Source organism: Physcomitrium patens, chromosome 10, assembly GCF_059467195.1.
Source record: "Physcomitrium patens ecotype Gransden chromosome 10, ASM5946719v1, whole genome shotgun sequence".
NCBI lineage: Eukaryota > Viridiplantae > Streptophyta > Bryopsida > Funariales > Funariaceae > Physcomitrium > Physcomitrium patens.
Window position 1 is genome coordinate 9,795,863 of NC_143419.1, and position 70,687 is coordinate 9,866,549.

At 35.0% G+C, this 70,687-nt stretch overlaps 6 protein-coding genes across 24 annotated transcripts; 3 read left to right on the forward strand and 3 right to left on the reverse strand.

Moving 5' to 3' along the window:
- Window positions 1-27,950: 27,950 nt before the first annotated feature.
- LOC112287283 (uncharacterized) lies at window positions 27,951-36,187 on the forward strand. 7 transcript variants are annotated; one of them, XM_024530148.3, is made up of 24 exons: window positions 27,951-28,111; window positions 29,066-29,267; window positions 29,457-29,515; window positions 29,680-29,732; window positions 30,034-30,168; window positions 30,352-30,426; window positions 30,589-30,627; window positions 30,789-30,956; window positions 31,134-31,189; window positions 31,347-31,425; window positions 31,568-31,632; window positions 31,790-31,838; window positions 31,948-32,081; window positions 32,294-32,386; window positions 32,650-32,761; window positions 32,986-33,075; window positions 33,341-33,396; window positions 33,722-33,803; window positions 34,161-34,293; window positions 34,480-34,574; window positions 34,734-35,090; window positions 35,215-35,361; window positions 35,472-35,560; window positions 35,688-36,187. In XM_024530148.3, exons 1-24 carry the CDS (start codon window positions 28,054-28,056, stop codon window positions 35,875-35,877), a joined length of 2,616 nt encoding a protein of 871 aa, XP_024385916.1. In that variant the 5' UTR covers window positions 27,951-28,053; the 3' UTR covers window positions 35,878-36,187. The 7 variants fall into 7 exon arrangements, with proteins under 7 accessions (XP_024385916.1, XP_090109828.1, XP_090109826.1 ...); XM_090253702.1 differs by having other exon boundaries at window positions 27,953-28,111; window positions 30,789-30,960; window positions 31,085-31,189; window positions 31,813-31,838; XM_090253700.1 differs by having other exon boundaries at window positions 28,071-28,165; window positions 30,789-30,960; window positions 31,085-31,189; window positions 31,813-31,838.
- A 152-nt stretch (window positions 36,188-36,339) lies between these two features.
- Window positions 36,340-38,372, reverse strand: LOC112287286 (uncharacterized). 5 transcript variants are annotated; one of them, XM_090253706.1, is made up of 2 exons: window positions 38,269-38,372; window positions 36,340-37,924 (listed from the first exon to the last, which is right to left on the reverse strand). In XM_090253706.1, the coding sequence occupies exon 2, from the start codon at window positions 37,544-37,546 to the stop codon at window positions 36,581-36,583; it is 966 nt and encodes a 321-aa protein (XP_090109832.1). In that variant the 5' UTR covers window positions 37,547-37,924; window positions 38,269-38,372; the 3' UTR covers window positions 36,340-36,580. The 5 variants fall into 5 exon arrangements, with proteins under 5 accessions (XP_090109832.1, XP_090109830.1, XP_090109831.1 ...); XM_090253704.1 differs by lacking the exon at window positions 38,269-38,372 and adding an exon at window positions 38,109-38,262; XM_090253705.1 differs by lacking the exon at window positions 38,269-38,372 and adding an exon at window positions 38,099-38,262.
- Window positions 38,373-38,787: 415 nt separating this feature from the next.
- LOC112287285 (uncharacterized) lies at window positions 38,788-41,745 on the forward strand. 2 transcript variants are annotated; one of them, XM_024530156.3, is made up of 8 exons: window positions 38,788-39,201; window positions 39,478-39,609; window positions 39,986-40,147; window positions 40,326-40,431; window positions 40,569-40,614; window positions 40,751-40,847; window positions 41,159-41,208; window positions 41,379-41,745. In XM_024530156.3, exons 1-8 carry the CDS (start codon window positions 38,884-38,886, stop codon window positions 41,464-41,466), a joined length of 999 nt encoding a protein of 332 aa, XP_024385924.1. In that variant the 5' UTR covers window positions 38,788-38,883; the 3' UTR covers window positions 41,467-41,745. The 2 variants fall into 2 exon arrangements, with proteins under 2 accessions (XP_024385924.1, XP_024385925.1); XM_024530157.3 differs by having other exon boundaries at window positions 39,478-39,597.
- Window positions 41,746-46,136: 4,391 nt separating this feature from the next.
- Window positions 46,137-49,035, reverse strand: LOC112287533 (uncharacterized). Of its 5 annotated transcripts, XM_090253710.1 has the most exons (4): window positions 48,889-49,035; window positions 47,020-48,674; window positions 46,678-46,788; window positions 46,137-46,357 (listed from the first exon to the last, which is right to left on the reverse strand). In XM_090253710.1, exon 2 carries the CDS (start codon window positions 48,415-48,417, stop codon window positions 47,134-47,136), a length of 1,284 nt encoding a protein of 427 aa, XP_090109836.1. In that variant the 5' UTR covers window positions 48,418-48,674; window positions 48,889-49,035; the 3' UTR covers window positions 46,137-46,357; window positions 46,678-46,788; window positions 47,020-47,133. The 5 variants fall into 5 exon arrangements, with proteins under 5 accessions (XP_090109836.1, XP_090109835.1, XP_024386352.1 ...); XM_090253709.1 differs by lacking the exon at window positions 46,678-46,788 and having other exon boundaries at window positions 46,137-46,552; window positions 48,889-49,026; XM_024530584.2 differs by having other exon boundaries at window positions 46,137-46,788; window positions 48,814-48,947.
- Window positions 49,036-49,081: 46 nt separating this feature from the next.
- LOC112287534 (putative plastid-lipid-associated protein 13, chloroplastic) lies at window positions 49,082-52,474 on the forward strand. 3 transcript variants are annotated; one of them, XM_024530591.2, is made up of 8 exons: window positions 49,082-49,346; window positions 49,695-50,001; window positions 50,374-50,495; window positions 50,723-50,806; window positions 50,942-51,038; window positions 51,180-51,390; window positions 51,564-51,616; window positions 52,007-52,474. In XM_024530591.2, the coding sequence occupies exons 2-8, from the start codon at window positions 49,696-49,698 to the stop codon at window positions 52,106-52,108; spliced, it is 975 nt and encodes a 324-aa protein (XP_024386359.1). In that variant the 5' UTR covers window positions 49,082-49,346; window position 49,695; the 3' UTR covers window positions 52,109-52,474. The 3 variants fall into 3 exon arrangements, with proteins under 3 accessions (XP_024386359.1, XP_090109837.1, XP_024386360.1); XM_090253711.1 differs by having other exon boundaries at window positions 49,296-49,575; XM_024530592.3 differs by having other exon boundaries at window positions 49,296-50,001.
- Window positions 52,475-55,733: 3,259 nt separating this feature from the next.
- LOC112287525 (glyoxylase I 4) lies at window positions 55,734-58,519 on the reverse strand. Of its 2 annotated transcripts, none has more exons than XM_024530570.3 (5): window positions 58,381-58,519; window positions 57,151-57,346; window positions 56,786-56,897; window positions 56,204-56,520; window positions 55,734-55,948 (listed from the first exon to the last, which is right to left on the reverse strand). In XM_024530570.3, the coding sequence occupies exons 2-5, from the start codon at window positions 57,309-57,311 to the stop codon at window positions 55,885-55,887; spliced, it is 654 nt and encodes a 217-aa protein (XP_024386338.1). In that variant the 5' UTR covers window positions 57,312-57,346; window positions 58,381-58,519; the 3' UTR covers window positions 55,734-55,884. The 2 variants fall into 2 exon arrangements, with proteins under 2 accessions (XP_024386338.1, XP_090109833.1); XM_090253707.1 differs by lacking the exon at window positions 58,381-58,519 and adding an exon at window positions 58,258-58,324.
- Window positions 58,520-70,687: the final 12,168 nt, after the last annotated feature.

Sequence of the window (70,687 nt, forward strand, 5' to 3'; positions counted from 1 at the left end):
ACAGTCAAGAGTACTCAAACCCACTTCATTAAAAATCCCGATTCACCATTACAATACTGACTTCAGCAGCGATTGCCTCAGCCTTCCCAAAACTCTACGAAGAAGAAAAATCCAAATTCTTTGTCTTTCCTTCCCCGACCCAAAGCATGAAGCTCCTCTCTGTAATCCCTTTGATCTTCAAAACCCTCCAATGAATCCGAACTGGTAACCTTGCAAAAGCTTGAAAACTAACTCCCCCCCGATTCTCCAAAAAAAAAACCTCCTCTCCCTAAAACTATATTCTCCCCTAACCTTATCCTCTGAATTTCTTCAATCTTCCATCTTAGATCCGGAATTGGCTCCCACCTCAAGCTTGGATCCGAAATTGGCTCTCGCCGTCAAGCTTGGATGTAAAATTGGCTCTCGCCGTCAGAGCTTTCTCCTCTGTTTTTACCTTTAAGAAATCTATTTACCGAAAACAACGTTCCCTGAAACGGCACAGAGAACAGGACAGCCTGAAACAGAATCGAACCTCGTAATCGGGACCACATTGAGTCGCTCGACCAATTCAGGTCCTATATTGGAAAAGATGCCCGTAGTAATCTGGATGTTCCCGTAATTGGGTCAAATTGGTCCTCGTGTCAGATTGGCTAAGACCCGTAGTAAGACCTGGATTTCCCGTAATTAGACTGCATTGGGTTGACCGGCCAATTCAGGTCTCATATTGGATAAGAGGACCCGGATTGGATTATCGAAATTGGATCCAATTGGCTCCTCGAACCCGTCGTGTGAATTGGTCCTTCTCTTCTTGCTGACTCCCATTATTGGAATCGAATGGAGCATTTCAGTATGCCTCGGCTGACTGTAACGGAGTGACTGAACCTGACCACTCAGTATTTGTACTAGAGTTGGTCGATGCTCCCAATATTCGAGATAACTGAATATTAATAAAATTCCCCTTTCTTTTTATTTTCACTGTATACTCGTGTTACAACACAACACCGTAGTAACCTGGATGTTCCCGTAATTAGACTGCATTGGGTTGCCCGACCAATGCAGGTCTCATATTGGGTAAGTTGCCCGTAGTAACCTCGATGTTCCCGTAATTACTCTGCATTGGGTTGCCCGACCAATATAGGTCTCATATTGGATAAGAGGACCCGGAATAAGACCTGGATTTTCTCGTAATCAGACTGCATTGGGTTGCTTGGCCAATATAGGTCTCATATTGGGTAAGAGGACCCGGATTGGATTCTCGAAATTGGATCCAATTGGCTCTTCAAACCAGGCTCACCCGTCGCGTGAATTGGTCCTTTCCCTTCCTACTGACTCCCGTTATTGGAATCGAACGGAGCATTTCAGTATGCCCCAGCTCACTGTAACGGGGTGACTGAACCTGACCACTCAGTATTTGCACTGGAGTTGGTCGTTGCTCCCAATATTCGAGGTAACTGAATATTAATAAAAGTCCCTTTTCTTTATATTTTCACGGTATACTCGTGTTACAACACAACAACGGAAGGCTTGAAGATGGACCCCAAGAAGGTGGAAGCAATTGTGTCTTGGGAGGTTCCGAAGACGGTTAAAGATGTACAATGCTTTCTTGGTTTTGTCAACTTCTATCGGATCTTTATCAAGAAGTACTCTCAAGTTGCTGCTCTTCTCACTCAGTTGAAATGCAAGGATAAGCTGGAATGAGGACCTCTAGCAGAGAAGGCGTTTCAAAACCTGAAGACCGCATTTACTACGACTCCAATCTTGGTACATCCAGACTTTACAAAGGCTTTCTATTTAGAAACTAATGCTTCGGATTTTGCTTTGGGAGCTGTACTTTCACAAATGGGAGAAGACAAGAAGCTCCATCCGGTTGCATTCTATTCTCAAAAGTTCTCTGCTGCTGAAATCAATTATGAGATCCACGATAAGGAACTTCTTGCTATAGTGGATTCCTTCCAAGAATGGCGTCACTTTCTTGAAGGAGCTACACATCCAGTGATCATATACACATATCACAAGAATTTGGAATATTTCATATTGGCTCGAGTTCCAAATCGACGTCAAGCTTGATGGAGTATGTTGCTATCTAGATTCGATTTTATTATCACTTATCAACCTGGAAAGTAGCAAGGACTATCTGATGCCTTATTGAGGAGATCGTATCTTGTACCAAAGGCTGGAGAAGTAGCGTTTGATCAACAATGTACGACATTATTGAAGTCAGAGCAATTTTAGCTTTGCGCTACTATTATGCCAATTGATGCTGACTTCCTGAGTCAGGTACGTGCCATAACCATTGAAGATTCAGTAGCCATTGATATTAAGCAGCGTGCCAATGACGACAAGTTCAAGGTGGAGGAAGATCTTTTATACTTTGAAGAGTGGTTATATATCCCGAAAGGACCAACACGACTCCGAGTTCTTCAATCTCGCCACGATTTTCTAGCTGCGGGACATTTTGGATTCAACAAGACCTTGGAGCTTATTTCTCGAGATTTTTGGTGACCCCAAATGTGGAAGGATGTGAAAGATTTTGTCCTCTCCTGCGACATCTGTTCAAAATCCAAGAATCCACGGCATCGCCCTTATGGACTCCTACAGCCATTGCCGATTCTACGTTGACCATGGTCTTCAATTTCCATGGACTTCATCATGGACCTGCCATCATCGAACTCATTTGACAGCATCTTTGTCGTGGTAGATCGGCTTACAAAAATGGCACACTTTGTCCCTTGCAAGAAGACATTGTCCAGTGAAGTCACAAGAAGGCTCTTTCTTGATAATGTGTATCGATATCATGGACTACCAGATGATATCGTATCAGATCGAAGAACCCAGTTCGTATCAAAGTTTTGGAGATCTCTCTTTGAGATACTGAAGGTGGATATCAAGCTTTCTTCGGCTTTTCATCCTCTAACTGACGGTCAAACGGAACGGGTGAACCAAGTCTTGGAACAATACTTACGATGCAGCATCAACTATCAGTAAGACGATTGGACCACATATCTACCGCTAACCGAGTTTGCATATAACAACACCCTCCATACGTCGACTCAATACACACCATTCTTTTCCAAATATGGGTATCATCCAAAGCTTGATTTATTGAGTCCATCAACAAATAACAATCCAGGAGCTGAAGGATTTGCAAAATAACTATCAGAGCTTCAAAATATGTTGAAGCTTCAATTACAATCCGCTCAAGAATCCTACAAGGCATCTGTAGATAGATTTCGGAATCAAGCACCTACTTTCAAAATTGGAGATAAAGCATGGCTTCTTCAACGGAATATCAAGACCAAGCAACCATCTGATAAGTTAGACTATCAAAGATTAGGACCATTTATCATCCAAAAGCAAATCAATCCAATGGCGTATTGTTTGGAATTACCGGCTTCTATGAAGGTACATCCAATCTTTTATGTTTATTTGTTGGAGCCTTATCGAGAGTCATCTTTTCCTGGAAGAGTGCAATGTCTGCCACCTAGTATTGAGATCGAGAACCACGAGGAATAGGAGGTTGAAAAGGTGTTGGATTCTCGATGAAGGTGGGGCAAGTTAGAGTATCTTGTTCATTGGTGTAGCTACGACATTAATGAGCGAACATGGGAGCCAACTGAAAATCTCACTAATGCGCCGCAAAAGATACAGCAGTTTCATCAATAACATCCTCATAAACCTAAGCCGGTTCGACAATAGCTTCTTTCTCAAGCTTGCTCACCCAAGAATATAAGAAAGGGAGAGAGCACCATCAAAATTCGTAGTTGATGTAGTTATTTTCTCCAAGATAAAATAGAATTTTTTGAGTAGCCATAGTTTGGTCTTTTGATATGGATAGCCAAGAGATAGATACTATGGCAATCAGATTATCTCAACCAACTAGTTCACGAAGACGATCCCAAGATGAAAAACCACCTACACCACGACGACGACGGAGGATACCAAGTAACTGATCATTGGTGATTGTATTTGAGTCCGAGCCTGCTTACGATGGTCAATTAGAAGGCATATTTGCAGGACAATTTCACAATGAAGACACGGAAGTTCATGCTTGGTCAGAAGTCGAAGGAGTGGGCCACTACCGTTGGCTTCAAGGGCCGATGAACTACTTACCTCGTGAACAACAGTTGGAGTTCATAGCAGACGTTATGCGACAGATCTTCATTTTCTTGCGTTGGTACTGATTGACAACAACATTGCTTCTCAGAGACCTCGAAGCTAAAGGAGGGGGTGATGTTAGGGACATAGTCCTTAGAACCTTCTAGAGATAAGTTTCTAGAACCTTCTAGAGACAAGCTTCTAGAACCTTCTAAAAGCAAATCTTTGGAACTTTCTAGAAGCTTCTTAGTTAATAGAAGATGTTAGGGATATAGTCCTTAGAACCTTCTAGAGATAAGTTTCTAGAACCTTCTAGAAGCAAGTCTCTGGAACCTTTTAGAAGCATCCTAGTTGGTAGAAGTTGCTTGAGAAGCTTCCTAAATAGGAGTATATATTGGAATCGAGGCTGAAGAGTTCTTCAGTCTCGATAACACATCTCTTGGAGCTCTAGCTCACCTCTCTGGTGTTGTTCTTGTATTCATCTAATTAATCTAGTTCTTGCCAGTTCTTCTTGAACTTCTTGGTAGATATCAAGTGTGTATTCTGTGTCCGTGACAGATGCATAGCTTCCTTCTATTCTGCCTCTTTTGTTAGATTTGAAATGATGATATTAATAGTAGTAACTTTTATTTTATCTTCCAATTTTTTCTTCAAATTTCATCTTCACAATAAGCTATATAGCATAACATATTGTTGTCCTTGCTTATATTCAAGCTAGATATCAAAAAACTACAAGTATTCTTTTTAACAATGATGTCATAATTTCATATTTTTTAGATGTAAATCATGTAGTAAGGATTGATGGTCAGTCCAAACAACCATTGGCTTCTCTAATAGATAATATCTCCACATCTTTGTAGCTGTCAAGGATAAGAACATGATAAAAATAAATAAACAAGTGAGATTTCTCTCAAAGAAAGATGACAAAATAGAAATAACTTGATCTGTATATTAAAAAAGAAACTGGAATGGCTATTGCGAAAAGCCAAGAAAACTAGAGACCCTTGAAACTAGACTGGAAGCAAGAAAAGAGTTGACAAGAATGAAGAAGGCTTCACTCTTGTCTCTATATATTCTATCTAACTAGGGGCTACGTGGTGATGTTCTATAGGACCTTTAATATGTCTTGACTTTATAAGACACATGCCTTGACTTACAAGGCAAGTTTTTCTATGTGTAGGCCACATAGTTAGCTTGATCGTCAAGCTAACAACATGTGTGGCACATGGCCAACTTCTTGACCACGTTTCTAATCCATAAAGTCAATTAAAGACACTTATAAAGTCAAAGCAGTATCTATTAAGCTTCTAGGAAGCTTTCATAGCAAATATTATAGAATTAACTTACTTTTATCTACTTCTATTTACTTCTACTTACTTCTATCTATTTATACATGTAATTATTGGCTTACATGCATATGTCTGTGACATTATCCCCCCTTTTAAGGACGAGTTTGACGAGGAGCGGCCATCATATGTTGAAGAAATCTATGATGCGACGAATTATATTCACTACATACTTTGATCTTTGTTCTCTTTGAAGATGATTGATAGGGCTTGTCAACCATCGATACTGTCCCATACCAAGGCGAGAAGACCACCCTGTTATTTAAAGAAATAAGATCTAAGTAAGATAATATTCTACTTTCAATTCTTGTTTGTAGCTCCACCACCTTTGCAACATTTGCAAGATTCTTTACTAGCTCCCATGTGTATTATTAATATCATATCTACACCAATGGACAAGATATTCTCATTTATTTTGGCACGGCCTTGAATCTAAGACTTTTTCTACTTCAAATTCTTCATTATTGTCCATTTTTATGGGAGGAGGTAGAACTTAACTTCTTTTTAGTATGTCCACTATCTTGTATGTTTCAAGAAGAAACACATGGAATACTGAATGGATTTTTATTGACTCTGGTAGGTATAAATGATATACAATTGGATTGATTTGTGCACAAATAAAAAATGGTCCAAGCCTTCGATAGTCCAACTTGTCACTAGGACGAGTAGTCTTGATATTGCGACGAAGTAATCATATCTTATTACTCATGTGGAATAGTAGTTATTCTATTTGATAGACATCCGCATGAAAAGTCAAAAGTATGAAGTCTTAGATGATAACCATAATTGGCAAAGAAAGGTGTTTATTTTGTAGAAGAATATATCGTGTTATTGTAAGCAAACTTTGCCAATGGCAAAAGAGTTGTCTAATCATCTTATTAGTAGTTAATGTTACATCTTAAATACTGCTCCAAAACTTGATTAAGACGCTCTGTTTGTCTATCAGTTTGAAGATGGAATGTCAAAGATAGTTTTATATCCACTTTTAGAATCTTGAAAAGAGTCTGCCAAAATCTTGATACAAATTGAGTTTCCTTATCTGATATAATATCTTTGGATAATCTATGATAGTGATAGATATTGTCAAGAAAGAGCTTAGCTGTTTCTTCACCTGTTATAAATTTTGTATACGATACAAAATATGCCATCTTGGTAAAACGATCTACTATCACGAATATAGAGTCATAAGAATATGAGATTGGAAGATCTATGATGAAATCCATAGAAATAGAAGACCATGGTTTTTCTGAAATAGGTAATGGCTGAAGAAGTCCATAAGGTCGATGACGATAAGTTTTCGATCTCGGACAAGCATCAAAAGATTGTTCAAAATCTTAGACTGCTTTCTACATTTGTGGCCACCAAAAGTCTCTGGATATTAGTTCCAAAGTTTTATTATACCCAAAATATTCTACTGCTAAAAAATCATGATGAGCATAAATAACACGTAATCAAGCTTCACCTTTTGGAACATATAGGCGTCCTTCAAAATATAGTAGATTCTTCTTGAATTCAAATTTGGAAGTATCATAAGACTTTGAAGGATTTCCCTTAATATCATGAATAAGAGGATCAAAAGACATACTTGACTCAACTTGCTTAATAAAAATTGAATCAACAGTTAGTGTTGATTTCATTGCTCGAATATGAAGTTGCTCAGGCTTCAAGAGAATTATCCATTGTTCATCGAAAGCAGCATCTCCTTCCTTTGGTACAAGATAAGATCATCTAGAGAGTACATTTGACAAACCTTGTTGTTTTTTTGGTCGATAAGTGATCTTGAATTTGAATATAGAGAAAGACATACTCCAATGGGCTTGGCAATGATTCAAAACACGTGTTGACATAAAATAATTAAGGTTCTTGTGATTCGTATACACTGTGACTAGGCTAGAAGCACCTTCTAGATAATGGCACCATTCTTGAAACAAATCCATGATTGTTAGAAGTTCTTTGTCGTAGATCTCGTAGTTGATGTCGGCTGCTAAAAAGTTTTTAGAATGAAAAGCTATTGGATGAAGTTTATCATCTATTTCCATTTGTGATAATACGGCATGCAAAGCAAAGTTTGATGCATTTATTTCCATAAAAAATGGTTTAGAAAAATCGACGTGATATGAAATCGGTGTAGAAATAAAGGCTATCTTCAAAGCTTCAAATGCTACTTCAGCTTCTTAATTCCGTCAAAATTTGTCTTTATAAGTCAAACGTGTAAGTAGAGCTGTAATCTAGGAGAAGTCTTTGATGAAGATCCGATAGTAGTTGACAAATCCGAAAAAGTATTGGACATCTCTTACTATTTTTGAGATCTTCCAATCTATAATAGTTTAAACTTTCTTAGGATCCATCATAAGTCCATCATTTGAAATGATGTATCTTGAGAAGACAACTTGAGTAGTGTGAAATACACACTTTTCTATCTTGGTATAAAGTTCCACATCTCTTAGTTTTTATAATATATGACGAACATGAAGTTCATATTCTTCTGTGTTCTTAGAATAGATTAAGATGTCGTCTAAATAACAAATAACAAAATCATCTAAAAACTCTTGAAATACATCATTCATTAGATGTTGGAATGCTGTTGTTGCATTTGTAAGTCCAAAAGGCATGACGTTGTATTCGAAATATCCATACCTTATTCGAAACGCTGTCGTACTATAAATACTTACAATATGTAAAAATTAGCTAAAACATGTTATATGCTGATAAATCTAGATGTGTGTTAGAGTGGCTAGTAGATTAAATTAAAAGGAGTTGGTATAAGAAACTTTACTTTGTTTCTTTACTTCTTTTGATTTTGACATTAAAATATATATATATATATATATATATATATGACCTAAATGTTTAGTATGAAGCCTTGAGAGAAGGTGGAAACCTAAGGATGAAAATCTAAACTAGTAGGAGGCTAATTGAGAGAGATGAAAGCAAGGCATGGTCGGATGAAGGCAAGGAATGGGGAACTTCATCCCTATTGGTCGAATACCATACCCAATGGACTTTGAGGAGGCTGCCCGAGGCCTTATTAGGGATTAGGGTTCCTCTTTTGGAGGCATTCGGAGAATAAAATCTAGGATTGTAAATTTTAGGGTTTGGAGAACAATTTTTGTACAAAAATTAGAAGATTTGGAGTTAGGGTGAAAAAGTTATAACCGTTTGAAGTTAAGGTGTTTATTTAAGACATACTATTACTCTTTTGAGAGTACGAGGAGTTTTACAGTAGCTATTGAAGATCGGAAGGTGCGATTGGAACGGCAATTTCAAGGCCTACATCTTTCATGAAAGAATTATTGCTTTTGAAGTTCATATGAAGGAGTTGTAAGGAGTTGAAGGCGATGCTTCCAAATCAAAAGCAGTTAGTAAGCGGGTTTGTTTGTAGTAATGGTTGAAGCCATAACTTGAGTTTTTAGACGAATTTTTGGCTCAAACTTTTTGGAGAGTGTAAAATTTTGTGTTAAGAATCTATACATACAAATTTCGTGGAATTTGAGCATATATTTTGTGAGATATGAAGAAAATTGCATGTGGATGTATAAAGACAAGGGTTTGAAGCGGCTATTAGTGATTTCAAGATATCTCAAGATCTGCAATGAATTTGCGGTTGAAAATTGTTGTAGAAGTTAATAAGAATACATCAGTACCTTATTTAAAATTAGAGTTGGTTTGGGCGGTCGGATTAAGAGATATGAGGTGTTAAAGTTCGGAAAAATCTCCGCATAAGAATAAACAAGGATTTAGAAGATTTTATCATATTTTGGAAGTTGTGGGTTACTTGAGGATTGTGTATTTGGTGTAACTACTCAAAAAGAGAAAAATTATATATAAACTTAGGGCTTCCCTTATTTTCAAGCTTGATTGAATAATTAGTGACAGCCAGAAGCCCAACGTTTTCTTGAGGCAAACTCTCTCTACCCCGACAATGCAGTCTTCCATTCATCTCTTTCTTTGATGTATATCAGATTGTATACTCCATGTAGATCTATTTTTGTATAGATCCTAGCTTGTTTCAATTGATCAAAGAGTTGAAATATCAAAGGTAGTAGATACCTATTTTTGATAGTAATTTTATTGAATCCTCGATAATCCACATACATCCACAATGATCCGTCTTTTTTCTTTACAAATAAAATTGGAGCTCCTGCTGGAGATTTGGAATGGCGTATGAAGTTCTTGGCCAAATTTTCTTCAATATATTCCTTGAGTTCAGCCAACTCATTTTGAAATAAATTGTAGATTGGTCCAAATGGCGGTTGTGCTCCTTCTTGAAGGTCAATTAGGCAATCATAGGAACGATGTTGGGAAAGAGTATTTACATTTTTCTTCTCAAATACATCTTGAAAATCTTGATATTGGCTTCGAATACTACTTGAAGTCTTTCCACCAGTAGAAACAGGTGTGGCATAAATGACACAAGATGATCCTTCTTTTGTAGCATGTAAGAAAGCTCTTATACCTACAAATATAGGTTTAATTAAACTAGACTTATGACTTTCTACTTGATTAACTACACTCTTAGTTATACTTTCAGAAAAGTCAAGACTATGAAAAGTTCAATCTATTTTAGGATTATCTTTTTTTAGCCATGATAAATCTAAAATGATTGGATTAGAAAGAGATCTAATGATATTAAATATTATAAAGCTACTATGACCATTAGTTGCTATTTCTATAGAAAAGGTTTCATGAGTAACATCTCTTGAAGACAACGGATGACCATCTATAACTTCTACATGAACATATTTAGTTTTCTTAACTAAAAATATGCTATGTCTTTTAACAAATTCTTCATCTAAGAAACATGCTGAGGCTCTTGAATCTAGTAAGATAGAGGCTTTAAAATGTTTAGGTCATAGAATAACATATATCATAAAATATGGAGAGGGTTCTGAAGAGAGGATAGGACCTTCACTAGGTGTTGTACAAGATTCCAACCACACGGTTCCTATTATAACTGAACAAATTTGTTTTTCAACGTGCTATCTTCTTTGATTACCGTACTCCTCATTTTATAGTTGCGTTGCTTCTTTGGGCAATGTTGAGTAGTGTATTTAGGTTCTCCACAATATAAGTACAATCCTTCCTAACGATGATGAGTCTTTTCTTGCTCGATAAGAGATTTGAAATGTACCACATCAATTTACATATCTTCTACTTCTGAATGTATATGTTGAAAAGATGTTGGTATTGCCATTGAATTATAGTAACATTGAGGTCCACTTGTACGGTTCTCAGATCGAAATTCAAAAAGACAATTGTTATATTTCACATCAAAGTCAATTGCATGACTCAATATTTGAGGATCAGGTAAGTTGAGCATTAATTTTTTTACCTCATATTGTAATCTGTAGAGAAATTGGCTAATAAGTGCAACATCATCCCACTTGATATCAGTTACAATTTGTCAAAATTGTGAAGGATACAACGTTACTGATCGATTGCTTTGTCACAAAATATGGATCTTATTTGTTGCAATACAAATTGCATCATGTTCTCCGTACATAGATCAAAACTCTGTCAAAAAAGCCTCTAAATTATCCAATATTGGATCTCGTCATTCAAAAAAAGAAGAAAATCATGAATATGTTGAACCTAAAAGAAGCGTACCAATGAATCTAACTTGCGATCTTGGAGTTGGATAGCTTTGGGATTGAAGTTCAATTACAAGTTGTACTTGATTGATAAATTATCTAAACTTTGATTTGGTACCATCAAACTTCTTGGATAGGACGATTCTTGATTCTCTAAAACTAGAAGGGCATTCGACCATAGGAGAAGGAAAATAATTTGGTACAGATGTTGAAGCAACTTCATCATTTCTATATCTTCACTTCCTGCCAATCTTGTTGCTCCTTGTGGTGGTAAATTGAATTGATTCATTGCAAGCATTAACTCCTTCAATTGTTCTTGCATTTGTGCCATTGCACTCTTCATTTCAACAAGTTTTGCCATGATAACACTTAGAAAAGAGAAGATGTCTAATATTACTTAAGACAAATAGAAGAGAGGACTTGAAAACAAAGAAAATATTAAGGATAATATCAGTTTAGAAGAGGGTAATCCACAACTTTTAATATGCTTATGTCTTATTAAGAGAAGTAGGTAATCCACTCTTAATCAAGATTAGACAAAGCTCTAATATTGCAAGTGTACTCTTATTAATCTTTCAAGGACAAGAACATGATAAGAACAAATAAATAAGTGAGACTTCTCTTAAAGAAAGATAACAATATAGAAATAACTTGATTTGTATATTTAATAAAGAAATTGGAATGGCTATTGCCAAAAGCCAAGAAAACTAGAGACCCTTGAAACTAGATTGGAAGCAAAAAAAGAGTTGACAAGAGTGAAGAAGGCTTCACTCTTGTCTCTATATATACTATCTAACTAGGGGCTACATGGCGATGTTCTATATGACCTCTAATATGTGTTGACTTTGTAGGAGACATGCCTTGACTTATAAGGCAAGTTTTTCTATGTGTAGGCCACATAGTTAGCTTGGTCTTCAAGCTAACAACATGTGTGGCACATGGCCAACTTCTTGACTACGTTTTTAATCCTAAAAAGTCAATTGAAGATACTTATAAAGTCAAAATAGCGTCTGTAAAGGTTCTAAAAAGCTTCTATAGCAAATATTATAGAATTAACTTACTTTTATCTACTTCTACTTACTTCTATCTATTTATATATGTAATTATTGGCTTACATGTGTATGTCCATGATAGTAGCATATATAATTTTTAATTGCTCTTGATTACATACATAATATTTTTGCTCTATCCTTCGAAGCTTGCATAATTTATACATCTTTAGGTTGAAGGTTCCTAGCAAAGTTTAATTGAAAAATCACTTCAATAACAAAGTTGGAAGCATCAATGTCAAGTATACAAGGAAGATTAGATTCATACTATTATAATATTGGAGTAGTAATGAGTGCCTCCTTTAACTTATCAAAGGTATTTTGTTGTTCTAATTTCTATTCAAATAGAACAGTTTTCTCCCATAGGTTTGTCAATGAAGCAGTAATGTGAGCAAATCGTTGAACGAAATAGTGATAGTATCTAAGAGGGCTTAAAAATGAGTAAACTTTAAAAGCATCCTTGAGGGTTGGCTAATCTTCCATTGCTTTTATCTTATTTTACTCCATACGCATGCCTTCAGAGGACACTACATGTTCCCAAAAGGTTACTTCCGACTTCTAAAGTTCATATTTTGTTGCTTGCAATAGAAGCAACTATCTGGTAGGAAACATAATATTTTTTGTAGGTATTGGTTATGCTCTTTAGAGATTTTACTATATATGAGGATATCATCAATGAAAATGATTACATACTTGTCCAAAAGGTCTCAAAATAATTTGTTTATCTAATCTATGAAAGAGGCTGGAACATTGGTGAGGCTAAAAGTTAAAATCAGCCATTCAAAATATGCATAGCACATACAAAATGCTGTCTTTTTACATCCTCTCTTGTAATAGGTATTTGCCAATAGTCACTCCAAAGATCCAATTTATTAAAGATAGTGACATCTCAAAATTAATTAAGAAGATCATCCATGCATAAAAGTAGATATGTATTTTTAATAATCTACTTATTGAGGCCTTAATAGTCAATGCAAAGGTAAAGTCTACCATCTTTCTTGGGTGCAAAGAATATATGTACTCTCTATGGTGATGTATTTTCTTTAATGAGGCTTTTCTCTAAGAGTTCGTTCATGTCTTCCATAGCTCTTTAAATTCTTTTGGTGCTAGGCAATAAATTGGTGAACTTTCTGGTTTGGCTCTAGGCAGTAGTCCTATTTGAAAAGGGACACATAAATTAGGATGTACTCTATTAGATAGGTTGATTGGAAAGAAATCATGATATTTTTGTATGAATTGCTTTACCCATTTTATTCCTTCAATTTTCTTTACCACCACTGATGCAAGATTTGGAACGACCATATGTACCAAATGCTTATGTTGTATTTGTTTCTTCATAAGAGTTCTTCCTATAAGTAAGTCATTTATTTCAGATTGTGTTTCTTCTTTACTTCATATGGTGGTACAAAGAGTCACCTTACATCTTCTATCTTTAAAGAGATTATCTTTGCTACCCAATCAACTTGCTTATTTTCTATCTCTAGCTATGGCATATGAAGGATAACATCATATCTTAGCTTTTTCACTTTGAATTTCTCTTAAGATATAGGCGTATGTCAATTTGAAGGTTTTTTCTTCACACATCTCATTCAATATATTATCTTGGTCATCTACAAAGAATATACTTCCTCCTTTAATTGCCTTAGTTTTAATTCTAAGCTAGTCAATAATTTCAATTGAGATGTAATTTTTTATAGAGCTATAATCTACAAATACTTGAGATGATTGTTCTCTTAGTAGTCCTATTAGATGCATAAGTTGACTCTTTTTATAGTTGTCTAAGGCCATACCATTTGTCTTTGAGAAATAGTAGCTATCTCCAATAGTGGCCTTTGGCATCTTTATTGGAGAGCTTTGTTTTCCTTCTCTAACTTATTATTGACTTAATGAGTTTCAAGACTATGAATCTACCTTATCTTGTTTGTACTTGAATTTTGATATTTTGGACAATTTCTAATTTGATGGTTTAGTCCTTGACAATAAAAACACAATCCTTTTGTACCAATATTTGTTGTCTTTGTAGTATAAATGATCCTTGTAGGGCATCAATCTCCATTGTCATTAATTCTTATGCTATAGTATTAGATAGCGGCATAGAACTTTGTACTATAGATCTTTTTGTATGATTTCTGAAATCTATAGCATTGACCTTCTATGCAATCTGAATTGCCTCTTAGAATGTTTGAAGATCCCTTAGCTCTACCTCTTGATGGACCTTAGGTTTCAAACTTCATAGGAATTGATCTATCATCTCCACTTTTGAAACATTGCCAATTTTAGAGACATAGGGACTTGAATCAAGACACATAATCTTATATCAATCTAACTTGTATAAGATTTGCTAATTGATCATATTTTATCTTGTGTACATTGATGGACTAAAATTAATTCCTAAACTTGGTCTCAAATTCTTTCCAATTAGAAAATCTACTTTGAGCTCCATAGCTTTGAACTTGATGTTGCTACCAAATGGTTGTCGCATCTTCCAATTAGTTGGCTATATATATAATTACTTCAATGATATTTGCTCTAGATAGTTGGAAGTATTGTCACATGTTGAAGAGCCATTAACATACATCTTTTTGCATTGAAGTTCAGAGTATGTATTAAACTTACTCAATTTCAACTTAAAAAATGTCGACTTTCTTGCCATCAAGGCTTCTATTTGTCCTTGTAAAGTAGCTATCTAATCTAAGAAGTACTATATTCGAGCTTTCACGTAGAATTCCTCTGCCATATCTTTCATACTATAATTTCTCTACTAAACTTTACTATTATAACATCTTTTCACCTCCTAATTGATTTTTTAAGAGTAACTCATGGTAGCATCAATATAGTTTCTATTATGACTACAATAATTGACTTTAGACTAGATGATAACGATTGACATGTTACCAAAAGTAAACAGTCTAATACTTGCTTTGATGCCAATGAAACATGTCCAAACTATATCAAAAATCCAAATTCCTATTAATCCATAGCAACATAAAGCCTCATTATAAAATAAGACAAAATAGACCAAAATAAAACTAAATGAAATTAAGTAGAATAAGACATGAAAGATAAAATTGAGCAAATAAAAACAAAATAAAACAGAATTAAACAGAAAGATGTAATACCAAATTTTACTAAGAAAAAAGATCCAAATCCATACTTGATCAAATGTTCCAAAAAGTCCTTGGCCAATCCTATTAATATCTTTTTCTACCACCTTATACTTTCTAAAATATTCTTAAGTGGTGGATTCCACTTAAATAATCACCTTAAACTCCTTTTCTTGAAGGTTCTATGGTAGGATCTACCTAACTAATCACCCTAAACTCTTTTTAGAATGTTCTATGATAGATCTTACCTCGTCTACTAACCTAATCTCAATCCTAGAAACTTCCATGGTTCTAATTATTTATACAATTATCTTATCTATAGCCTATTACAATATTATATTCAAGAGAACATCTAATGCATGTATTTCCATATAAAATGCTTTAAAAAAATTAACATGCTATAAGATTGGTACAAAAATGAATTCATACTTTAAAGTATTTAACAATGCTTTGACTTCTTTAACTACTATAGTTTGTCTTTATAAGTCAAACATGTGACTAAAACTATAAATTGAGAATAATTCTTAATGAAGATTCGGTAGTAATTGATAAAATCCAAAAAGCATTATATATTTCTTATTGTTTTTGGAATCTTCTAATCTTTGATAATTTGGACTTTTTTCAGATCCATTATTAGTCCTTTGTTAAAAGTGATATATCTCAGGAAGTCAACTTGAATAGTGTGGAATATATACTTTTTTAATTTGATATATAATCTTATATCTTTAAGTTTTTGTAATATACAACAAACATGAATTTCATATTTTTTTGTGTTTTTAGAGTAGATTAAGATATTTTCCAAATAACAAATGATATAATTGTCAAAAAATTAACAAAAGACAGCATTCATTACATGTTAAAAAGTAACTAGTGCATTTGTAAGTCCAAATGGCATGACATTATATTTGAAATGTCCATACTTGATTTGAAATGCAATTTTCTATTCATCTCTTTTTTTAATAAATATCAAATTATAAGCTGTTCAAAAATTTATTTTTGTATAAATCTTTACTTAATTTTGTCAATTAAAAAGTCTTGAAATCATTGATAGAAGATACTTATTCTTGATGGTAATTTTTATAAGTCTTTAATAGTGTATATACATTTATAGAGATCTATCTTTTTTCTTTACAAAGAAGATAGGAGCTCTTGCTAGAGATTTTGAATAGCATATAAAGTTTTTAGCTAAGTTTTCATCAATATATTCTTTTAGTATAGCCAACTCATTTGCATTAGTCTTTTCAAAAACATCTTCGAAATCTTAATATTGGCTAGGAATATCACTTGATGTCTTTTCACTATTAGAAATAGATATGGCATACATACCAAAAGATGACTCTTCTTTTGCTGCATGCGTGAAAGCTCTTGCTTTTACTACTAAAAATTTGAATATATCAAATTTATATACTTTTATTTGATTAATTAGATTTTAAATTAAACTACCACAAAAATTAAGATTAGGAGAAATCTAATCTATTTGAAGGGTATATTTTTTTAATCACAATAATTCTAAAATAATTAGATTGGAAGGAGATCTTATTATATTAAATATTACTATGCTATTATAATCTTTAATTTCTATATCTAAAAGAATAATCTCATAAATAATATCTCCAAAAGATAAAAAAAATAACCATCTATGATCTCTATATGTACGACTTTATTTTTCTTAATTAAAAATATTTCTTATTTTTTAACAAATCTTTGTTTATGAAATAGGTTGAGGCTCTTGAATCTATTAATACAAACACTTTGTGATTTTTAGGTCATAAATATACATCTATTTTAAAGCAATGTGAAGAATCTTAAGAGAGAATAGGACCTTTACTTGATATTTTACATGATTTCAACCATACGGTTCTTATTATAGCTAAAAAAACTTATTTTTTGACACATTGTCTTTTTTAGCAATTATGCTCTTCATTTTATAATTGCATTATTTTTTTGACAATGTTGAGCAATGTGCTTAGATTTTCCATAATATAAACTCAAATTAATTTGACAATGTTGAATCTTTTCTTGCTTTGTGAAGAATTTAAAATATTTTGTACTAATTCAACTTGGGTGATAAGATGTAATTACTTCATCTCAATACCAAGACTACTCATCCTTGTGACAAATTGAACTATTGTAGGCTTCAATCTTTTTCTATTAGTGAATAAGTCAATCATGTTACTTATGGATTATATCTACCACAGTTTATGAAGATCTACATCGTATTTTACATATCTTGTCTTAAGCCATATGACATAATAAATATCTTAGAAAAAAAAAAAACAAATGTCACCTCCTCTTGTAAAAGTAGATAATAATCTAGAGTTTGATGTGAAAGAAGTCTTAGATTCAATGCAATGTCAAAATAGATTAGAATATCTTGTTCATTGGGATAGATATAATATTAATGAATACACATAGGAGTCAACAAAGAATCTTACAAATGCAGCAAAGAGAGTTGAGGCTTTTTATCTATGACATCTATCAAAATTAAGACAAAGAATAATAAATCTTTGCTATAAAAGAAACAAGATCTAATGAAGATAATATTTTACCTTTATAACTTCTGTATATTTGTGATGCTAAGAAGAAAGAAAACTAAAAACTAGTAGATTCAATCTAAAAGTTCTCACTTCTTGACTAAACAGATGAAATATTATAATTATTATAATCTTCAAGATGATATAATTGAAATGAAGATCTTCAATAATAATATATCCTTTGAATAGATAGTGGGATACAAGGTGTTTGATATCATGACCTTAGATGAGACTCCTAATGTTTGGTGATTTTATTATAGATAAGAATAACCTCTAATAGTATTCCAAATGTTTTATTTGAAGGAAGTTATAATGGCCTCAACAACAATGAAATAACAAGGTGGTATTTTTTCTTTAATATGAAATACTATGGATAGCTGAGAGGACCTATCAACCATCTTCAAAGAAAATAAAGATCGAATTATGTGGCAAATATAATTTTCCCCATCTTAGATTTTCTTAATAAGTGAAGACCGTTCATTGTTGAAATCGTTCCTATAAAGAGAGATAATTATATATATATATATATATATATATATATAGAATTTAATAAATAATTATATAATTAAATAGAAGTAAGTAAAAATAGATTAAAATAAGTTAATTTCATATTACCTTCTAGAGAGGCTTTCTAGAAGCTTCATAGATATTACTTTGAGTTTATATGTATTTATAGTTGATTGATAGGTTAGAAACTTGATCAAAAAGTTAATCACATATTAATAGCTTGCGGAACAAGCTAATCATGTAGTATATATATATATATATATATATATATATATATATATATATAAAATTACCTTGGAAATTAAAATATGTGTCTTGTAAAGTCAACATATTTTAAAAATTCTATAGGACATCACCACTTAGTTCTTAGTTAAGAGTATATATGGACGCAAGAATGAAGCCTTCTTTTTTCTTGTCAATACCTATTTAGTCCTTAGTCTTATTTTAAGACTTTATAATCTTCTTATTTTTGGCAATAGCCATTTTAATTCAATACTATATTATCTTTGAGTAACTTTCTAGTCCTTTTTAGTATCACAAGAGTGGTTTGAAGATTTCTTTTCTTTGAAATTCATGTCCTTGACAAAATTAAGAGAGAGCACTTTTAGATACAAATGTGCTTATGAATCTTACTTAAATAAATCTATGAGGATATTGGAAAGCATGCAAGCTTAGAAAGAACTTAATTTGTTGCAAAAATCCTCAAAAATTTGATCTTGTTCTATCAAACTTCTTAATTATATTAATCATTATTTCTATCATACTTGTAGAAGCAAAATTTCTTAGATTTAGTAGTGAGGTTAATCAATTTACTTCCTTTAATTGTACAACTTCTTGATGTAGACTTTGAACTTCTTCTATAGGCATAAGAATAGTACTTCCATGATTCATATTAGAAATATATGAGTTTTTGATTCTTAGAGTGTTGATAAGGTCATGAAGAGCTATAATAGTTGTAAATCTATTCTTACTTCTACTAAGAGTAGCATCTATAATCTTTTCTTCCATAAAAACTTAAATAACTTTAAATAATTAAATTAGAGGAAGATAATTTATAAATTCTAATATCAAATGAAAATTTCTACAAATTAGAATAATCCACTCTCTTTAAGAAAAAAATCAATGTTAAAAAAAAGATTATTTTTTTAAAGGTACATAGTCTATAACCTTCAAATTATAATAATAGAAGTCAAGTGATTTAGTTACTTATAAATTAAGATAGAAATAGTAAGTTAATACTCTTATTAAATTATAAAGAATATAATTTTTATATTAGTCTTATCCTCTTAACTACCTTCAAGGTACTACAACCTATATAGAACTTATGCACTTCCCTTCTTATAAGGACTAAATTAGCTATTGGCCTTTCTATTTTCTACTAGTAAAATCATTTTTTTTGTATTTTTGACTTCACCATGGTATTTAAAAACATCCAATTAATCCAAAAATCTTTCGTGGCTTTCAAATCTTGCTCTATTTCTTCATAATAGCTCTTAAAGTAGTAAAATTTATTCTTACAAAAAGCTTGAAAATTGCTCTAAAAAATTCCTAAAATATTCTATATAAATTCTAAATGAATTATAAAAATTCTTATAATATTTATATGATATAAATATAAATTTAGAGCTTTATTTTTCTACCATGGTAATTTTTTATAGTGATAAAATTAGTTTAAATCAACTATAAATCCTATTTCTTATATAATTAACTAAAAAGATATGAAGTTCTTTCTCATGCTTCTTCTAACTACGAACTAATATTTATAGTTTTTTTATAAATAATACATATAGATATAAGACCAATGTAAATATTAATCCTAATAAATAGTCTTTAATATTCAAAAATAAGTAAAAATACTAAATCAATTAAGTTAATTGGCTCTAAGACTTACTGAGATTCCATTTCAACAACTAACATTAAAAAAAAATTGTTTGTCTGTGGATTTTTACATTACCACTATATATTATGATTTTAAGCACTCTAAATGCATCTTTTTTTCCTAAAATAACCAATGAGTTGATTTAATGACTCACAATATTCTACCAATATTTCTAATTCACACAAATATTATGGTGATGAAGCCCTTCATTTGGTTAAAGACATAAGAGATGTTTTTTCAATAAATTAGTAATTAAAAGCCATATCAATATATAGTGATGCTCTGTTGATTAAAAAAACCACAAAATTTGGTGATTGGCCATTAGAATTATAATCACATCTTACTAATGCCAAAGCAAAAAAGATATGATCTTTTATCTACTTGTATTGCAATTACTTTGCCTTTAGTCTTAAAGAACTTGAAGGTTGTAGAAAAAAACTTATTCACATCCAATTGGAAGATGATCATCCAATCTTTTCACAACCTTGCAGGCTTTATGTCTCAGATGAAAGCTGGTGTCTAAGTTCATTGCTGAGAATTTTTGGTTGTAGGCTTGATTAAGATTTCTATTAGTGAGTATATTTGTACTATAGTTATACCTTTAAAGAAGGATGCTTTTTGATAATTGGATAGAAAAGTAGATATGAAGAGACTATTATCTAATTAATCATAAAACTAAGTTTGATTGATATCCAATGCTAATGCCAAAAGAGTTATTTGATATAATAAGATTCTTATAAGTTTTTAATACTATAGATTTAAGATTTGGTTATTACCAATTACCATTACTTGTTGAAAATTGGATGAAGAAATTATTTTGGAGAGTTGTCAATTAACAAAGATTAAGTCTATCATTGAAAGTTCCTTCTATTTTGTCTTAAGAATGCAATTGTTGAGTTTCAATGAGTGATAGACTAAGCTTTATTTGACTTGTCATTTTCTAGATGCTATATTAATGATGTTATTATTTTTAATAACATCTTTCAAGACCATATGAAGAATTTATAAGTAATATTTAAGAGATTATGACAATAAAAATTGTACTTGCATCATAAAAAGTATAAATTATTCTATGAAAAATTAGCATACTTGGATCACATGATTATCCCAAAAGGTCTTAGTATACAACAAGAAAAGGTAGATGCCTTATAGAAAATTTCAATACGAAGTAATGTTTCATAATTTTGGTCTTTTTTAGGATTTACAAACTACTATTAAAGATTTGCTAAATTTTTAGCATCATTGCTAAGTCTTTAATTATTCTTATGAATAAAGATCAACCATAGACTTGGGATCATGAACAATAATATGCATTTGATATATTGAAGCAAACATTGGATTCAACTCTAGTAGTTTGATATTCATATAGTAATAGATCTTTTCAACTACACACATATTTGAATACAATATAATTTAGACCAGTCTTGATACAAAAGAATGATATAAGATAGGAATATGTTATTGCATTTGCTTCTGAAAGTAATAACAATACAGAGTCAAATTACTCATTACATGAAAGAAAAGCTTTGGTGGTAGTTTGTGCCATTATTTACTTTTGACCTTACTTGTATGGTCAATGTTTCATATTAGTAATTGACCATTGACCTTTGAAGTAACTTATAGAGTTAGATAAGTTTACTTCCAAGCTTGTAAGATAGGCTTTATTGCTTCAAGAATATAATTTTAAGGTTGTGCATTAGATAGACATTATCATTTTCGATGGTGATGGATTTTTTTATAATCTATGTCTTTCATAAAAAGACTTAATCAAAGGTCAATGATATAGAAATTGTGATTGAAAGGCAGTCTTTACATAGCATACAACCACATACTTGACTTTGATGTCAGGTTTTGCAACCATAGTTCTTGACCATAATTCAAATAAAAAATTAGACAAAAATCAAATAATTAGTAATGTGTAGAAAGTTCTTGTAGTTTTGTAGAAGCTTCAATAAAGAAAATTTCCTTTAACTATCTCTAATATGAAAAGAAATAAGATTAATCACTAAATAATAAGATTTTATTGAGAGAATAATTTATTATTTTGTGTATAGTCTGATGCAGCTAGGCACATGGTTTCAAGGCCAATTCAAAGAACTTCTTTAATATGTCAAATACATAAAGAACTTAGATATTTTGGAATATGCATGATATATTTTATATTGTATAATTAATATTGATGAAGTAATATATATCAATAAGTAGCTACATATGTTTTTTGATGCAAAGTAAGTAATTGAGTTAAATAAGCTTTAATATCTTATCACTTTAATTGAAGCCATTATTTATCATAGATTTGTATTATTATTGGTCTTTAGACTTTGTTGGAGTATTTTTTTTTTATGTCATGTAGAGCTAAATATGTATTAGTGATAGTAAAGCATTTTAGCAAGTGGATTGAATTTGTGGCTTTACTACAAAACTCATTAGAATTGGTAGCTATGGTTTTTCTTGATCAAGTATTGACACATTTTAGAGCATTTGTTGATGTCTTAATGGATCAAGGATTAAAATTTCTTAGAAATTTTGAAGCTTTATATATTAAAGCTTTGATAGATTATTGTACCATGTCTAGAAATCATCCTAAAGTAAATAGCTTGGCTGAGTTAGTTGTTCAAATTGTTAAACATGAATTATAAAAGTATGGATTACTTCATGGCAACCATTATGATTAGAATTTGATGTTGCTATGGATTGCAATAGATTATTACTTCAATACATAAGTATCTTTGGCATCTTATAGTCCTTATCAATTGTTGTATGGATGGGAGTCAATTCTACTTAGTTTAATATTTGAGAAGCTAGCTTCAATTTTAGAACTAGATGAGCCTGATGTTTGGGCTCAATGTCTATATGATTGGACAAAGTTTTTTAAACAAACCATGTCTATGGCTATGAAAAACTTATCTATTGCTCAATATTGCAATACTTTGCAATATGCTCACATTCATAGTAGAGCTTAGCGACCTTAATTGTAAAGATTTTTTAAATGAGATTATGTGTATTTTTATTATGAAATGCCTATAATATTTGATGTTAAAGAAAGGCACACAATTTTATGTATAAATAATATATTATATAGTAGTATTTTATTACTAGAAGGTAAAGTTAGACAAGATTATTGGAAGCATTCAAAAAATTGTGCTCCTTGTCATCTTCTTATTAATGACTATACATCTTGAATTGATAGTTGTACTAATTGGTCTTTTTTATTTTATATGTGGTGAGCAAAAATAGGCTACTATCATACTTTTGTATAATCAATGCCAACATAGATGACATATGGCATGTTTGATACTACCTCTTTTGACTCTTTCATTACGAAATTGGATTTGTGCTCATTGTAAGAAGTCTTGTATGGTTCAAGAAGAGACATGTGAAATACTAGATGGATTTTTATTGACTATGATAGGTATAAATAATATGCAATTAGATTTATTTGTACAAAAATAGAAAATATTTCAAGTCTATAATAGTTCAACTTGTCACAAAGATGAGTGGTCTTGATATTCTGACAAAGTAATCATATCTTGTCACCCATGCAGAATGGTGGTTGTTCCTTTTGATAGACATCTGCATTGATCTTTTGTTGTTTTTAAGCTTTGTGAACTTTCAATTATATTCTAAAATATAAATTTTTATTATTTTCCTATTTTATGATAATTAAACATGTTAGATTAGGATTTATATAAGTGTAATTTAGTTTTATAGAATTTTTAGGATTACAACCCTTGATCGTATAAATTATAGCCTAATTCCTTGAATTAGATTAATTATGACTAAAGTGATAAGAGTTAGAAAATTAGAATAGCAACTTAGTTAGTTTAATAATTTAGAGGTTATTAATCATTACTATAAGGATTGACTAAAAGCCAATGAGTGCATCTATAATCATTCACATGATTTAGGAGTTGGAATTATAATTCTCTAAAAGATTTAGGGAAGTTAACAATGATAATTTTGAATTTTCCTCCAAATTTGATAAATTTAAGTGGCATGGTGGTTCTTCTACTTAATGGGAGTCTTTTTAATGCAATAGTGGCACCGGATTTACCTTGTGGAGTGAAGAAAATAAGATCAGCAACCTCTCCTTCAAAATACTAGAAAAGCAATGAAATTCTCATTTTGAAGAATTTCACAAAAATTGCCAAGATCCTTGTAAGTAAAAACTTCCATGAAAATTATAATTGAGCATTGATTGAGGCATGTGAGCAGTCATTCTTAGCTTGAAAAGGTGTTTTGAACACAATAGTGAAGTTAGATTTACAAAAAAAATGCTTTCTTGACTACTTACAAGAGCCATCAGCCTTGGTAATGAGATTGGCTCTTGGATGAATGAAGGCCGTAGATCTAGATTAGGGATATTAAAAATCAAGGGTGAAGATGTAGCCACCCTTCTACGAGCCTCCACTCAATTGCATAAGAGAGGCTTGGTTTTCCAAGCCCTCTCTGTCTCCTCTTTTGAGTGAAGGGCGGAGCCATGCCAAAATTTGGCCAAAACTCTAATCTTAATTTTATTTAGATTTTAATTCTCATTGTGAACCTTGTGATTGTGTATGTATGGATTTTGCATTGTGAAGGGTGGTCATTAAGTGTTAAAATATGTTTCATTGAGGTAGATATCTCCTCGGCCTTCATATATCCCAAGGGTTTCAAGGGCCTTGGATTTTCTTCAATCAGTCACTCAGTTTCTTTTTTTCAATGTGAGATTCTGAATAGTTGTAGCTTTTGTTGTTAGCTTTCCGACAAGATAAGTTTCGCTTGATTTGGAGTAAGAAGGAATTTTTGGTGAATTTTTGAGTTTCAGGGAGTCGACTGCCTTTGTAGTTTGAATCAATCGAGTTTGGAAAGGCATTTCTCAGTGCTTGATAATTGGCTTTATTTAAAATTTTGGAAGCATCAAGCTTTATAAGTTAAGCTTTTAAAGGAACAAGTTTTGTTGAATTTTAAGACAATCTGAATTTTTAGTAAATTTCTAAGTGAAGAGGGTTGGTCACCACTACAGTTTAGATCACTCAACTTCAAAGGAGGAATTCTCACGATTGTGTCATTAGATTGCAATGAAGATTGTTGTATCAAAACCGCCTTTAAGTTAGCCTTGCAATAAGCTAAGAATCATTCAAATTGAAGCCAATAACAAATTTTGGCAAATTTTGGAGTAGAAGGAGGTCACTACCTTCAATCCTTACGTGTTGTCAAGGTACCCTCGCTTTCACCTCTCTTACTTTATTTTTACTATCATCTTCACAGTGACTTGTAATCTCTACATTTCACTTTTTGGCTAATAAATTTTAAGTTTAACTTTTAACCTTTAATATTCTCACTTTAACTTTTAATTTTAACTTTTAAATTGAACTTTTAATTTTAACTTTTCACTTAACTTTTAATCTTAACTTTTAACTTAATTATTTTTTTATTTAAACTTTTATTTTTAACTTTTAACTTAATCTTTTAATCTTAATTTTTAACTTTAACTTTTTTGAACTTAACTTTTAATTTATCTTTTAATTCAAACTTAAGTTTTTATTCTTATGGTCAATTAATAGTAATAATTTAGTTAATTATTTTTACTATGGTTGCATAGTAAATTTCATTTAATATGTTAATTTAATATTGGTAACCATTGCTTGGAAGGCCTAAAATTAATTGAATTTTTAATATAGAGATTTAAATTAATCTAACAATTACACAATTGGGAGCTCTCCAATTCCACCTCTTGGACTTGTTGTATTGCATAGGTTTCATCAAGTGGTGAAATTTGGCCTCACATTTTGGTGCGTTTGCCAAGGGGTGGCAATTGTGTTATTGTTTGTTTTTGTCTTATTTATTTGATCTTGATTGATTTTCACAAATAAGTTGGAAACACAGTCTTCTATTCATATCTTTTTTTAATACGTACTAGATTGTATGTTCTCCATAGATTTATTTTTGTATAGATCTTAGCTTGATTCAATTGATCAAGAAGTCCAGATATCAAAAGTAGAGAATATCTATTTTTAATGGTGATCTTGTTGATACCTTGATAATCAACACACATCTGCAATGATCTATTTTTCTTCTTCACAAATAAGATTGGAACTCATGATGGTCATTTGGAATGGCATATGAAATTCTTGGGCATATTTTCTTCAGTATATTTCTTGAGTTTAGCCATTTCATTTTGTGATAAACTATAGATTGGTCGAAATGGTGGTTGTGCTCCTTCTTGAAGGTCAATTGAGCAATCATAGGGACAATGTTCTCCAAGAGTATCTGCATTTTTTTTTTCAAATACATCTTGAAATTCTTGATATTGGCTGGGAATGCCACTTGAAGTCCTTGTATCATTAGAAAGAGGTGTGGCATAAATATCACAAGATGATTCTTCTTTTGCATCATGCAAGAAAGCTCTTGCACCTATAAACATAGGTTTAATTGTATTAGACTTATGACTTTCTATTGGATTAATTTCACTCTTAATTATGCTTTTAGAAAAGTTAAGGGTACAAGAAATCCAATCTATGCAAGGATTATACTTTTCTAATCATGATAAACTTAAAATAATTGGATTAGAGAGAGATCTAATTATATTAAAGATTATGCAACTACTATGACCATTTATTGTTACATCTATAGGAAGTGTTTCATGAGTAACATCTCCAGAAGACAACGGACGACCATCTATGATTTCTAAATGAACAAGTTTGATTTTTTGTACTAACTGTATTTTATGACTTTTAACAAATTCTACATCTAAAAAACAAGCTGAGGCTCCTAAATTTGTTGCAGGCTTTATAATTATTAGGTCCTAAATGCATATCTATTATAAAACAATGAGAAGATTTTAAAGAGAGGATAAGACCTTCATTAGAATTTGTATAAGATTCTAGTTGTACGGTGTCGTGTTGTGGTTTGGCTATTATATGAAAATAATGTAATTATGTACTTAATATATGATTTACTAAATAACATGGTGAAAGCCATATTAGTAGATTTTAGTTGGTTGTAGAATATAATTTGATTATTACCTTGACAAGAAGTTGTTTAAAAAGATTACTATAGAATTTGTATAACTTTAATTTCTTTTTTGATAGTGGCTTTTAAGATTGGTTTTGGTTGATAGTAACTTCTAAATATTTAGAATCAGCTTTGTCAGACATTGGTGATCTTTGGAAACTTATTTTGGTTCTTTTATTTAGTGTTTAGAGCATAAATTATGTAAATCTTATAAAAAAAAGGATTGAAGAAGGGTTTTGGTAGCAAAGGGAGTAATTAAAGCACCAATATAGATGAATGGAGATGGATGATGAAAATCTCCATTCCTATTGGTCAAAAATCATGGAGATAGCTGGTAGGAGAGGAGCTCTGCCCACCACTTTTGTCTTCACTCTTTCTTGCAAGCTTGTGTTGTTGATTGCCTTTGCTGTCAACAGCTACAGCCGTCTTCTCCGTTCTGGTGTCTTCAACATTTAGTCATCACCCACCTCAGCACAGAGAGCTCGGGAAATATAAACTAGCAATCTTCTTTGTTTATATCCAGATGTAAGGAGCCCACGAGTGTTACGGCTATTGTTAAGATATTTCTTGCAAAATATGGTCCCACTTTTTCTCATGAGATGGAGTTTAAAATAGGCACTTTTTTTGCATTGGAGGCGATGTTTTTTATTTGCCACCTTCATTTGGTGAGAGCTCAAGGATGTCATGCCAAATCTCTGTTGCAGTCTTTATTAGATTGTTAAACTTAGCATGTCATTCTCCTTTCTAATACATTTCTGTTAATTGAGATTCTTCACTCATAAGATTCTTGTGAATCTTTGCCATCGTGTTTTTTTTGGAGGGTGAGGCTGTGTCGGACCATTGTATAAGGTCATGGAGCTGACGTGGGTTGTATATCTGGGAAGCTAGAGAGAAGTGGCATCTTGCGCTAGGACGATGGGTTGGAGTTGTCTTTCGGGTGTTTTTTGGATGGAGGTTTCAAAAGACTTCAGCGATGAGGAGCCTTGGACGTAAACAGGAATACCTTAGACTTCTACTACAGCAAGTCTCATGTAAGAATGAATAGCAGCGACAGCAAGTGCAAGCTTTTCTGGCATCAATTAAAAGTGATCCAACAGTTGCCTATGTGGTCTGATTGGTCTTAGAGCATTTTCTTTGTTTGCTTTGGTTTGGTTTGATTTATTGATTTATTTATTTACTGATTATTCCTTACAATGTAGTTGTGACGATAGTAAGCTGTCTCAAGTCTTAACTGAACTAGATTCTGTTATCTGGGTTTCGTGGTTTACAAGCAATTCTTAGTCGTCATTTGCCGAGGGTGACTGCTCGCGCACTCTTCTGAGCTCCAGAGCCAGAGCAAGCTGACTTTTCTGCTTCCTATTGCTGCGATCAACAACTGGTGGTAAAGTTAGCTGCTGGGTACTTATGGGTCTTGGTCGTTCATGGGGATTGCCGCGAGCGATTTGAGAAATCAATAGTATTTTAGCAAGGATTTGTGTGGGTGTAAATTATGAGTTTATCGTGAATAATTTCCTCCCTAGGAGCCTTGCATAATTATTAGCGCAGCATTTGAATCGATGCTACAAACAAACATTGAATCTCGACTTAATATCTAGAAATTTGCCAAATTTCTTGATCACTTCTTCCTGCTGCGCCATACTCATTCAAATACTAAGATCCTTGATCACGTATGAGAAATCCCAGTTCTCTTTAAGCGCAGTGTGATCCTACCCAAAGATTCAAACGATGCTTGATATTGTCGGTATAGTTGTAATTAAAATCTGTGTGTTGCGGTTTTTGAACTTCTGTATTTTCAACTATATCTCTCTTCAGCTAGTTTTCGTCTTCTCTGATCTGTGTGGTTCATTGTTCCACTCTAACGGATTTATGACGTAGGCTTTGAGAGTCGATTCCAAAGTAGCTACTGAGGATGTAAGGCAGTGGATTGTTCAACATTGTGGGGGGGTTCGTTCTAATTGTTACGGTGCTACGTGTTGCACTCGCAGACACACGAGCGACCATGGTCGACACGGATTTTGATGCGGAAGTTCCGTTACTCTTCGACCAAGGCTACGAGTTTAGTCAGAATCAGGAAGTCAAGGTCCTAATCGATGATGATGTTGGAGTTGAGAGCCTCGATTATGAGACCATTCGTAATGTGGTTCATGACAGGGTCAAAAAGCGACGAACTAATCGAAAAATATATGGGTACTATACTCCGTTTGTGGTTTACAAAATCCCTCTGCGTGCATTCCAATTTAGTTAAAAGAATGCTCGGAACTTTGTCCTCTCTCGTAATGAATAATTAGCAATGGTATTTTGGAGCTGTGTTCAAGATGGTTGACTGTTGTGTTCATATCACTTTTTATGACAAGTGGATATAATGAGGCCATACAGGTATACGGGACTTACGCTTTCGAAGTGGATGATTACAATTATAATAGGACTTCTTGTTGGTAAATTTCTCTCCCAATCAAGGTTTTACTTGGTTTAAGGGTGTTCCAAGATTCAGTTGAAACTAGAGGAAGTTCAGGTTACTTTCATAGTTCTGACGTTACAAGAATTAGGGGGCTTTGAGAAAGGTTTTGGGCTGATCTGAGTCGTTTTTCCTGTTTTGAAGGACTGATTGCGTTCACTATCGAATCTTTTCAAGATATTATTATCATATACAAGGTAATCTTATTAAGATATCATTTTAACTCTTAACTTTTGAGCTCTGCAGTCGCTAAAATTCGACTCTGCATTGTGCTTCATGTACTTAAATTCAACGGTGTTTTGCTTCAGGGCGTGAAGGCTTCAAGATTTTTTTTTCGTTAGATATTTATGATTGTAAGTTGTGTTTATTCTTTTACATACGTAAGGAAGAAAGTTGTCGAACCTATTGTTTACTCATCTCAGCTTCTACTCTCATCTTCTGGAAATTCATGTAATGTAAATAGATGTACCTCTGATTTTTCAATCGTACGAGCTGCAGAAGGAGTTGACAGAAAAACTTTTTGAGCGCGGATTAGTACTTGTTTTTTACAACTACGCGGCCATAGGTGTGGCCCTGGTACTTCTTTCGAGCTTCTTGGTTATGTTCTGGGCTCCGGCAGCCGCGGGTGGAGGGGTATGGATGCATCTCTCAGATTCTCTACTGTCCTAAATGATTTCAGCTATTCGCAAAGTTCATGTAGTTTCACATTCTTCCCTGAACAACTCAATTTGCAATGTGCGGATGACTGCAATGATGTGGGCTCTGCACGTGGTATTGACGTCTTTTCAACGATCGCATATTGAATATGTTGTGCAGGTTACTCTAGTCATGGCTTATCTGAACGGGAATGACATACCCGATTTTTTTCGGCATAGAACTCTCTTTACAAAGGTCTTTTGTTGTCTTTCAGCATTCAGCCTAATCCAATAATCATGCTGGATAGTATCAAACATTATTTCGAAAGCTTCCATCATACTTTGTGTACGTTCTTGCACGTATGCCGCAACTAGTGTAACTAATTAAGGTCTTGCATCTGTGATAATTCAATGACAGATTTTAGGCACCATCTGCACAATTTCATCCGGCTTACCGGTGCGGCTTATTGCTGCCTTTTCAAGGATTTTCTACGTTACTTGTTACCTGTGTTCAGTGGAATTAATTTTTACACGTGGAGGTTGAATCTTCTGAGATTTTACCACTTATATTGAAGTTGTGTATTCTGAATGTGAAGTTTTACTCGATGTTGCGATCAGATAGGACAAGAGGGGCCTCTGGTTCATATTGGTGGTGCGATCGCGTCTGAACTTACTTGGATGCACGGTCGGCCTCCAATAAGGGAACGCAGTGTGCTTGCTCCACAAACCCTTCGGGAAACCTGGCGGAATAAGCGCAGGGAGCTTACACCGAAAGCTTGGATCTTCGTAAGTAAGGATATAGTATGAGTGAATTCTTGTAGAAATGCTTCATGGACTGTGATCGAATTCCATCTTGAGTGTGTAGCTATCCACTAAATTGAGGAATAATATTTTACATTTTAAGTTTTCTATAGGTAGAATGTGCGCAGGGTACGCAAATGACACCGAAAAAGTGAAATACAGGATTTTTATAATGATAAGGACCGGCGAGAATTCATTTCGGCTGGAGCTGCAGCGGGGTATGTGCCTGTTTTTGGGAACTATGTTAATCTGAGCAGACTTTGTAGATTCTTACTTTTTCAGTTTAAGAACAATTTTTCTTGATTGAAATGGGTTCTAGTCCAATGAAAGGCTCACCACCGATCAAAATTAAATCTCATTTGTTTTGTTTGATAGTTTGGCAGCAGCTTTTGGTGCACCGATTGGTGGAGTGCTCTTTTTCATGGAGGAAGACTCTAGTTTCTGGTCTAGAAAGGTTCGTGCATTTTGAATATGATTCGTTTCTATGACTATGCTCATATTCCTTGACTAAGTTTAAAACCCAAATTAATTCATAATGTTCAGATCTTTTTAAATGCCACCAGTATCTTGTGTTGGTGTGTACGCTATGTTGGCAGGTTATGTGGCGGTCACGTTTATGCACAACTTGCGCCACCATGGTTTTGTCATGGCTTAATAAACGGTACCCCCTGTTTTGTTTGTCTTGATTCTTGGATGCTTGAATCTGATTAGTGACGAACTCCAGTTGTCTATATGAGAGTCCACTTTTGCACGCAAACGTCCTGTGTGGTCGACCTTAAATTTTATTCATATTTTACGAGTTCTGCTGGAAATGACAGGAAATTTTCATTCTCCTTGCCAGGCACTATTTCCTTTCACAGTTTGAAGGTATGTGAAATAGTCTTGACTGTAACTGCGCATTTAAAGATATGGAAGGTACCTTGCTCGAATATGGCTCATTAAAGTTTTCTTAAAGCTTTTCGTGTTTGTGTGCTAGCCTGAGTTCAACGTGATGGACTTGCCACTATTTGTGATCACAAGTGTCTTGGCTGGAGGAGTTGGTGCTTTTCTGAACATAATTCACGACTGGCTTGCTCAATTTCGGCCCTCCTCAAAGCACCGGGCTCTTAGGTTCATTTCGTCCTTCACATAAACATGAATTCAATATCCATGACAAAGTAATCTCTAAATAGTAATGCATGAAGTGCATGTCAATCAGTGCTGCCCTACGCCAATGTCGTGACTGGTAAACTAAGGTAGCGTTGCACGCATTTAAAGAAGTTTAGGTGAGAATTGGGCGTAATGGCAGATTTAACTGTGTTGTGGTGATTTAATGGGTGCAGGGTGCTTGAGGCGTGTCTCGTCACACTCATTTCAGTCGACGCCATTTTTATGCTGCCTTACTACTTTGGGCATTGTCTACCCATCCAAAAAGGGTATGTTGCTCGATGCATATCGCTTGTTGAATCATATATATGAAATCATGTTAGTTATAAAATCAAAGTACTTCAAAGTGTGACAGTGCGCTTTATTTTTATAACGGCGAAGATTCACAGTTCACACCTTTACGACTTGCCGAGTATTGATGTTATGAAACATTAGTTTCGATTTCGCTAATTCCTTGGTTGAGTTTGTCACTTTAAAATATACTCTGTGGATTTGAACTTATGAATAACTAGATGCTCACCGTTTTCCGCAGACAAGAGGGCGATGAGTATTGGTATAGATATGCATGTCCGCTGTCGGATCAGGACACTGGGGTTCAAACTTACAATGACCTGGCCTCTCTGTACTTTGCCGTCCCTCACCAGGTTCTTTATCATCCCGCTCCAAGTGCTTTTCAGATGAAAATTTCCGTTTTATTCTTTGTTCAATTGTGTTGTGCCCTACGATGCAAGCGTGTTGGTTTGATTTTCTACCTCCTAATACACAGTCAGCTTGAAACTGAAGTCTGCAAATGAAATTTCTCGATATTTATGACAATTCAGAAGCTACTAAATTTAGGATCAGGTGATTCTCCGTTCACAATCAACAGTTTAATCATCCACACGAGTTCTTCCTTCTGCTGTTTATCCTCGCGTACCTCATTGCAACTCCCGGCGGGATTTTTATGCCTTCCATCATGGCAAGTGTTTTTTCCTTCATCAGTTGAAGTGCTTTTAGTTCGTTTCTGTTTAGCGTCTTTCAGTAGGCATTATGAATACAGATACAGATCCAAAAAACACAGCACAATTATATTTGAATGATCTTCTGCTGACTTCCTTAGAGGAGGGACTGAGTCAAAAGTGAGTCAATGTTTGGAATCTACAGAGGAGTATATATGGCGGTCGTTCTATGGGATGTTTAGGATACTCATCGACTTGCCTCTGTCTTACGTTGTCTCTTTGCAGGTTGGCACATCGTTTGGAGCATTTTTGGGGCGTATTTTTCAAATCTTCTTCCCAAGGTAAGGACAGACATAAGCACCCTTTTATGTTCATCTGTAAATCAAAAAAAGAAATAAGTACTACGCTGTAAATTCTAAGAAGTTCTGCAACTCTAGATTGCATGTTGAAGCAATGAGGCTTTTTCAATAATGATCTGAGGACCTCATTGTATTGAACCAACTGTTGCTCAACAGCTAGTCATATGGTCAACAATTTCGAGTTCATTCTGGATAATAATGAGATCATATATTCGCAATTAAATGTTCTTATTCTGGAAATCACATAGAGTTTATGGTTGTAGAAATTCTTTTGCTACTAGTTGACATTCGGTGACTGGTTTCGCAGATGGTCGGTACAACCTGGTATACATGCGCTAGTTGGAGCGACTGCAATGCTTGGTGGGGTTTTTCGAACATCCATCTCCTTGGTATAGTGCCATGGTCAACATTTAATCTGTTGCTGACAGTCATGTGGATATTACTCTTTAATTTGAACAACTACAAGAATTTTCAAGGCACGTTTTTATGTACAGCGGAGCTTACTTCTAGTGGTTTCGGGTCACAGTGATATGACGGAATTCGCAGCCGAGAAATGAACTAAAGTTTGATCCTAAGGAGTTTGGCACTGGATTTTGGTTTAAAGTGCCTTCCGAATTCTCAATAAAATCTGCTATCCCTTTAAAGGATGACAATCTGGACACTCCGAATTTTAACAAAATATCTTTTGCTGATCACGTGAGCCCTATCATGTTATATTTAGTCCTTTAATTATCGTTTGAATACAGGTGGTGATCATGGTTGAGGGCACAGGTGGAATTGAGTTCTTACTGCCAGTTATACTTTCTATCGTCCTCTCCAATTGGGTGGCTCACCATGTTCACTCGGCAGGAGCCTACGAGTCCGACCTGGAGCGCATAGGTAAAACTTCTGATTTCCCAATTTGCAAGGAAACAGCAGGCATTGAGTCACATGAGATTCAACCATGCTTGGAAATTCTCTTCTTTCCTATCCTGCTCCCGTCTTCCATGTCTTTGATCAATTTGGCTCATGCTCTAGAAAATAATCATTATTACAAATTTGATGGCTTCGTTTTCCTTGAAGCAGGGGAAGTCCATTTTTTGCAAAGTGAGCCTTCGCAAAAACTTCATTTGATCACTGCAAGAGACATCATGGCATCAGATGTGATATCTTTTAAGGAGGTAACCAACAACTTCAATCGAAATTGGTTATCCTATGTGACAGCCTTGCCGAATCCATTGCTCGTCTTCATTTGTACTTTGGTACAGTCTCAAAACGGTCACTCCCAATTTGATGTCTGATTTTCCATAACTTTTTCTACCGCTGCATTTTTTATACAGATCACCTCCGTAGCCGAGATTGTCGAAGTGCTTCGCGAAACATCTCACAATGGATTTCCCATCATTCGACACACGCACAGAGATGTTTTCAGCTCTGATGGTCAACTAGTTGGAGTCATTTTAAGACACCAGGTCTTGCTGCTATTAGAGCAACGCTGCATTTTTGAGGCAGACGCATTAACATTGAATCGACGCAGGCGTCACAGTTGCAGTTTACGCCTGCCGAAGTCGGCGATGGCGCAACAATATCTGGACCGACTCATGGGTGTATACCATCACGCTCACTACCCTCACCGGCGATACTTAAGCTCACGGCCCGAGGCAGTTAATGAACTGGAAATTGATGAACTCTTACAGGTATCTCATTTTACACGAGATTTTCCTTTTGTCATAACACGACGTGGCGATGAATGGCTGATCCTATGTCATTCAAGTTAAGTGAGCATATAAATTTCATCTGTGCTTGGCTTTTCTTATGTAGGAATTCGCAACGCCGGGTGTGAACGGCAGCAGTAGCACCGACTCTTCTGAAGGTGATCCCAAGTGCAAGGATGTGGAGCAGGCTATCCGTACTGGCAAAGAATTGGCGGTGGACTTCCGGCCATGGATGAATCGTGCTCCATTGACGGTGCGTCTAAAAGGCCTTTATATGACAACTTTATCATGCAAGATTCGCTTGGTTTGTGTATGTGTTTGTTTAAGATTTATTTACAAGAATTATCCTCACTGTTGCCGCAGGTTCGCGAGGAAACCTCAGCACGGCGGGTGTACATTATTTTCCGAACGTTGGGATTGAGACATCTCTGCGTGACCGATGCAACCAACAGGTGTACTATTTTGTTGAGATCCTTTTTTCGCACAGAGATGAAGTTTCGTCCTGATCATTCAACTTCGACTAAATCTTTGAAGAAGCTTATAGACGCGAGGGGGTTTTAATGAACGACTTATGTGCAGGGTGGTGGGCATAATAACGAGGAAAGACATAGCCAAGGCGCACAAGGGGTTGGAAGATGCATACTCTGACACTATCAAGGAGCAAGAGTATGAGAACTGCCAGTCCCTGGGACAAAGATCCTTCGGCAGAACACCTCGATCAAGCTTCAATGACAGATCACCACGAGATGTGCTTTTTTCGTTGCCTTAATTAAGAACACACTTAACCATGTAGTGTTGTGGAGTTTTAATTAATAGAGTAGGGCTAGCAGCAAATTTCCTTCAACTTATATTGGTCCGGTCGGGCGTGGTGTGGTGAAAACACATTTGGAGTTGGTAGGCTCGTAGTCGCTATGTCAGGGCTATCTGTTCTGTGTTGATGTTTGAGTGGAATAGGTGAATTTAAGTGACATGTAGGCTTTAGGGCCTATTCAAGACTGGGGCCCAGTTTGATTGATAACTGTACTCAGCAAACATTGATGTAAAGCCAGAGTTAGCTCTAGGCCCAGGTTAAACGTCAAGTCGTCAGTTGCACAGTATGCAGCATTACCAAGTTAATTGGATACTCAAGTGGCACTCCCAGGATTCGCAAACAGCGTATCTCAAGAATGGATGCTGAACGGTGAATAAAAGTCTAAGCATCCCATGTTGGAATCAGATCAGACATAGCTGATTAGAGAATAAGAATGCGAATTTCGAAAGATTTGAGAAGCTGTACAAGCAATTCAGAAGAATCCTGAGACAATGATCTCTATTTATAACAATCTTTTGTTCTACTTACTGAGACCAAACATTTTTTAATACCATTTTACAGCAGAAGCAGAATCAACGTTGCTAGCATGTTTTCTCCATCGCCATGACCCTCAACGACCTTCCAAGGCTGCCTCTCATTTCCGATTGTAGCAGCCGTCCCTCTATCCAGTGGCATCGGACTGCTCCAACTGCAAGTTATTCCTAGCAATCGTGACGCCAATGCAATTGTCTACAAAATCTGGCTCCACAAAGTCCCCAGAGAAGATCTGCAACCGGTCACCCAGCCCCTCTTTGAACACCTCTGCCAAAAATAACCTCGCATACCCCCGAATTCTGCTCGTAACAGGATACACACACAGAACAGGCCCTGTAACTTGCGGCGTTGCAGTATTCTCCACCCTGTAGAAATACGACCTCTGATCGTTAGGCGGGTGTTTCTGTAGGTTTGTGATATTGACAGAGAACTTCGTAAGCGGTAGGTCAGTGTCGATCCAGTTGTCTTTCAAATATGCGGAGCTCCAGAGCGGGGAGCCTGGAGATGGAGCCGGGGATTGCCGGGGCCTCCAGATGCAAATCACACGCTTTGGGAGAAGCTCTATCAAGGGTCTGCCAAGGAAGCTGGCATTTTGGGGGACGAGATGGTCGCCCAGCTGCGAGATGAGCCACTGATCGAATGCGGGAGGGTCCTTGTAGTTGAACTCGGTCCGAATTTCAAGGATGACGAACTCCTTGCTGGTTTCTGCCAGGAATTTTTTGAGGTCATTGATGACAACGTCCACGAGGTAGGATTTGAGGCAGCCGTGGCATACTCTGCGATCTTCTTGCACGCGGATGTCTAGCACCCGCACGCCTATGCAGAGCTGGTTGTAGCAGGAGAGCTTTTGGCAGCGAGCGAAGGGGCGAGAGATCCCTGGCACGCCGATCTTGTTGGTGGCAGAGTCATGGGTGCCCGGCCAGACGACGTCGCGGAGCTTGAGGTTCTGGAGGGGGAGGGTGGACATCCATTCCTTGTGGTTAGGGTGGTGGAAGTCGCATCCTGGGAAAGTGATGTCGCAGGTGGAGACTTTCTCCTTCAGTTGGCGTTTCTCCTTTTTCACCAGCCTTTCCTTGGATACTTGAGCCCCCATCCGTGATAATCGATCACTCCTACGCTACGCAATACACGATCATGTCACAATACGGCATTCTTAGAGCGGCATAGTGATTATCCAACCTTGACTATCTCTCGATTAGAAATTTGAGTTTATGGGCTCCAAGAAATGGAGCTATATAGCTAGCCATGACACTCAAAATGGGGAGACAATTAAATTTGGGGCAAAAAAGGCACTTGCCAGTCTCCACTCTCCTTGAAAGCTTCAAAAAATAAGTGTCGCGCTCTGACCTCGCGCACTTGTAATTCACAGCATTACGAGTCTCCTTTCAAATTGGACTAAGAGCTGAGGTTGAAGGTGGTACAAGGTTCGATCAGCCTCTGCTCAGGACGTAATGAGTTTAACCCAACAAACCTACAAAATTTTGACAACAAAACGAAGCTTCAGAGGATGATTTGAAACATTAAGGTTCAGAAATGTAGCCGTAGAGCAAACCGGCCAACTCTCTCACTAGCATCTCGAATCACAAGCACCCTCTTCATTCTCAGACCCTGCCAAACGACTAGCCTATCTCCACGTAAGTCCTACGAGTGCTTGCCGGACAATGCGTGAGGAGAGTCGAACACCCAAGTAGCTCGTTCAATCGACTCCAACATATTATGTCTAACTTCACAGAATGCCACATCAACATCGATCAAATGTTGGCAACCATGTGCGGCAACTGGATCCGGAATTGAGGCAATACTATAACCAAGTACCTCGTGCTCATTTCAGATCCCCAAGCTATGTTTCTCTTATCATTATCTTCCGAATTTAAAATTGCAATGTTGCTCAGCTTTCCAGCGCATTCCTTCCTGGTTGCCTGGATTGCTGGCCAATTATAAGAAGGTTGACCACAATAATGAAAAATGGAGACCCGCAGTTCCAGTGCAGTAAGATCTCGAGTTTGAGAAGGTGTGGGCTGCTGTGAGCTGAGAAATTCAGTTATATTCCAAGTGATCACATCAGCCCGAATTATTTGGCAGGTGACCCTACTAGCAATAAGGTAAAAAAAAGTAGAAGAATTTGGATAGACTCCTACGTGGCATGTCCTTTACAAGATTATTATATTTGGTTAAATGATGCAAAGGGTCCAAGTACTTAAACTGATACGCGGACAACAATCGGAAGGGATTCAGTACAAGTACCTTTTACCCTAGTTATTTATCATATGAGGGTAATCCACCACAGGTGTGTGATAATGAGGGAATTTTTGCATTGCATGTGAGTATTGTATGGTCTGAAGCTTGTGGAGATGGTTTTTGGGGGCTTTAGAGAGGGCTTACATTGAGCAAGGAATAGGTTTTGGTGTTGGAGAAACCACTGGTGCAACAATGAGGGCTGGACATGCAGCAGGTAGAGCTCTTTTTAGATCCCTGCATCGCATTTGTCACAACCCTCAAGTCTTCTTTTCATGTTCCTCCTCAAATTTTCTGCCCAAGCTGTCATCGATTGCGCCGGTTTTTAGAATAGAGGAATATGGAGTGGGATTTGGGTCGTCGCCGTCATTTCGGTTCCAGTGCACGTACTCTTTTGCCTCCAAAGCTGCAATGGATTCAATGGATAGTCTTCGAGGATTGACACCAAGCATCTGTGCGAGCGGCTCTGAGAGAGCGTCGACAGGCTGTTTCAGGCCAAGGTCCCACAATCATGTAATCTTTAACCTAATTCTTCCACAACAATGTTGAAACGTAAGCGTTGCACGAAAGTTTCCTCAGGGTTTTAGGGAAAGTTAACTGTTGTGAGGTGATGGATGAGTGAAATCAGAACAAGGCGAGACATATGTTGGGTATGCAATTCTTTATTTTCAATTGCAACAACTTAACGTATTCGGGTCTTATGCAACGAGGGTTTGAACATGAATTTTAGGCTTTTGATTGTACATGACATTCCTCATGCCCCTAACAGGACTTTCTCTTCTGCTTTAGGTCTTTCTCCAGGGCTTTGCAACACAGATGTCAACAAAGACACCACAAACTCCAACACAGACTTCAGCACAAGCACCTACTAACCCTGAATTATCAGCAGCAACACCTCGGACCATCTCAGTATTGCCCTCTGTAATGACCACTTGTTTATTATCTGCATTCTGTATTTCTAGGGCTCAGGAGTCATTTTCCAATACTCCGAAGCTATTCATATCTTGTGTGGACGTCAAAATAAAATGCAATTCACGGCAACGTTAGAAGCATTTCCTCAAAGTTAACAATAAATTTAGCACCCTCAACCGTCTCTTTGTCCACTTCAGTTTCTTCTGCCTCATGTACCGCTTTGTTGGACATGCTAGTCGTGTCAGGTGATCGATTAGAGATTAATTTTCACCTGAGTTTGATGTTGTCATGAAGAATTGGCATCCAACCGTCGCACCGACCTTAAATGTAAAATAGTCATGCCTTCAGCCTTGTGCGGTTAAGTGAGCTTCACTGGTGGCTGCAGGGCACGCCCTCAGAGCAATCGAAACCGAAGAAGTCAGGGGCTTTGAAGCAGATGTTTTTGGGTTTTGGAGCTGTTCCTTTTCCTGCACTACTTCTAGGAGCAGCCGGACTTATTCCGTTCGTTGCATTAACTCCCCCACTCGCACAAATGCTCCCAATACCTGTAAGTTATTAATCCTTTTTGATGTGAATTGTGAGATCATTGTAGGTACACCTCTCCTTGGAACATGCCCTAGTTAGTAGGTCAATTGAAAATATTTATCAGATTGTCACTATGCCGGAGGTTTTCTTATGCAGACAAAGCAGCACATAGCATATTAATGAAGATATAATACGTGCAGGCTATCGTGGCCGTATCTTATGCCGATGCTCAGGCTGCTTATGGTGCTTCTATTGTTTCATTTCTTGGTGCAATCCACTGGGGCTTGGCTATGGCTGACTATGCAGGTTGGTTGCTACAGCGCAGAGTATCCCTAAGTCCAAGGTTTGAGTTTTTGCTCAAATTTTCTAACTTCTAGGTATAGATTTTCTTTCATATCACACATTACAAAAACAGTTGAATTCTATTTTTTCCTGTGGTGCAGCTCCAGGGAAAGGTGGAGTTGCTAACATGACGTTAATGACAACAAGGTGAGCTTAATTTTTCACGCCTGAATAGCCAATCTACTAGCTACGGAGACTACAGCAGAATTCACTAACTCATCGTACAAACATCACAACGATGTTCTGTCTTTCGAAATTACCTGAAACGTTGTTCGCGAATCAGGTATGTTTGGAGCGTGGTGCCTTCTTTAATGGCGTGGACAGCTCTACTTCTGCCTCCTGGCTGCAAATTTGCTCTCCTTATCTTCTCTCTTTGGACGGCAAGTGATCTACATCTATACGCTTCATCACTTTGATTACTGCAAACTGGAAGCTGAACAATGATATTTTTTTTTATCAACGATTTGCAAATGCATGCGTTAGATCTCGGTTTTACATGTTATATTTAACATAAACCTTATGAACAGTGTGCTGTGTACAATAGGCCTCTAAAGTTACATAATGTTAAGTGAGATTTTTTCAATTAAAATACTCCGAAAATTTATTTAACGATTTTTAATGACACCAAGTGTGTTTCACACTTCATTCTGTACCCAATGTTGAGAAGACCTGCTTGTGTTTTTCTGTGAAGGCACTTGGCGTGGACTTCGTCTATGCTAGATTAAAATTGGTGCCTTACTGGTATTTCTCACTCACTATTCACTCACACAGTGCTTTCAGATATCGTAAGGCAAATATGTAATACTCCATGAATTTTTAGTGGCTTTTTGGAAGTGAAAAATACAGCGATGTTTAGTTCTATCATTCTTAAATGGCGGAAGGTTTACAAGATCACTCTGTTTTCCTGACAGGTTTTTGTCTCTGAGGTGGCCCCTGACGTTGGTTGCTTCAGTGAGCATGGTACCGTCAATGTTAGCTGCAGCAGCCTGGACTTATTGAAACATAAGCGGTATAGTTTATGCTGGTCGGTGCTTGTGAATGTGAGTTTGATCAGACATAAGCAGTTGATTAGGAGACAATAATTAGAGGCGACTGCTCAAATCGGTTTTAATGTCAACTTATCAAAAGGTTGGCAGTCTTTTGGTACAGAATGTTTGTGGGTGGCTTTGGATCGACTAATTTTGCTTTCCATATTCTTGTTATGGATTGCATTCATATCTTAAAGTTGTATACAGAAACAATGACACTCCATAATTAAGGTAAGTATGATTCAGCCATTGTTTCTCTCCCATCATCTGGTATGTTTAAGGCCGCCAACCGTTCAAGGATCATAATCCTTGCGTCTTCACATCCAAGTTCACAATCATCTATACACCTCCATTTGGTGATAATTCTTGATAATTCTCAGTGTCATATCTTGAGGACTTATTTGAGTAGTATTCTTGTCTAGCATTCATTGTGTAATTCATTTTGTGGGAGATCGATGTGGAAACATTTTGACATTCTTTGAATCTGTATTGGGGTTACATGAATTTGTAGAAAGGTATTGTCCAAAGCTAGCAGTATGTTTAAGGAAAAATATCAAATATACCTTTGAAATATGTTGAAATATCAAGAATTCCCTTGTATTTTAGATAATAGCAAGTATATCCTTTACTTTTGTGATAATTGTAAATCTACCCTTGAACTTGATAAGATATGAGTTTATTTTTATTTTAGGTAAATTTGGGGGCTTACTTGTATGTCGCACACAAGTTAGGCCTTCTACATGTTGGACATTGGTGTTGCCTTTGCTGCCTTCATTGCTATTGCTATGTTTCCTTTGATACCTAAACTTGGCTCTATCGGAAACATCAAAGAACTAAGTGAATTAATCAATCTTGTTGTGTGGTGTTGGTATGAGGGTGTCGATGTTGATCTCATCTTTGTGGATATAGGAATTGGAATATTGTTCTTTGAAGTTTGGCAACACTCTTCTTCCAATCATGAGTTCAATACGTTCACAAGATCGATTATTGTTGTGACTAGACTTAACAAGAGCATTAGGTTCAAAATTGTATGTAGGTTGGCATTGAAAGATTTGATTGTCATACTCATTGTGCGTAATAAGAGCTGTAGAATCATGACAATTTCTCTATGAGTGCCAAAGAAGTTCATGACTATAGTCTAATTGTTGTCATTATTTCCAATCCTCTTAAAATTCTTAAGCTTCTACATGTTGTTAATGGTTTAGCAAACACAACTCATAATCTTGTATAATTACATTTTAGCATAGTTGTGACATAAAGCAAAGAACTATTAACAAAAGTTATAGAGTAGATTTTTTGAAGTTAATCTCTTATTTACTAATTCCACACCATAGTTTGACTTCAATGTATGGGCAGATTAGAATTTTTGATATTATAAAGTATATAATGTAAAAATCTTTCTTTATAAAGTTACATGTTTGCTAATTTGAGATAATTAATTAATTCATTCATTTTTACTTCTAGAACAATATGTTTGTTATTTCTCTATCTTTCTACTTTTATTTTCTTTCTTATAATCCAACTCCTCCTACAATTAATGCCTACATAACTAAACCACAACCTATGTTTATATATCTAATAGTCACTTCATCAATATGTATTATGTTACTTATTTTGGTTGTTCTTGAAAACATGAAACACTAGTCATACAAAGTTGTATGAAAATATATTGTAATTCTTTGATTCAACTTCCTTATATGTAAAAACTTAATTACAATATAGGTCTTTCCATGTATTCTAGTCTTTTAGAACTATAGAATGCTTCAAAGACTATGTTGTATTCTTATCATACTTTATGACTATGTTTTTCAAAGGCCTTGAAGGTTGACAAACTTTTTTGTGCAGGTGTGCACAAGAACATTGCTCATTAAGACCACAAACATTGCCAAGAGCAATCTACACATTTACCAATCTTGTAAGTGTACTAAGTTTATGATTGAAAGAAGATGTTACTAAACTTTAAAGAATGGTGTTTCAATCCTTCTATCTACAAAGATGAGGTAAATTTTCACACCTTCATACCAACACTACACAATGGAGGGATATAGATGCTCTCTCAATTCTTTAATGCCACCAACAAAGCCAAGCTTAGGTAATAAAAGAGATACAATAGTGGCAATAATGGAGGCAATGCCAACATCCGATTTGAAGGGGCGCAACTTATATGCAGCACATGATTTGGGCCTTGGATTCACCTAAAATGGAAATAAGCTTATATCTTATCTACCTCTAAGGTAGATTTGTAATTATTACAAAAGTGAGGGATATATTTGCTATTATCAAGAATATAGGAATATTCTTGATATTTCAACATATTTCAAGTATATATATGATATCTTTTTCAAGTTTAAATATATTAAAAAAAAACAAAAAAAAAAAAAAAAAATTATTATAAAAACTTTATTTATTTAAAAATATCATTATATATATATATATATATATATATATATATATTTAAAATCTATTATTACTTATAGATTATTACTATGTAACTATGTCATTATTGAAGTATAAAAATATTCAAATATATATACATGTATCTTACCATTGAATAATTTTTAGAACTGTTCATAAGAATTTCTTAGAAATATAACATAAGAATACTCATATTTTAGATAAAAACATATTTCTTTTAATTAACAATCCAATCTATTCTAACAATAATAATATCAAAAAATATTTAAAATTCTAATGATTATTCTAAGAAAATAGTTATTTATGATAATGGATAGGATTGCCTTCAACAACCTTCTCCAACCAAAGTTGCCCTTATCAAGTTGCATATGATTGGTTGCCCAAACTAAATATACTCCACCAATACATAAGCCATGTTAAAGAATAATTTTTTTAATATAAATTTCTTTAATTTTTTAGTACAAAATCTTACATTAGTCTTTGATCCAAATTATTATAATTTGAGCTAGTAGATTCTTTCTATTTTATTTAGTTTTATATGTATTATTTATTTATATATATATTAACATTTATGTTTGTGTACTTTTTTTGGGTACAATTATTTCATTGCATTTCTAAAACATTTCTATTGTTTAAATTTTATAAAGTAATTTTAAGTATTTCTCCTTAGCTAATCATTATAGCTAACTTATTAACCAAAATTATATTTATTGTAGCAATTTTATGCTAAATCTTAAAGATGCATAGTCTTGTGCAAGGTTGTATGTTAAAAATTAAAATCAAACTTGACTATACACAATCTTAAGTGGAGTTGTGTATCTAAAAGAAAAACTATAATGACAGTATATACTCTTAGGTGCTATTGTATGTCCAAAAAAAGAACCATCTTGAAGATTCATAGTCTTGTATGGAATTGTATTTTCACATTTAAAATTCAACCTTAACAATATACAACCTTGAATTGTATTATGTATTTATAAACAAAAGCTATGCCAAGAATACACATTCTTGTATAAGATTGTGTGTTGACATTTTAAATCTACCATATTGATATACTTTCTTTTATAAGAGTATCCATCAAAATTTATTACTTGCAATATTAAGTGCATTTTTTATTTTTGTATATAAAATTGTATGTGTTTTGTAATAAAAATACAATACTACTAAAAAAAAATGTGGATACTACTAAAATAATTATGTATATTTTGACATTTAAGAGATGTAGTTTATTAATTTTACTTTAAAATATAATGTTTGGTTTTGGTAATTAAATTTAAATATTTCTAGAAGTAGCATTTATTTATGATATAATTTAATTACATTAGATTTAATATTTATTCTTATTTATAAAATCACAAATTATAATTGTAATTTCACTTTATACACATTAATACAATTAATGACAAAGTGCATATAAAATATAAAGAGATAATGTATTGATTACACTTGAAATAATATATTTATTAGATAAAATATTTTAATAAATTGATCAAATTTATTGATTTTTTGAATATGTGGAAGAAATTTAATTATTTTAATAGTAGTTTTTAACTTTTTTTATATTATATTTAAAAATTAGAATGTAATCCTATTTATGTCATAAAATATGTAATCTTAGAGTCAACTCTATTATAATTTTTTAATAGAAATATTAGTATAAATTTCTAATTTTTAAGTGATTTTAAGGTAATCAATCAAATTAGATGTTAAATAAATTATCATCATTTTTTTAAAGAATATAATATAAAAAAATTGTTTTTTAATTCAATTTTGTAGTAAATTTTTTAAAATGTTTATTTTTTTGCAATATGCTTTGATCTCAACATTTCTAAAAGCTCAGCCTACAAGCACACCCTACATTCCTTTACACACACCCATTATGTCTATACACAAACCTAAAACCTAAAACCTGCTCTGTCTTGTTTTGGCATGGGTCTCAAATCTCCTCCTCCTTTTCCTTGTCTTGGTGCAAGTAGTAGTTCCTTTCTTCCTTGTCCCAGCACAAGTCCCAATTCTCTCTTCCAACTCTTTCTTGTCTTAGTATGGGTATGACGGGATAAAGAAGAAGAGGAGAGGATTGGGTCGTGCATCAAGACAAGGAAGAAGGGACTGGGATCTATGCTAGGACAAGGAAGAGGGAGGAGGTTTGAGAGCAATGCAGAGACAAGAAAGAGCAACCAATGCATTGGATGTGTGTATAAAGAGATAGGTGTGCATATAGCAATGTGAGATGTATGTGGCCTTTGATAAATGCATGGACCAAAAAATAGAATTGACAAATAATCGATCCAAAGTGATAGTGTATAAATATCATACCTTATTTTGAGTACCACACTATTTGATTCACAAGACTAATCTCTACTCGCCTTCCATTTCGTAAAATACTTCACAGCTTGTCTCAAGCTTTCCAGTCGTCCCAGGCCAGTTCGTTCCATACATTGCCATCACTGTTCAACCCACAGAGAATCAGCAGCAAAATGTTTATCAAGCTCTCGACAAATTTCTGTGATTTTGCTGCTTTCTGATTGTATTCAGTCGGAGTAGTCACTTGGTACCGAGAAGTGGGCTATTCACCGTGGGCACCCAAGTAAATACAACTAATTGATGCAGAGGAGTTAGTAGCGCATTCATTCAATGTTGCTCTGCAAAATTGCATGACAGAGAGCATTTTCATCATAAGCATTCAGCAGGTATAAGTGCAACTTATGTAGAAACTGCTACAAAGTTCAACTGCAAATGGATCTTACGATTACCAACCAACACCTACATTTTGCATGGGTTATCACTAATGAAGAGTCTCAAAGCCAAGGAATTTGAGTTCCTGAAAACATCAATCTTGATCGATCTCATCCATACCCTCTATCCCTCCCTATACAGTCTGCAACCAGTAAGGTCATAAATCATTGGTAAGTTGAATCACAAGTAATCCAACATCACTACTGCCAATTGAAACCAGTTCAAAATCAACAAACCTCGATCATATCACCTGAGTTTGGAATTTCCATCCCCTGTTGGCCCTAGATTGCGATATTTCGTAATGCGATAATAAGCTAAGAGAAAAAAAAAAAAAAAAAAAAAAAAAAGAAGGTCGCTGGAACGAGGCACTCACAGTATTCATACAATGGCTTGGAAGTGAAAACCTGGCAACTTCGGAAGCTGCGAGACAATGATTTTGAGGTGACTGTGGCGCGAGAGACATTGCGAGCAAGTCGAAGTACCACAACTACTGCCCAACAACTAGGTCGGCAACCTTCTGTCGATTGTGAGGTTCTAAAAGAGACGCAGAGTCCGCTACCCGAGGCATTGCGGGACTGATGCCTCCGGGATTCAGAGGAAACAAGACCTTGTAATAACCGTGCATGATTGCATCCATATCACAAGTCGATGCGACGCCTGGGATTTGATAAATATCTCGCATGTAACCCTCCAAATTCGGATATTCTTTCAGCTTCTGCTTGGAGCATTTGAACAGGATTTGATACACAGCGTCGAACCGAAATAGTGTTGTGAAGAGACGGACATCGGCCAAGGTGAAGGTATCCTGGCACAGATACCTAGAGCCAGCCAAGTGCGCTTCCAACTTGTCCAACGCATTGAATAAACTCTCCACCGCTGAGTCATAAGCTTCCTGCGACTGTGCAAATCCGCATCTATACACACCATTGTTGATGTTAGGGTAAATGAATTCATTCCATTCTTCGATTTGGCTTTTGAGGTCAGCAGGAGCGAGGTCTAGGTCTGGGTTTTCAGCCAAGTGGTTGAAATCGGAATTCAGAATTTCAATGATATCGCTGCTCTCGTTATTCATCACTCTCTTTTGCAAAGAATCCCATAGCATTGGCACCGTGGACCGACCATTGTAACCCCCTTGTTGCGACTTGTACACATCCATCACAAGCTTCTGCCCGTTTGCTCTATCCAATGTCGGACGCAGACGCTCCGCCACCACGCCACTCTTGGAATTTACTCCAACCTTGGGTGCAAATTCCCACAAGCCAGTGGAGCCAGGCACGGCAACCGAAATCGGCACTGCATCACCCAATCTTTTCAGACTGTGCACAATGGCGGTCCTGTGAGCCCAAGGACACGCTAATGCAACGTATAGGTGATATTGGCCGGGCTTGGCAGATGATGGGGATGGCAGACGTCCCCGAAATTGACTGGTGGGCCTACTGTAATCTTTCTTGTCAGTTGGAGGCGCTAGCTGCGCCATCATGGTTAGCCATCCCGTCGTCCAAACCTCTTTTACCACGGACACCAACGCCCCTGGCGGCAAATTTCGTCCCCACAAGTTCTGCCCCAGGAATTTCACAAAATCCGCAGGACTACTCCACATGCTGCTATTGCTGCCATCCCCCATTTCACAACAGATAGCAATTCGATTCCGCCGCTGCTGCATCGTGGGTTTTGCACTATAACCTTGCGATGTGTATAGCGGTGGTAGAAACGGAGTGGATAAGGGGGGTAAGGTACTTACAACACTCGATGCTTGAGCGAAGAGAGCCATGGAAACAATTTCTGTGTGCACTGCAGCGCTTCGCCGCAGAAATTTCGACAGCGAATTCAGGAGTTGAGATTGTACTCAAGGGATCAAGAATTTCATACCCACGGCTGCGTGCTGGAATTCCGACAATAGAGGAAAGTGGAGGGTACGCTATACAATCTGCTGAAATTCAAGGCTGTAGGTGTTCATCGCAGCCTTTGCTAAACTTCAACTCCCGATTTGATGCCAACGCGCCAGTCCGGTCCTGCAGATGCTGGCATCTGATTGCCAATGCAAGACGAACGATTGTCAAAAGAACCAAATCCGAAAATCAAGCACAAGACGCACAAAGTAGCGACGTAGTCAATTCTCGGCTCATCAGCCAATTATTAAACTGCACGGGAAGTTCACGAAAGTTACTTGTGTCATCAAGAACCTGTAAGGAAAACCTTATCTTCACCACACGTTCCTCACTCAGGTTCGTTGGATGTGTACCGAAGTAATAGGTGTACTAGACGCAGTTCGGATATCCTGTTGCAGATCTTGGTCGAAATTGGTTGGCGTGGCCACGGCGTTTGCTGTCCAAGCGAATTCCACAGCTATTGGATATCAACCAGAGTTGAGAGGGAAGACGAAAAATAGGTTTATGAGGGTCGCCTTGATACCAAAGGTGACAAGCATTTGAGAAATTTGAATCACAGAGGAACTGGAGGCCGAGATTCTCCCAAGTCACGCCGTTGCAAGCAAGCCTTCAGTTGGTTCTACTGCCTAACTGCACCAGATTGTGTAATTCTAAAGCGGCTGCGTGGTTATCTGTTGGGCTTCTTACCTCCTCATCCTTTGATCATCACTCAACAGATATTTACCCAATATTGTAGCCTCCAATCCTCGCTGGGTTACTTGACGTAGTCGAGTGGAGCTGACCATCGGATTCATTTGGGCTTCTGCAACAGGTGCTTAGATATAGCTTCAATTGAATTGTTTCAAGGCCCTCGCTTGTTACTTACGGTTGGAGGATAGTTTTATTTAAAGTGGGTTTGGACCAATTTTTGTGGAAGAGTTCGAAATCAACTTCGCAGATTTTGCATTGCTCTGTGCCTCCTCAGTGTTTCTCTGGATCCTTTGATGCGTTAAGTGTCCGTGTGGAATCTTGGGCATCTTCGGAGCCCGAGATTTCTACAGGTATTTATATTGGGGGTTTCAGAGGCGTATGTCTGCCCCAGATAGTTGTCTCTTCATATTATTGAAACGCACACGATTTGGGATTTAAAGTTTGACGAGTGTAGGAGTCTGGCAAGCAGGATGGCGCTAGCAACGCAGGCACTTTCATGCCCACAACAATATGCGGCAGCTGTTTCGACATGCTCCACCTCTACCCCATCTTCTCATGACCGAGTTTCTTCAGCTTCTGGGCTGCGCTCGAATGGATGGAGAAGACATGATTTCACTTCGAATGGAGTTAGTGTAACTGTGCCGGGGCGGTGTGAAAGATCACGAAGGGGGGCGAACAACGGTAAATGGAGGGCAGCCGCGTCTTCCGAGTTCCAGAGCACTTTCACTGCTAAGGAGCTGGAACGGGATGCTGCAAAAGAGGCGCTTCTGCTTGCGGTCAGTTGCAACGATACACTTTCTTTGCACCTCCAACCCTACACATATTACTGCATTGCTCTACAGTTTTTTAGGGCGCGAATTGTTTAGATAATTTAAACTCAACCTCACCAAGCGGAATACCTCGATTCTAATGGGCCGTAAATTCGAGAGGCCTTGCTAGTAGTTTTTAGTAAATCGCTTTGTGCTAGTCATAGCACCCGCTACGGAAATTATACATTTCTAATTCCCAAGTGCAGCTTCAGGATCGTGGGAGTTGGTGATTTAGCTATCCAATTTTCTAAAGGTGTTGCTTCTTCTGCTCATACCTCGTGCATTATTACCTCTGTCAATGTGCCAGTATGAGGAGATAACCTGGTTTGGGGATAACAGATTGCGGACGCGGGTGGTGTGGAGGCTCTGGCATCGGAGAGAGAGGATGCCACTGCGCGCATTACGGTGAATGAGAAACTCTTGGCGTTAGAGCGTTTGAATCCCACACCGCGGCCAACGACGTAAGCGCCATTCCCTCAGCTCTCTCTAGAGCTTGTGGCTTAGAGTTAGCAAATATACAAATTACAATCCTTGTGTGCTATCGGTGTCATCTAAACCTAGAGCACCTGCTGGATATCCCAGCATGCTGATGGCGTGTTCTTGCGCATGATCATCGAGTACTGCAATTGGTTGTAGCCTCCTCTACCCATGTATCCGCCAATTGTTTACTTAGTGTGTGTTGGATCAGGTCGCCCTTGTTAGAGGGATCGTGGGAGTTCAAGTGGGCAGCAGCCCGCAGCCCGGCTTTGGTTGCAGCTCGAACTCTGATCAAGTAATTATCTCCTCTCAAGCTGGTATCATATGAATTGAAGCAGAATATTCACAATTTCGATCTCCTCTGTTGCTTAGACTTTAATTTCCTCTTTCTCTTTATTTTTTGACAGTGCTATTGTTGATATTGCTGCAGGCGATTCCCAGCTACGCTAGCATCTCTTGGCTCCCTGAACATTATCATCCTTGATGGGACAACAAAGGCCACAGCTACTCTGAAGCTACTTGGCAGCGTAAGGATTACTTACTTTCTCCACGTTTAATGATGGAATCCATCACAATTTTATACACTAATATAGCATGAGGAGGGAGGGACAAACTTTGTATGAATTGATAATATCGTGATTGAGACATGCTTGATGTGGGTGAGGTAGGTCGAGAGCGTATTCACGCTGTCAACTAAGATCACAGCGGAAGGGCCAACACGCCTGAAAGAGGAGTATGTAGAGGGCATACTGTCATCTCCGAATGTGTCTGAGGTACCATCGCAGTTGAAGGGATTCTATGACCAACTTGTAGCCACTGTGGATCGCCTTCCCGCTGCTGTCAAGGATGTTGTCAACAATGGCATCAAAGTGCCGCTGAGTATGCACCTGACTCTCGTTCTCTATTTCTGTCTACAGCAAGTAGACGGAACACGGCAAGCATTATTTTTGAATTGGAAGTGCTCTTGTATTGCCTTAAGCTACCTAAAGTTGCATTCAGCCTGTTTGACGTCAATGGTGATTGATATACGTGTGTTGCGTTGGTGAATGCAGCTGGTCGATATGAAAGGCAGATTCTCATCTCTTACTTGGACGAAGAAATATTGGTGAGTCTCAATGTTAAACATTATCAGACACCCCTTCCATGTGTCCTCACAAATGGATGCAAGATACCTCTGGCCGCTTCATTCTGCAGCAGTCTTAAACCGAATACCAGAAACTTGCACACAAATGAAGTGAAAGAAAGAAACTACTCGACACTCGTAGAGCAATCCCCACGAACAGAGCAGATGATGTACTAACATTGCTGCAGTGGGCCACAGTGTTAAAGAATTCTTGCGTCTATCTTCGCAAAGATGTTGTGATGCCTTCTTATGTGATCTATCCTTTACTGGTGAGGAGGCTGAAGTGACGATGATTGTAGATGTACTCTTCAAGCTTAGTAGTTTATTGGGGTGGTGCAGAGTTTTGCAATCTGATGTTGAGATGTTGCCCAGGTTGCACGCGATGAGTCAGGCGTTCCCGACGTTCTATACAAAATTCAACCAGCCGTTACTGTCGTGGAACCCGTGACGGTGGTACCAGAGTATCTCAGCTAGGCTTCCCTAGCATTGGTGTTTCTTCAAATGATTTTACCTCTTACAGACTGTCTCTTGAAGAACTAGAAGCTATTCTCTTTGTGGTTTTTCCTAAATAGAAATAGCAGGCTTTCGAACCATTCGAGTGAATCTGCTCCAGGAGCATGTGGTGGATATGTGTCTCTTCTCTCCTTGTCTTAGGAGTGTTCTGGCTTAACGCACAGCTGCAAGTGACACTATCTCCCTCTGATATCTACAGTAGAATGAGTGGGCTTTAGATTGAAAACACCTATCAGTATGGAGATTGACAATGTAACATGGAATTTCTTTCGGACAATATCATACATCAGAAAAAGAAGGTTGTATAAGACTTCTTTATTTACTTAAGAGCCTTCTGTCACTGTCTCTTTAAATTGAATTTCAACTCATCATTTAGACAATGTGAATAATGGCCCATGCATAACCAGTTCAGGAAAATACAAACTGCAGCAGCAGTTAAAATACCTGTTGACTTTGACCGGACAATATGAGAGCAGCTGTTAGCATCAAATTGACAGGAGAGGTCTTCACTTAAGACTCTGCAATTTTTTACTGGACACGCAAAGGCAGACAAAGAGGGCAACCAGACAGCCCTAGATTTGCCTATCTGAAGTTTGATTGCCAATGTGGGATGTTCGACTTGGGCAATCCAATATTATTGGGAAGCCAATACTGTATTAATGGAAAATACAACATTTCCTTGGCAGATTGAGTTTGGCCGCCAAGATAAGCTTAGTGGCTACCCAAGACAGAATATGGTAGCCAGGATCTGTTGAGCGTTGTGACATTGTTGTGACATCAATCCTTTCTAGTATTCCGGCTCTCCCAATTTATGTTGCATATCTTTAGTATACTATGTTGTGTGCTTCATGTGTGCCTTTGGTGTAATCGAATGTTGTTATAAAGTGTGTTTGTAAAGTCCATTGTAAAATTAAACTTGTTCATATAACAAAGAATTTAATGTTTATGTTTAAAATTAGAGTAAGGAGATTTCTAACTCTAATTTTGTTGGCGATTGCCACTATTAAGCAAGGTCAGGGCTATTTAACGTCCACCTAGTTACGATCTACCTAGATAATAGCTAGACAAGCTAAATTGATTTGCCAATCTAAGATTCTATCTAATCCACTGGCTAGAGAAAGTGGTTACTTCTAGCTCTATGATTAGTCATATCCCTATGGCTAGATGGACATAGGAAGGCCTAAAGTTGAGCAAAATCTCAAATTTAATGGACCTTATTTATATTGTCCATTGATTAGGCAAGGTCTACTTAACTTAAATTCTTTTTAGAAAAATATTTTAAAAAATAGAAAAATACAATTCAAAACCATAGACAATTTGGAGGGAATAGAGAGTATCTTAGTCCAACTTTTTACTAAATATGGATATATATGTATATGTTTACTTGTGGATGAGTTTTTTTTAAAATTTGTACCAAGCATTATTAAAAAACTTGTATTGTTATAGTCGTGTTAGGAATTGTGGATAATTTAAGCAATCAATAATGAAAATATGTGTTGAATGATTAAAAATATTATTATTAGAGAGATTTTTAATATAAGATTATAATTTTTTCTTCTTTATTTTCTTCTTTTAAAATATGTTATCCATTTTATATAATATTTTTTAAAAAAATTGGATCATATTTCTATTTTAAATCAATAGATATAATTTTCTAGTTAGTTATTAAAATGACATGAGTGATGTAATTTTTTACACCTATTAAATTTGCATACATAACTACAATAATCTCATTTGTTCTAATGTAAGTTATAACAAGGGAGTTATGAAATAAAATAAAATAAATAAAAAAAAAAAATTGGAAACCTTCTTAAGATCTAATAAATGATATTTCATATAATTAAGTGGTTTAAAAAAATTAAAAATACTTTAATACTAAAAATAATAGTTATATCTTACAAAAAGATAGGATAAAGATATGCACATCTTCTTTTCTACATGTTTCAAAGTATGGCTTTTTAAAATAGATATTTTATGGTAGATTTTTTATAAATGTACTACAATAATTTATATATATATATATATATATATAGAGGAAAATGTTAAAATGATCCACTAATTTACTAAATCAACCCACTCTATCATGGAGAACTAAAGAGGAACAAGGGAGGTAGGAAATGGAGGGAGTAGAGGCTAGAAACAAGGGGGATGGAGGTAAGGGCCATGATTGTAATAATGGTTTTTGGAGATGGTCCATTTTTCTAATAATCTATAAAAACAAAAGAAATAAAAAATCATAAAATAAGTTGTCAAGATTAATGATGATTTTGGTCTTATTAGTATTTATACCACTTGTAAGACTAGAATTTGTTGTCTAAATAAACTTGTAAAGAAGCTTCCTATAAGAAATATAATTAGAGAAGAAAATTTTACGTAATCTCATATTAGAGAATTTTTATAAAAAATTCTTTATATCATATGGTTTTTAAATTTTTTAGGATTATTAGAATATATAATAAGAATCTAGTAGAATGCACATAATTTTAAAAGAAATTAGAATTCTACATACATGAAAATAAGTGACATTAAAAAAAATACATATAAAAAAGATTATCAAAGATTATTTATTCTATACTAAAAATTCCAGGTTGGATGTATCAATTAGAAAAACTATAACCAAAATACATCATTTTCATTGTGAAATTTATGATGAATTAAAAATTTGTCTTTAATTAAGTACATTAGCTAAAAAAAACTATGAAAACATAATTTGGTTTTTACAAAATTCATATAAAAACACATATTTGTATTTACTTTTACCTAATTTTGTATTATTAATTTTTTTAATATGTATCAAAATTTTATCTAAATATTAAAAATTTTAAAAATATTCTAAATTCAAGTATTTATTTGGTATAATATTCAAGTTTTTGAAACTTAAAATAATACTTATTAATAAATATCAATAAGAATTTAGTTGTAAAAATTGCTTGTAACAAATGTAATATAATCATAAAAATGATAAGACTTTAGCATACATAAACCTATAAATATTGCAAAGAATAAAAATCTTTATTATCATTTTTTAAATCTATTTTTAACCAAGATAGTTGAAAAAAATTTTGAAAAAAAAATCTAATTTAATTTATTTTTTATATTTTAAATTAAAAGCTATTAAAAAATAATATATTAAATGATATAAGAAAATGTGAAAGAAAAACCGCTTTTTAACGAAAATAAATTTCATTAAAAATAAATAAATAAATAATCATATAATAGTAATTTCTTTCACACTTAAAAGTTAATGATGACAAAAATTTTAAATTAACATAAACTTTTATTCATTTTTATTATTAAAATGGTTCTTGTGGCTTATCTTTATTTCAGAATAACATTATTTTTTTTTACATTACATATCTACTTGCCTTACAAGATGTGAATGATTGCAACTAGCTTTCAGATTTCTACACTATTCATGCTTTTGATCTGTAATTATTAAAAAAAATTTAAAGTTCCCTAATATTGTGTAAACATCAATTGTGTATGTTAGAATACAACCTTCAAGTCTCATTTTTTACCCAAATATGAGAGTGCTCTTGAAACCTTACCATGTTAGAGGGACATTTGTGCTAGTTTTTAGGGCAACTTTTCATCACTTAATGGGATTTCATATTAAACCAATTACAGACGTCTTCACGATAAGGGAGACTATGCCTTTCCACATATTGCGTCAGTAGCTCTTTACGAGATCCTTTGTTTGATACTGCACTTAATCAGTAAAGTTCTACAGCGATTGTTTAGCCACCAATTGAGTGATCCGATGGAAAATTTTCTGTTTGCAAAAACGTGAAGAGCGATTTTCTGCAGTACAGGATCACATTGTGTAGATTAGCTTAATCTTCATAATCCATGCAGTTGAACTTACAGGTGGGATCTAAAGGAAAAGAAGACAAATTTTCCAATAAGCAACTTGGGATGTTAAATGTAGTCTACAACCACAGGTCACTTCGTCTAATATGGAAAAAATAAGGCCACTAAGATTTTGAGTTCAATTAGGCAGCGGCAGTTGAACAATATCACTGAACGCGATTCAATGCTAAATCAACAAAATCTTACGTTGTACCCTGATTTACGAAACTGAAGGTATGAGACTTGAGCTTCTCTGGAAGCATTTCGGCTGTGTTGGCTCGACTGATAGTACGAGACAGTCCCCTCCGAGAAGATAAGGTGCGAACGAGATTGCAAAATTCGGCCGTGGAATTATTTAACGGCTGGACGGGGAACTTTTCACATGTGCAAATCTCAATCATGAAACCATCGGGGTCGTGGAAGAACACTTGGTCAATTATGATGCCACTCTCATCGAGTGTTTTCTTTTCATAATGGATGCCGTGTTCTTGTAATGCTCGCTCCACCTCTTCTACAGACTCACTCTGCCCATTTCAATATCACACCATGTCAAGGCTTTCGGAGGACAAAGAAGCTAGCACGCCATTCTACTCACTTCAATTTGCATTCATGTGACAACATCAATCAACGGGTTGAATTTTTTGAAAGCAGTATCTAAGTACTCTTCAGAATATATAATGACTGGTGCTGAAAAGTTAGGCCGTAGGTGGTTCACCCCTAGTGCATTTCATTCGTTCCTTCAGTTGATATAACACTAATGGCAATCCGAACAAATCAGTATTTACATACCTGAAAGGATAGGTGGTCGTCACGAATGTTTATTTCTTCTTTAACGGGCGGCATTGATTCTACATCTTCCTCACATTGCAGAAGGTGAATGCTGATCCCATAATTGTGAAGCCTGCACCATGTGAAGTTTCATGAAGATATCAAGTTACAGAAACTTCCAAATTCAATCACAACACTCAGTGAAACCAAGAAGAAACCATAAGCGCGGAATAACCTCACAGCAATTCTAAGTTTTATTTTTTCATTTCTTTAATGAGGAGGAAGTCTGGAATATAGTACGTAGGATTTTAACTTAAACCACGCCAGAAGAGTCCCTCGACTGCGACAATGAGCACCGCTGACACACAAATCAGATATGAACTTACCAAGCTCCGTCGAAGTCAAGTGATCCTGGCCTTTTGATCGGGACGAACCCCAATACATTTTCATAAAAAATGGTTGTAGCATTAACATCCCGACAGACTCTTGAGACATGATTTAAGGATTTGAGAGGAAGACTGCGTTTTGCTGCTGGCGATGTTGCCATAATCACTGGAAACTCGAAAATGATTTGTAATTCTCCTGCAAAATGGAATGACGAATTCTGAGAAATAAAAATGAAGCAGCAAAGTTGAAGACGCGACGACTAAGTGAAGGAAACATCGTTCCAACGTTAACCAAAATATTTACGAAATATGATGATTGTTATGCGGCCGCTCCGGTTGCGGTTTATGATAATATGGACGTTTTAATGAAAAGCTCAAAGAACAGTCCGGGTTCAATCAATTTTCAAGCAGATGACTTCAAAAGAACGTGATTCATGATAGAGAAAGACCAAATAAACATATTACATAGCATGGGAGACATTCCTCGTGTACCGACTAGCGGAAAGCTGAATGCTAATCATTACATCTATTGTATCACGCTAGATCATACCAATAACATGAAGCTAGTAAAACAGCACGACAACTCATCTAGCGGTGCAACATGAAAATATGCTACAAGAACGACTAGTTCATTATAAGAGTTACAGTGTAGACTTTGTTCTCAAACTCCGCGTCAACTGGGAAACGAAACTACAGGGTAGAATCCGATTTGAAATCTATGTTGTTCACAAGAAGTTCGTCAAATGTGTGGCTTTTTCATTCCATAATTCTAACTTGGAAAGCGGTATTCGCGCAACTTCTATTCGATGTGCGCGACTTCCATAGTTTCCTTGCGGACTCAGATGCTACCTTACACTCCCTACAGCGTATATTTCATACCAGCAACAACTAGATTCCCCTTAAAAAAAAGAAAATGGTGAAACAATTGTGACGGCTACACGTTCACATTCCTAAAGCAGCAAAATAATTCCGAGGTCGCAACCCTCAATGGAAGTCCAGCCACACAAAGAATGCACACGTCCTGCGAGGCATTCGATCATGGCCACAAACCAATCACCGCCATCGTAACCTCAGTCCTTGGTTGGATGAGAATCCAGAGACCTATACCTCGAAATTGTGTGGGACAATCCCCTCTACCGCAGCATCAAGCCCTCTCGTGAACGACCAACTGCAGGAATAAACCCACAAAACAGACACTTAAAAGAACACAGATCTCGTAAGGGAACCCACAAGATCACGAGGCACGTGCCGCCAACCAGACCAAGAGAAAGGAACCCGCAAAGCGAGAGATCAGCAGCGTGTAAGAAGAATCGAATGGCGCTATGCGTAAGACGATCCTGGAAATGAAGAAGGAAGGCCGATGTAAGGAAAACGAGAGAGAGATCGAGAGAGAGTGCGGGGGACTACAGGCAGCGGCAGCTATATTACGAAGATGCTCCCGCATGCTGCCCATGCAGAGATGAGCGACAGGTGGAGCGTGAAACATGATAAATGAAGACGACAGAAGGTCGCCAATGTGGGAGACAGTTTGAGTGTTAGTTCATCGGCATCATCCTGCGTAAGAGTTGACGTAATTGGCGCCTGATGAGATAGATTAGCACAATCCCCTCCCTTACTCCCTGCTTGCCTGCCTGCTCATGCAGCAGTGCAAGGGCAGTCGGATCTCACGACACGAAGGAGACAGAGGGGCCAGGCACAGCAAGCACAGGCACAGGCATAGTAGGCACATGAGGAGCAGGGACGGTCACCAAACTGGGTTCCTATTCTCTTCAATGCCTTTGGTTTTGGCCACTTGGAGGGCGTGGCTGTGATTGCCTGGCGATTACTGCTGTGGCGGCAATGCTGTGGCGGCAAAGCTGTGGCCGTCTTGTAGTTGCCATTTGGCAGCTCTTCTGCTCCCCTTTCTCATGGTCTGAAACCTGCTCTACTTCTCCACCCCTACTCTTGCCTTGCCGCTCCTTTCGTCCTCCCCTGATTCCTTCTCTGATCTCTTCTTCTTCTAATGGTGATACCATGGACCTCTCATTCTTCTTGCCTTGCCTTGAAGACCTAATTCTTCTCTTTCCACATGGTGTTTGCTGGGTGTGGGTTCATGACGTAAAGTGAGTTAGAGAGTGTGGGCATGGGTGGGAAATCCTTAGGGAATGTAGAATGGTATGAAGGGAATGGTGGTTATGTGGATGGTAGTGCATGTGGGGACGGGGAGGGGGAGGGGGGCAAAGTTGGTGAGAAAATAAATTATTGCAATATCTTGGTTGGGTGATTTCTTCTTTGGTAATTGGCACCGCCTTTGTGGTCATGTGATGCTTTTTGTTGAGACATGTGGCAAGGGGCATCATGTCTCTAGATTTGTACAAATGTTGACATGTTGTCTATGTGTTTTTTCTTTTTTTCTTTTTCTTGTACAATAATTCTTTTTTCCTATTTTCTATTTCAATTTTCAATTTACAAGCTTTTTTTTCTAAAAATACTTTTAAGTTATATCCTTATTAACTGATATATATATATATATATATATATATAAGTAATATTTCAATCATCTTTACTATTGTTAATAGCACTCTTTTATTCTTGTGTCTATTCAAAACTCTCTAATATCTTTTATCTTTGACAAAAGCTATTTTAATTCATTATAATTTCAAACTTGATTTTTTTTGTAAATTTTTATATAAATATTTATTGAATTATAAATAAACTTATATAAATTTTATCATTAATATTTTAACAAAACTTATGAACTATTCAAAATTAAAGTATTGTACTTAGGTAATACTATTACATTCGTTTTTTTAGAAATATAAAAATTATAAAAAAAGGTGTTGTAATTATATGGTTTATATGTAGATTTGATGTATGTCTAAAATATTTTAGAATCTTTCTTTACTAAGTTATTATCTATCTAATCTATTTTTATAAACTTCTACCAACTTCTATTGATATAAAAATTAAAAGTATCAATAAAATTATGTAATGTTTTAAACATGAACTTTTCAAGCAATAGTCAGATTTTAATTTAATTCACATATTACTAAATTCCTAAATCAAAAAAATATTTTTTGTGAATCATTTTAATTTACAATCTTGTAGAAGGTGCTTAATAGATTTTATAAGCTATCAATAATAATTTATATTTAGATAAAAATACTAACTTGTTATTTGATCATTGTAGAATTTTTAATGATTATTTTTAAATAAAATATTCCAAGAACTATTCAAAATCTTTTTAAACATCAACAATATCACCAAGCACCAAAAATCCCTTTTCAAATCATAGCACCAAATATATTATTTATTATTGATTTTTTAAAGAAATGAATGTTTTTTTAAGAATTTAAACATAATAAATATTGTAGAAACCTCAATTATTTTAATTGGGAATTTTAAAAATATTAGTTTTTAGCATGAATTTATTGAATATTATTATTTTATCACGTTAAAACATCTACAAAAATATTTTAAATGTATGCAAAATTATTTTTTTATTTTTTTATTTTTTTCTTTTATGTTTTATACCAATTCTCTATTTTTACTTATAATTAGTCTTTAGAATAAATAGATATTTTAATTAAAGAAAAAATATCTGTTGATGCATTTACAAGTTTGCTCAATAACTCTCATATATGCTTATTGACATCAAATATGTACCAATATTTACAAATTATGTAATAATATTATCTAATAGATTATATTAGTTATTAGTTCATATTAAGTCTACTTGATGAAGTGCATTTTCTCAAATATGATAGATATAATTAATTATGTTCCTAAATTATATTTTAAAAGTAGATCATACTTAAAAGATTAGATCTAAAGCTTTAGGTTATCAAGTTAAAGATGTATAAGATAACATGTCCACAAGGCTCAATTTTAATTTTTAAATGTATTTTATTTCCATTAGTTATTCAACTATATTAGAACATAGCATTAAATTTCAGTTGAAATTGTATCTCTGTTATAAGAAAAAAATATTTTTATAATTTTAAATTAATTAATTTCTTGATTATAAAATATTTTAGAATCTATTAGCAAAAAACTCAAAAAGTAATTTTGACATATTTTTGGACTATTTTTTTTTAATTTAAAGATAATTTTCTATAATATGTTATATAAGTCAATGAATATATCTTCAAATATATTAAATAAATAAAATATTTTATTAATAATAAAATATTTAAAATTTAAAGAACTAAAAAAGTGATCATAATTTTTATTTTGTGTTTTTTTAATCGTGATCATTAAATTTACTTTAGATCCTTACTTTAGATTTTGTGGAAGAATATTTACCAACAAACATGTACAAATTTGGACTGTAATAATTGACACAAATTTGTCTATTATCATTGTGAATGTAACATTTGATATTAAAATGTACAATTAAATATAATTTTATTGTATCAAACAAAGATTCTATTGGAAGAATTTGTTAGTTAGGCATAATATAAGCATTTCTTGTATACTAAGATTGACTAGTGTATATCTTATTATGTTTATTAGACGATTTGGAATTCAAATTAAAAATGAATTTTATGGGAGCTAGTGATGTTTTAATATATTTACATAATTAATTTTTTGATATTTTTAATTTAATGTCAAAAAATTTATTCTAATATTATTATTATACTTGATAAAAATGATCCTTATTTGAAAGTACAATAGATTAGACAATATATTTGTTATTGATTTATCAAATATTCTTAATCCAATGTAATAAATTATAAATGCATTAATTAGATTTATAGTGTCCAAAATATAATATAAATGATGCTCTTATTTTTAGGAATATAAACTATATAATTATTTGCATGATTAAAATCTTAAAAATTAATAGAAACACATATCATATGTTATATAATTATATATAAGTAATTGGATTATAAAAAGAAAGTTTTAAAACTCATGTGATGCTAAATTTAAGATAGTGCTAATGCCACTATAATTTCTATCTATTACATGGCACCCACATCCTCTGTTAATGTTAAATAATGATACATTCAAATACATTTGAACAAATGATGTTTGCATACATAAAATCAAATTAAGAATATCATTTTATGTATATTTAAATTCAAATACTTATAATTTAAATTTATTTATTTATTATTTTTTTTGGAACAATTCATAAAAGTTTTAGCAAAAATAAATTTTATTATATCAAATTTTATAGCAATATATGTGTTAATTAAATAAAAATAATTCGACATTTGGCTCAAATTAAAGAAAAGCATTTTAATAGTTCTCTCTACCAATACAATAATTATTGTAACTTCATATTTTACTTCCATAAATAATATGGAAGTAAAATATTTTCATAATCATACCCTAAATCATCATCTATAATTTTTTGTTTAAGATATCTTACTTTTTCATTATTGCATGATACTTCATTCTACTCAATAAAATTATTGATGAATCCATTGCCATGTTGTTCCACCTTTTTGAAAACTGTAGAAAAAACTAATTGATGTATCTAATACAGTTATACCAAACTTCTAATGTAATGCCAAAATTTTAAAAATTACAATACAATAAAAGTTTATATAAATTACACAATATTACATTTTTTAATGAAAAATATTAAAATATTCCACTCATATATTCAATTTATCTACCTTATTATACCCATTATTAGAAAACTAAATCATCTCTAAAAACCATCATTACAATCATAGTAAGTCATTTTAAAATTATCCTTTTTAATAATATTAAAATAATATAACTTAATAAGTACTTTTGTACATATTAACTTTGTTGTTTTTAACATTATAGTTGATTTTTATCCACAACTTTGAACATGTAAAATTATAAAAATAACATTCTTATTGATATTTACTTCTATAATTTGAAACGATACTATCCTAAGAAATAGATATATATATAGGATGTTAGAATAACATCTTTCTTCAAAGGTGAATAGTCAAATTTAATAAAGTTAGAATGCCCTCATACCACACCAAATACTACATAGTTTAGAAATCCACAATAAGACAGTAAAAACAAAACTTAATACTCTAACTACACGCACAGTAAAACCAATACAATACAACCAAAAGCTCATATCTACTAAGAAAAATTGTACATCCATAAGGTAGAAAAAAAAACTGAAGCCACAAAACACAATAAAGGTTGAACCTTCAATACAATCATGTGTCACATACAAAAATAAATTCAAGTCACATTGATGCGTCATAAACTCTAGGTTACACATAGTGACGAGAATTCTTTGATTACAATAAACAACAAAACTGGCATATGGTACAATGAAAATTATCAGACTTGAGTTACACTAAACAATGGACGTTAATTCCAAAGATGCAAAAAAAACAAAAACTGAATAAAAAGATCTAGTGAAGCACTTGATCAAACATTCAACACAAATACATATTACAAAAAATCAAGAAATATAATGTACTACTACTAAAAATAAACATGCAAAGGTATCAAATGTAGAAAAAAGTCATACACGACATCCACCAACAAAGAATAAAAGTACATCCCAAACCATACCAAAACACAATCCCACAACTGCACAATTCCCAAAAAAAACACAGCGGGCCAGAGGCAAGCCTATTCGATACAAACCAAATATACAATCATGCTATTTGTTGAGATCATTAAATATAGCTGGTGCTCTCCATAATATTTACTGTAGACTACAATAAATACTATAGCTATAGTATTTAGAGTCTAGTGGAGAAGTACTGTTTATCTTCTCCTCTTTTCTCTTCTTCTATATGAGACACAACCAGATTAATAGATTTTTGTGTGTGTGAAGCTCTCTCTTAAGAAACCCTCTTGTGTGTATGACTTACTACTACTCTTTTGTATGTGTATGACTTACTATTAATCTTGTGTCTTTTTAAACATTTTCAACACGTTATCAGCATGACTCTCTTCTACACACCATCACAATTTTTTGCTATAGTCTTTGACTCTTCAAACTTGTTGCTATCCTTGCTCAGTGTCTTCTTCATGATCTTGTTCTTCTTACTGGCCCCTCACACCTTAGCTTGCTTAGAGCACTTGTTCCACTCTCTGCCCTGCTTGTTTAGAATACTTGATCCAACCCAACTCCACCCCAGCATGCTCTCTGATCCATGCTGCGCCCTGTCCTTACTCCCTACTGCTGTTGAACAACCGCCGAACGGCTGCCAAGCTGTCGTCAAATCCACCACTGCCATTGATCCCACCCTGTTACCGTTGATGTTGTCACTCGCCGCGATTCCAGCTTCCACTGCCGCTGTCCGCTGTTGCCTACCGTTCATTGCCACCCGCCATTGCCGGTCGATGCTGTCCGTCGCTGCCACCCTATTGTCCTATTGCTGTCGCCCTACCGCTACTTGTTGTGCCATCTTATTGCTATTCTGTTGCCTTAATCTACAATCTCCCTCGAATGAATATATATATATATATATATATATATTGTTTTTTTAAGTTCAAGTTTATCATTTTATTTGACTTTATATTTTAAGGTATGCTTTACTCAACTGTTTCTACTAAGGTTCCAACTATTATCAGTGCATCCCAACATTTTCAAGCTCTTTTATTTCCACCATTGACTGTGGATGGAAATAATTATCTATTATGGATAAAAATGGCAAAAGCAAATTTATTTGCAAAACAACTCTCGGATGCCATTATGTTTGAAGAATCTCCTACAATAAGTATTTTTATACCTCCTGCTATTCGTTGGAAAGCACTTCTTCTCCTTTGTCATCATCTTGTACCTGTATTACAACATCAATATTTGGAAATGAAAGATCTTGCGAAACTTTGGAAGTATCTTAAATCTAGGTTTGATCATCAAAAGACCATTTTTCTTCTACGTGCATGTCATAATTGGACACATTTACATGTCTTGGATTTTTTAAATTTAAATACTTTTAATAGTAAAATATATAGTATTGTCTCACAATTATGATTATGTGGACAAAGCATTTTTGAAGAAGAAATGATTGAGAAAACTCTCTCTACATTTCCTCATGTATCTGTTGTGCTTGCACAACAATACAGGAACATAAATTTTCAGAGTTATTTTCATCTCATATCCTATCTACTTCTTGCGGAGAAGCAAAATGAGTTATTCTTGCGCAATGCGGAAGCTCGTCCTATTGGAACTACAGTTCCAGAATCTCATGCACTTAATATTTCAAAGTCTAAGAAGAAATTATATAAACATGGAAAACGTATTCATAAGTATCAAGGTAGTCATAGTCAAGACCATTTCTACCTATATGGAAATAATAAACGTACTACTATTAATTATAGTAGAAAACAAAAATCAGAGATACGTTGTTGCCATAAGTATGGAATGATTGGACATTTAGTACATGCATGCCGTACTTAAGAATATTTTATTAAAATATTCTAAGAAAATAAGAAATTACGAGCTGAGGCTCATGAAGTTCATACCATGGATGCATCCATGGATTCAATTGGTGTTGATGACTTAGAGGCTTATATGAATGATAGAACCTCTGATGATGAATTAAATGATGTGCTCATTGATTTTGCAACAACACATACTATCTTACTAGATAGATGATTTTTTTATTGAAAAATCTTCAACTTGGCAAACTAAAAATATGATGACCATGGCTGGAGCAAATACGTTTTGTTTCCAAGAGGGCACAGCGATGGTAAAATTACCTGCAGGTTCCATTATAAAATGTAAACATGGGATGTTTACACCTTCAGTACCTCAAAGTCAGATCAGCTATTGAGATGTGCGTATTAATGGTTATCACCTCTTGATCGCCACTTTAAATAGAAAAGAGGTTTTGGTTCTTGCGAAGAACCATAAAGTTGTTGAAAAAGCTTTTGCTACAGAAAATAGTTTATACCGAATTATGATTTGGCCTCCCATTATACTTAATTTTACATCATTTATCTCAGAGAGTTGTATTTCTCTCTGGCATAGACGATTAGGACATCCAAGATCCACATTATTTAAAAAGATCATTCCATGTATAACTGGGCACAATTTAAAGCCTATAGATATAGACTTTGTGGAATTATGTCGTGCATGCGTACAAGGTAAAATGATTACTCAGCCTTCAATTTGGAAACTTCTACAAGAATTACCACCAATGCTTGAAATATTACATGGTGATATTTGTAATCCTATTAATCCAATATCAGGACCATTTCATTATTTTTTGGTCGTTGTTGATGCATCAGGTAAACAATCACATATTTCATTATTATCAACTCGAAACATGGTGTTTGCCAATCTTATATCTATACTTATTTGCTTTTGGACACATTTTTCTAATTATCCTATAAAAACATTGCATATGGATAATGTAAAAGAATTCGCATCAAAGTCTTTTGAAGACTATTGTACTACAACAGGAATCGAGTTGACATATTGTGTTCCATATGAACATGCTCAAAATGGACTTGCAGAGTCATTTATAAAGCGTATACAACTCATTACCAGGCCACTCCTCCTTCACGCAAATCTACCTGCATCTATGTGGGATTATGCAATTTTTACATGCTGCAGCATTAATACACCTCCGTCCTTCCTCTCTTGAAATTGTTTCACCACATGAGCTCTTTTTGGGTCATGTTCCAAATATATCTCACTTACGAGTATTTGGTTGTTGTGCCTGGATTCGAGTTCCAAAACCTCAATGGCGTACCATTGGAGCTCATCAACAAGAAGATATATATGTTGGTTTTGATTCACCAAGCATTATTCATATTGTTGATTCATCAACTGGCACATTATTATGTGCACGTTTGCAAAATTACCGTTTTGAAGAAACTGTATTCCCATCTCTTCAAGGAGGAGTATTCAATCAACAAAGAAATAAAGTACTCATATTTGAAGCACCAGAAATGTTTACAATGAATCTCGATCCTACGACATCTTTGGCAGTAACTGAAATTGCTAAGATTTTGTATTTAAAACGGATCGTAGATGAAACACTTGATGGCTTCAATGATGTACCTAGAATTACAAGAGTTCCTATTAATGAGGCTTAGAATGCACCTGCTCAAATTGCAGCGCCATTGACTACAATACCTCAAGCTATAACAACAACTAAAAGAACTCGTAGACAAGATAAGCAATCATATAAGAAGAAAGCTATAAAATTGACTAATCTTGGTATTATTTCTCAAGAAATTGCCACTCATCTTGCATGACTACCAATTCATGATGATATATCCATGCATAATGTACCTTCAATTCCTATGAAAAACAATCTTGGAGTTGGAAGGAATAAGAACAAGTTGAGTAAAGAATTATCTATTCTGTATTGTTCTACAGATGATATTTGGGATAGACCATTTATTACGGTAGATGAATCATTTGCATATATGATTATAGAAGCCTTTTCTTGCAAGGAAGACAATCCTGAACCTCAAACCATCAAAGAGGCGATGTGTGGCTCAGATTGGTCAAAATGGAAAACTGCTATTGAGGAGGAGTATGCCTCTTTGCGTAAGAGGAAAGTCTTTGGTCTAATTGTAGACACTCTTATATCTCGTCGTGTAGGATATAAAATGATATTAATACGCAAGCGAGATGCTCATGGCCAAATAATCTACTATAAAGCTCGTCTTGTTGCTCAAGGATTTACTCAATGATTTGGCATTGATCATGAATCCACATATTTTCTTGTCATGGATTCAATTACATTTCGATATATTATTGGAATGACAGTTCATGCCACCGTTGAGATGCATCTGATGGATGTAGTAACTGCATATCTATATGGTTCTCTTGATGCAAATATTTATGTGAAAGTTCCGCTTGGTTTAGAAACAGGAACTCCAAATCAACTCGCTCCAGAAAAATATCATGGTATTAAATTATGTAAGGCCTTGTATGGTTTAAAACAATCTAGACGAATGCGGTATTAATGTCTTTGAGATTATTTAATTACAAATAATTTTATAAGTGATCCACTAACCCCTTGTTTGTTTATCAAATGAGATATAACTGATTTTATGATCATCACTGTATATGTTGATGATTTTAACCTAGTAGGTATTACATCTGCATGTGTTACAGCTACAAACCTACTTATACATGAATTTGAGATGAAAATGCTAGGAAAAACAACTTTTTGCATTGGTCTTCAGATTATGCATCTAATAGATGGTAGCATTTTTCTCTATCAACTAACGTATATTAGACGAAACTTGCAAAGATTTAATATGATTGATGCTTATCCATTGCCTATACCAATGGTTGGACGTGGTCGTGATGGTCATGATCCATACCATCCATGCAAGGAGGAGGAAGAAATATTGAGGGACCAATATCCATACCTCGCAATGATTGGAGCACTTTTGTATTTAGCTACATCTACAAGATCAGATATTGCATTTGCAATTAGTGTTCTTGCAAGATATAGTAGACATCCAACACTACGACATTGGAATGGCATCAAACATTTATTACGTTATTTAAAAGGTACTGAAGACTTGGGATTATACTACACACAATCCGTAGATCCAAAATTGGTTGGATATTGTGATGCAAGATATAAATCTGATATTGCAACAACTAAATCTCAAACATGATATGTATTCTTAAGACATGGAGCTGCAATATCATGGAAATCAGTGAAACAAACAATAACTGCAACTTCATCCAACCATGCAAAAATTATTCCCTTACATGAAGCATCTCAAGAATGTATTTGGTTGCGATCAATTGATAAATTCATTCAAACAACCTGTGGATTTTCATATGATGATTCTCCAACTATCTTGCATAAAGATAATAGTGCTTATATTGCACAAATGCAAGTTGGTTTCATTAAAGGCGACAAGACAAAGCATATTGATCCAAAATATTTTAATTATACTCATGACTTAATTACTGATCAAGCACTTATATTAAGAAAATTAAATCTACAAATAACCTTGTTGATCTCTTCACCAAAGCTCTCCTATTAAGCAACCATCGTTGACTTACTTATGGCATTGATATGCGGCAACTTACTTTTCTTGAATAAAAAAGTTAATAAACTCTATAAATAATTAAAGAAAATGATGTTATACTCTTTTTTCTTCATCTATGGTTTTGTCCTTAAATAAAATAAAGTTTTCTTAGATAAGGTTTTAATGAGGCAACAATTGTTGATCTTGAAAGATCACAAAAAAATATAAATCATGATTCTATACAAATTTTTTATTATGTGAATATTATGATGAACAAAGAAGAGTGTTGAGATCATTAAATGTAGCCAACGCTCTCCATGGTATTTACTATAAACTACAATAAATATTGTAGCTACAATATTTAGAATCTAGTGGAGAAGTACAATTTATCCTCTACTCTTTTCTCTTTTCTCTTCTTGTATACGAGACACAATCAGATCAATAGATTTTTGTGTATGTGAAACTCTCTCCTTAGAAACCCTCTTGAGTGTATGACTTACTACTACTCTTGTGTGTGTGTGTATGGCTTACTATTACTCTTGTGTCTTTCTAAACATTCTCAACACTAATAATAGCTTATAGTACATAGGAAAAAATTAATATGAACTCACAGCACACATTCAGAATCCAAAAAGACAAAAAACTAATGTCCCACACAAACACCAAATTGAACAGCAGACCATACAAACAAAATATAGACAAAGTGCCCACTTAAACCAAATCAAATAAAAATCAACACATGCGACAGGCACAGAGATATCCGAACCAGAAAATCCGAACACCAACAAAAATCTAAAGCCAAACCACTTCCGACCATCTCACTGGCACCTCAAGTGCGCCACTGATCCAACAGACCCTCGACATGACACAAACCACACTCAAAAGCTAAACTCTACTACTTACTACCAACTACTTTGCCCCACAACCACCACTTCACCACCTCCAACCTCACCGCCAACGTCCACGTACTTTACGGTTTCGAGATGCACGGCAACACATATACCAAGAATCTATCTCTGGAGATCAACAAACATAAAGACAAACATATATACACAAAAACAACTACACACACACTTCCCACCCTCAACTTCCAATTCGAAGTCATCGAACACTAGACTATACACCAACTCCATGTGAACATTTCCTACACCCACTGAACCCCTGTTCATGCCCATTACTCATAATCGTCCGCACCAAATTCCCCCACAACGTCCACACCCTTGCCTTCCTTCTAGCCCAATCCCACCTCCATATCCGACCGAGACCCCACCTACCGACCACACCCCTCCCACGTCCACTCTGCACGCGTCCCGCCAACATGCACGGACTTCCATGTCATGCCTGTGCCTTCCTCTCCAAACATTTCAAGCCCCAACCCATATCATTCACTCTCCCAAGCATCGTGACGGGGACGTCACCATACTACAACCCAGCTGCCACGACTCACCTCTCTCCACCATGTTCATGCACCTCATTCACGACAACCATTCCCGCAACCACATTATACACCACACCTGCAAACGCTTCCCGCCACATGCACTGCGTCTACCCACCCAACACCACTCTCTCCCGCTCGGAAACAGCACTCTCCCATTCATCTAGCAACATGCAATTAGCGATGTAAACAGGAAATGCG

Excerpts from the sequence above, each read along its gene's own strand:
- LOC112287283 (XM_090253702.1), top strand. The coding sequence starts at position 28,054 with ATGAGGAGCCTTGGACGTAAACAGGAATACCTTAGACTTCTACTACAG. Across the intron at positions 30,628-30,788 it reads CAATTTCATCCGGCTTACCG|ATAGGACAAGAGGGGCCTCT; the intron begins GTGCGGCTTATT and ends TGTTGCGATCAG. Across the intron at positions 35,091-35,214 it reads AAATTGATGAACTCTTACAG|GAATTCGCAACGCCGGGTGT; the intron begins GTATCTCATTTT and ends TTTCTTATGTAG.
- LOC112287286 (XM_090253706.1), bottom strand. The coding sequence starts at position 37,546 with ATGGGGGCTCAAGTATCCAAGGAAAGGCTGGTGAAAAAGGAGAAACGC.
- LOC112287285 (XM_024530156.3), top strand. The coding sequence starts at position 38,884 with ATGAGGGCTGGACATGCAGCAGGTAGAGCTCTTTTTAGATCCCTGCAT. Across the intron at positions 39,610-39,985 it reads CCATCTCAGTATTGCCCTCT|GGCACGCCCTCAGAGCAATC; the intron begins GTAATGACCACT and ends TGGTGGCTGCAG. Across the intron at positions 40,615-40,750 it reads ATGACGTTAATGACAACAAG|GTATGTTTGGAGCGTGGTGC; the intron begins GTGAGCTTAATT and ends TTCGCGAATCAG.
- LOC112287533 (XM_090253710.1), bottom strand. The coding sequence starts at position 48,417 with ATGGCTCTCTTCGCTCAAGCATCGAGTGTTGTAAGTACCTTACCCCCC.
- LOC112287534 (XM_024530591.2), top strand. The coding sequence starts at position 49,696 with ATGGCGCTAGCAACGCAGGCACTTTCATGCCCACAACAATATGCGGCA. Across the intron at positions 50,496-50,722 it reads CCCACACCGCGGCCAACGAC|GTCGCCCTTGTTAGAGGGAT; the intron begins GTAAGCGCCATT and ends GTGTTGGATCAG. Across the intron at positions 51,391-51,563 it reads TGGCATCAAAGTGCCGCTGA|CTGGTCGATATGAAAGGCAG; the intron begins GTATGCACCTGA and ends TGGTGAATGCAG.
- LOC112287525 (XM_024530570.3), bottom strand. The coding sequence starts at position 57,311 with ATGGCAACATCGCCAGCAGCAAAACGCAGTCTTCCTCTCAAATCCTTA. Across the intron at positions 56,898-57,150 it reads CTTGACTTCGACGGAGCTTG|GCTTCACAATTATGGGATCA; the intron begins GTAAGTTCATAT and ends CACATGGTGCAG. Across the intron at positions 55,949-56,203 it reads TTCGTAAATCAGGGTACAAC|AAAATCGCTCTTCACGTTTT; the intron begins GTAAGATTTTGT and ends CCTGTACTGCAG.